We start from the raw sequence: 72089 nt of genomic DNA on the forward strand, positions 1-72089 counted from the left end.
ATCATGGCGGCACTGGTGTGCTAAATCTATTAGATCTATTTATTGGCTGCCTTTGATACCATAGATCATGATATCTTACTGCACAGAATGGCTGAGGCCAGTAACTTTGCCTCAGTGCTAGGCTGTTTTGGGTCCTTTTTTAGTGATCATTTTCAAACCCTCTCTTTTCCCCCCTTTTATCAACCTCTCGATCCGTCACATGTGCTGTCCCACCCGGGCTCTGCCCTTTCACCTATTCTTTTTAACGTCTATGAACAGCCACTTGCAAAACGTATTCAGTCTCTTGGTTTTCACTGAAATGTATTTGTGGACGATGCCCACATTATGGTTCCTCTTGATCTTGATCAGCCTGCACTGGCTGACAATTTTAATAACTGTTTTTAATCTGTCAGATATTGGATGTACCAGAATTGGCTAAAGCTTAATGGTGACACAACAGAGGTATTGGTTATTGGCTTTCCATGTGCCGCCTCCCTCTGGATGACTGGATTCTGGCCCCTATCTCTGGGCCCTTTTCCACAGCCAGTGTCGGTGGTCAAATCTCTTAGGGTAAAAATCTATGTTTCCTTCACAATGGAGGCACAAGTCAGTTCTGTCTGCCAGCAGGTTCACTTTAGACTGAAGGTGCTGCGCAAGGTTCTTCAATACCCTTTTCCTTCTCGTCAAGCTCCGGTTGTGGCTTCTTTGATTATTGGTAATCTGCATTATTATAATGCATTTTATCTTGCTCAACTTGCTTATCTTTTACACAGGCTGCAAGTTGTCCAAAACCCTGTAGACTGTGCTGCCATTGGTTTGTCAGTTTGGGTTCACATTTCTCCAACAAACCAAGGTCTTTGTTGGCTTCCAGTAGCCCAGCGTATTGAGTTCAGATCTTTATGTTTGGTGCACCATGCTTTTTATGGTCTGGGGATGATTACTTACAGCAAAGGTTCTGCTGTTATATTTCCTCCAGATCTCTTAGCTTAGAATCTGACTTTATGATTCAGGTTCCTCGAGTCATCAAATCCAGAATTGGTGCCCATGCTTTTTCTGTCGCTGCCGCCAGTTTCTGGAATAATCTGCCTCCTCCTTTGCAAATGACTGCTGATCATCCTCCCTTTCATCGCTGTCTTAAAACCTATTTGTTTTAATGTTGGTTTCTGATTTTTCTTTCTTAAAAGCACTTGTTGCTTTCCTTTCTTTTAGCACTTAATCCCCCAGCACCATGTTGCCTTTGGGTGTAAATTGTGCTTTAGAAGTCCTTCTAACATAACATCCCCTAAACTCACAAGACGTAATGGTTGACAGTCTTGAATTAATTATATCAAATGAAGTAAACAAAAGTTGCACCAGTCAGTGTCTGAAAAAAAAGAAAACGCTAGTAGCTTGATGTTTCCTTACGCTTTTTCCCACTGGAAAAGGTGTAGATTAGATGATCGCGAAGTTCCTATTTCTTCTTTGGAATACCATTGTACACATATGCATTATGAGGATTCCAGATTCCACCCCAATATTGAATATATTTTTCATTTACTCTATGAAAGTGCATTTTTAACACTGTGCTATTCTGTTGCACATACACTTTAAACAGCAACACGATTTGTAAATGTTTCTCTTAATGAAATGATTACACAAGTAAAACAAAAGGATGACGTTTTGGAAGGTAAAATTGCCAACATCCTTGCCACTACGAGAGTAACCAAAGAATATGTGTATAGGAGATTTTCTGAGGTATGATGCATGCCCTGAAACATGGGTCCTACTACTTGGTTTGTGACTTTATGTTGTGCAGAATGTGGCTGGATGATCTTGTGATTGGATATGAGAAAGTAATCCAATCATAGATGGCGTACTGCACATGAGAACAGCATACGTGTGTGCCAGTGACATTGTTACTGTATCTGGATTCTTTCATCACCAACTTTGAGTAATATTGCATTTTCTATTGAATAAAGAAAATGGTCCACAAGGCACTGTGGAAAAAAAAATTACTTTTGCAGGAAAAAGTACCAATCTCCTGGAGCGCCACATATTCATATGCTTTTGTGGGTTAACTAGCTCTATAGTTTGGAAAAGAGAGTGATAGCTGTGTACTGGAATTTATTGAAAAATATGTCACTTGTTCTAGATCTGCTCAACATGTCTTTGCAGATTTATGGAACAAGGTGGAAATGTTCCAAAGTCACATGTGTGGGAAGTACTTTCAAAGAAAATTTAAAAATGAAGACAAATACTATACAAGTTACAGATTTGGATTCCCTAGCCCTGTTTCTTCAGCTGGTTGAGCAAATAGTGTTTTAATATCTGTTCAGCACCATGTTACTGGAAAATCACCCAACAATACATATCACCTAAAAAGAGATAAGGAATTTCAATGTGTAAATGATTACAATCCTGTCATTACTCAGTTTTAGAAGGCCATTATTGTTGTACAGTATATTGCATATAAAACAACAGATGTTGCTCGCATACTTGACAAAAGCTGAAAAGAGCAATGCAGAAGAGGTATGGGCTGACTCATCAGCAGACACAGTCTTAGTCAGAAACTACAAAGCTTTGGGATCAAAAGGTTTACACACAGAGAGTGCGGATCCTGAAAGGCTGATGATTGCCTTACTAGTTTGCCTCTGCCTGGCTGAGCATCAACATCATTGGGCTATGTTTTGGTCCTGCAGTTAGCAGGAAACGGGTAGTAAAACCTATTACTGAAATTAAACAGTTACTGAAAGTGTACCTGATAGTACAGAAATGTTGAAAACAAATGTAATTGATCACATTTGCAGATTCTTCACTTGTATGAAGCAGTAGAACGCTATTCTTACTGTAATTCCGAAGGTATGAGAAAGGGTGTTGTAAATTATGTGAATGTACTGGTTGCCTGGTGAGACATGACACGCTAATTCTCATCAACCACATGAAACTGCCTTGCCAAACTGCGGAGAAAAGGGAATTGTTTATTTTTGCCTTTTACAGTTGTTCTGACCATGGCGTAGAGAGAGCCATTTCCTTGAAAATATTGAAACTTTAGAAGAAGAATTTCTTTGCCAAAAAAGTAAATATCAAGTCGTAAGGGTGCACAAGTACGGGTTTGACACAGAGGTGACATATTGGTTGGTATAAACCTTTATTTACAGTACCAAAAGGACACGAAAAGCCTTTCTTAAACCGATTTCCGTCCCTTACACTTATAACTAACGAAAACTGGATGTAGACTCCAAGGCACAGTTCTTGTGAAAAGAATATATGGTTAAATGTTCACTGCTTGCATGTTCAGATCAACGAAAAAACACTGTTCCTCAAACTACTGAGAGGTACCCCTTTCTTGGATCTTGCTTCCACTTGGGAATGTAACACAGTTCCTCAGATCTTGTGGAGGAATCCTTTTCATTTAAACAAAATAATCTTTATCAGGTCTGGTTCACTAACCTGTCAGACTTGACTTCACATCTTTTAGTATCAAAAGATGTTTCTTTGTCACTGGTTTCCTATTTAGTTCTCCTTTTCTAGTCTGGGCCTCCGTTAGATATTTTGCTTTTGGGCTTTGCCCGATTCCATTTGCATCCCAGACCCTGCTGCATGCTGGTGGGGCTTTCCTGTTTTCATGTGGGTCCCAGACCCTGTGGCTCTGCTTCTGCGGGATCTCCTCTCCTGCTTTACCTAGTGTCGACTTGGGCAGACCTGATATAATCTCCTGCCAGGCACTATGCCACATTGGTGTGTTCCTAATGTTGATATTAGCTTGAGGACTCTCTCTGTTATGCTGTTGAAGTCTTTGGGATGTGTTTATCTGTTTTACAAAGTTCTTGACACTCTGTGAAATGCTGCCCTCCAGGATGTATTTACATAGTTTACAAAGTTTGTATCAAATATAATGCCTCTTGTATCCCTTTGTAGTCTTCTGGATAAATGCGTGTGGTTAACAAAGTTTGTATCGAATATAATTCCACGTGTATCCCTGTATGCTCTTTGGGATGTGTTTCCATAGTTCCTCCACCTGCCTCAATGGCCTAGCCATCGGTCTGACCCTTTCTCTAACTGTTGGAAGATTCAGGGGCACTTCCGGTGTCTTTGACTGGTGGAGTGGAGCTTCCCTGTTGCTGCCAGGCTCAGCATTCTCTTTCACCTCATGTTTCCACAGCTCAGGATTCTCCTTCACATCGCTGGCTGCCTGTGTCTACCTTCTTGCTCTGCCTCTGCCTGTCTGGCTGCCTTCTTTCCTGCCGCCAGTCAGGTCCACCTCGCCTGGACTTCTCTGGTCAACACGACTTTCTGCATCGTAGCTCTCAGCCTTCGGGTCCCACACGGATCGAGCCTCCACTAATTACATAACACATTATGTCCCTGATGACATCACTAATGGTGCCACTAATGAAATCACTGATATTAGTGGTTTAATAATTATATTATTTTGAAATATGACAACTCTGTTTTGTTTCATAACATTATGCACATATTTCATACTTACACAATACATTGTATTCTGCTCTTGTTTCTTTAAACATAGTACACAGTGTACAATTGTAGGTGCATAGAGTGATTATTACAATGGAGAGTAGTATAACAGCATTATATACATTGGAAGGTAATCTGTAATAATGGAATACACATTCATAATAATCTTTTTAAAGAAATGACTACAAATATTAGCCATATCTACAATTAAATATGTACTTTCTAATCTTACTTGTTTTCCTATAATGTTAATGCTAATGTATTTTGTACCATGCACTGTTGCCACTTGCATGGTCTCTTGGAACTCTGGTGAGTCTGCAAGTAAGGGGGGTTGCAGGGTTTGTTATTGGGATTGTGAGACAGGCATGGTATCAAGAGTTGACAGAGACAACAGATTGTGAATTCAACAATAGAAACTTTATTGAGTAGCAGGAGGGGTGTAGTGCCTAACTTCCTCTATAGCTATGGTCGGTATTTCGCTACTTAAAGAAACTAAGGAAAGTCTATGTTCATAAATCCAAAACAAGTGTCTGACTGTGTCACATCCCATGCTTGCACTCACGTCTAATACCGAAATGAAGTGTAGTGTTATTCTTACTCAAATGGATAATGTTAATGTTAATGTTAAAGGATATTTGTACCGCGCACTATCACCACCGGAGTGGTCCTGTGGTGCTCTGGTGGCTCTGAAAGAGGGAGAGGGGGGGGGTGAGTTAGTGGGAATAAGTTGAAAAAGTGCTAGAGAGCAGTGATGTGCTGTTGGAAGCCTCAGCCCGGTGGGTCCGTTGGCTGGGCTTGTGGTGTTTTACGATCGGTAGTTGTCATGTGCTTTTGTGCAAGTCTATGTGCGGTTTGTTTTGTTGTTGCAGTGTAGCAAAGTTTGTGTGGATTGCTGCGTTTTAGGCTTGTGGTTGTGTTTGGTTAGAGTTTGAGAGGTGTATGCAGAGGGATGAAATTGTTGGTGGATTGGTTAGTTGGCCTTGCTGTCCCTGCAATTATGTCTAGGTGTGATGCTTGCCATCATTCACCATTCCATCGGAGTGTGGCGCTTGCCAATTTCAATATTCCGTCTAGATGTGAGGAAGGTTAGTGATCATGATTCCATTCAGGTGTTGCACTTGTCATCATTCACAGTTTCATCTAGTGTGGCGCATGCTAACATTCATACTTCTATCTAGACCTAACACAAGCTAGAGTCAAGAATTCCATCCAAGTGTGGTACATGCTAACATTAATAATGTTGTCTAGATGCGACGCAGGCTAAAGTTGAGAATTCCTTTAAGTGTGGCACATGCTAACATTCACAAGCCTGTCTAGATGTGACACAAGCCAAAGTCAAGGATTCCATTTAAGTGTGGTACATGCTAAAATTCACATTTCTGTCTAGATGCAACGCAAGCTAAAGTCAAGGATTCCATCTAAGTGTGGTACATAAGTGTGGTACAAATGGTGTTCAAATTAAAGTCTGGAGCAGTCTCTAGCTCCCTTCCCCAAGATCAGGATACAATTCCAACAATTATAGGCTTCAAATGTTCCTTCAGGATTTGGGTTTCTCTTTCCCAAATTCCAAGCACACTTGGTTTCCATATACAAAGTTCAATAGGAGCTTAGGGTTCTCTTCCCCAAGCTTCAAGCATTGATTCATAAAACAATGTTCCAAAGGAGCACAAGGTTGCCTTCCCCAAGCTTCAACCAGTGACTCACAAAACAATGATCCAAAGGAGCTCAGGGTTCCCTTCCCCAAACGTCAAGCACTGGTGCACAAAACAATGTTCCGAAGAAGCTCAGGGCTCCCTTCCCCAATCTTTAAGCACGGTTTCACAAAACAATGTTCCAAAGGAGCTCACGGTTCCCTTCCCCAAGTTTCAGGCACTGATTCAAAAAACAATGTACCAAAGGAGTTGAGGGTTCCCTTCCCCAAGTTTCAAGCACTGATACACAAAACAATGTTCCAAAGGAGCCCAGGGTTTCCTTCCCAATGCTTGAAGCACTGGGTCACAAGACAATGTTCCAAAGGAGGGCAGGGTTACCTTACCGAAGATTCAAGCACTGATTCACAAAGCAATGTTCCAAAGGAGCACAGGGTTTCCTTCACAAGCTTCAAGCACTGATTCACAAACATGTTTTCCAAATGAGCCCAGGGTTCGCTTCTCCAAGCTTCAAGCCCTGTTTCACAAAACAATGTTCCAAAATAGCTCAGAGTTCCCTTCCCGAAGTTTCACAAAACAACCTTGCAATGTTCAGCTTTAACTTGTAATACAACAACCACCTAGAGACATGGAGCCATTTTAATGACATGGTGACCAGGCCCCTAAGCACAAATTCAGGACAATACTTAAACCAAGGGTCACACCACGTCAACCTGTTACCCCCTCTTATCTCCCCCAAGTCAACAACCCACTAAGTACTATTAACAAATAGGTACTAAGTCAAAATCACAATTTAAACATCACACTTTTAATTTCATATAAATCACAAAACAATGTACCACTCTGTAAAACATCATTTTAAAAATGCAAACATTCCTAAAAACCTTTTACAAAATTTCTCATAAAAAAATCCCATCTATAAAACAAAATGTGTTGTGCTCAACCCTGTGTCAACCTGCCTATACAAAACTAAATAATGTACAAAGGTGAACACTCTACCTCGGGAAACCAAATGGTCGGTAGCTACTAGGTTCCCTTTCACTAAAGGATACCACTGTACACGTAATTTATCTATTTAGTGCTTTACTACCCCCTTCAGTGCTACCCTGGGGTGGATTCCAATCTGATATGTCGGAATGATTTGTATATTGTCACTCAATTACAATACACTCCTTTGCCCAACATGTTTCGTTCAACACCATTTTATTCGACCAAGTGTTAGAGAACTTCATCAGGGGGACCATCTGTACCCTTGAACAATATCTCTTTGCTATGTAGATTCAAAACTTTTAAAACTCTTCGATATGCATGATTAACTCTGCGCCACACAATTCATGACCGTGTCACTCTTTTCAATAATTATTTGAACAACGGTATCTGTAGGGGAGAGTCCAAACAGATATGTCGGACCGCTCATTTCCTGCTTCTGGGGGATTCCATTCTTCTCACTGCATAAATGTAAGCGACCACGGACCCGACTTTCTCGCTGCTATATTCACGTGAGGTGGTTCCCTATAACCGTGGTGGCGTTTTCAAATCAACCGCTACAACTTACTAGCACCACGGAAACCGCCCGCAAGTCCTAATAAAGATGTCAGGATTTTTTATGGTGCCATTGCTGCTGGGGACTGTGCTTTCCAAGATGGGATGATTGAGCCAATGTGTCTTCCAGGAACCAAATAACAACCAACTATACAAAATGTTCTTTGGAACGGAGGAATCGCTCCCGTAACGCCATGCCTTCCCTCTCGCCCTCAAGCTTTAACTTGTGTCAGGATTGCTTTCACAATTCCCCTGGATTTGTCGGGGTTACCTGGTCTAGGCACAGTTAACGGGCTGGACAGCTCACCCATTACAGGTCAGGCAACCCGTTTCCCTTGCCCCAGGTTTCTGCCACATTGACTTAGATGGGTTTGGCAGTTCACAAAAATTCACAAGTTCATAGATCATTGATTTATATTTCCTCGCACTTTCTAGGCTCTGTTTTCCATATTACACTTTGTTAGCTTTTACTAACAGCCTTCACTTACACTTATCCAGCTCAAGGTTATTCGTTCGGCATTTTTCTCACACTTCACTGGCTCCGTTTGACGGCATATCCACAGCCTTCTTTCTTGTTTTCATAGCATTACCATTTTGTATTACTTTCTTGGTGTCCTTGATTGATCAGAGACTTTTGAACACGTGACCACTCTGATAAAATGCTTCTACAAAATCCATTTCTAACTTTGGATTTGTTTTAGTTCATTCATGCTGCTTTGATCAGATGCTTTCAAGAATGTGCTGAATGCACTTGAGCACTCCGATACAATGTATTTCTCTGCCACATTGACTTTCATACGCACACCAGGTTTCTCACACTCTTTGAAACTCACTGGTTGCAGCATTCTTTTCTTTAGCTTCCTTGTTGAGTCGATATCTTTTATATGATGTCAGGGTCTCGGCGCCTGCCCCTCAGATACCTCTGGACTGGTACTTCCTTTCAGGAGAATGTGCACTGTTTGGCCACAGCCAAGTGACTGGCACATTCCACCGCTACCTTCTCCTGCTTTCCCTGGCTCCATGGGGACAGGGCCCCATCGACACGCAATTACACTCTACTTCATCGTGCAGTCCTTCATCGTCTCAGTTTCCCATTCTCCTTTGACTTCTCGTGTTTTGTGCTAGCCTTCCATCTGCTCTCTACCTCTCAGTCTGCTGGTGCTCCACCTTTTATACACCTGTATCCCATCAAGGGGTTTCAGGTGTGATTCACTTGCCTGCTTTGTCTGATTCCAACTAGACCAATTATTGGTACATGCCGGACATTCAGCTCTGTAGTCTTCAGGATCCATCTTCTTTGTCCCAGTAGTATAGTGGTGTTTCCCATAGGTATTGTGCATTATTCTTTGAGACATCTTTTTCTTATCAGTACTTAGTGTAATTTCAGGGGGGAAATTAGAATAATGACATCAATATCTGACAAAGGCTGAGGGAGGGTAGGGTAAATCACTGTCAGGAAAGGGGGATACCATGTCTTGCCCTATGGCACCCTCTCTCCAATCCCCAAGGACCCTCCGCCCATGTGGTCCTCCGTCACTATTACACCCCCGGGGTCAGAATCCAAAAGCGATGGACCTTGCTTTGCCACTGGAACAGAAGATCCCTGGTGAGTAGTTGTGAAAGTGCCTTCAGGTTTCTCACAGGGTCTGAGAGGGAGAAAAGCAAGAGAGCTTTGATGTGCTTTGATGTGCTGTTGGCAGCTTAAGTTCGGAGAAACCGGTCACTGAGCGTTGTATCATTGGTTGGTAGCTGTCAGGTGGTATTGCGGTGTGTGTGTGTGGTTTGTTTTTATGTCAGGTGTTGTAAAGTGCATGCAGTTTGTTGTGTGGTAGATGAGTGAGTGTGTTTAGTTCAGAGTTTGAAGGTGTGTATGCAGAAAGGTGATTGTTTAGTATGGTTGTTCGTGTCAATACATTGTCTTCATCCAACAATCCCTCCAAATGTAATGTGAATGTATTTATGTAGTATAAGTAACTGATTAGTTTTTTGTATATTAACCAGACTTTAAATTCTTATTTTCTATACTATTGCAATGCACGTGGGCACACACTTTATGTTATATGCAATTTTTTAAAAGTAAAACTTGTCATTCAGAAAAGAATGTGTTCATGTAATTTATTACAGTGAGCAGAATTGTAAATTAAAATGTGGTCATTTACTATTTTCATAACACTTACTATTAAAACGGTTTCTACTTCTATCAATTATTATATTAATTTGTTTACTAATACATACACTTATTATATTATGCTTGAAATACCTGAAATAGATTTACCTGAATCAGGTACTTTACCTGCAATTAAGCATTGCAATTGCTTACTAATACATGAAATTTAAACCATTTGTATAATGTTACATATTTTTAATTTAAATTGTTTAAGTTGATAAGTACTATAAATGAATGCCCCACACATAATCATATGATACATCTGTATCAGTGTGCCATTCCATGTTATGTTGCTATCATTATGAATTGTAAAAAAATAAAATAAGTATCAAAAGAAGTGAATAAAGATATTCTAATGTATATGATCTATAATGTCACATGTGATGTCATTATTGATCTCATCAGTGATGTCTTGTATGATGTTATTAGTAATGCCATCAGTAATGCTATGTGTGATGTAATAAGTGATGTCATCATTGTGGGCATGTGCTGCATAACAGGGGCCACATAGCAAAAGTGCACTTGCTTGAAATGTGAGTGCTGAATTTAAGGGGTTTTGTTGTATTAAATCTGATCACCTTAACTCTCTCTTAACTAATGTGTTTTCACTGAATTCCGAGGTTTTGTCAAACTATAGTTTCCTCCGGGCACACTAGCTATGGCTTTTGGCTGTGCCCACTGTACATGTTGCATCAATAGTTTTCTTTTAAGCCCACTAGCCATGGCCAGCGGCTATGGTCGACCATGTTGTATAGTTTCTTGAGGTCTCACTAGCAACGGCCTTTGGACATGGTCACTGTACTTGTTGTACCAGTAGTTTTCTTTTGGGTCCACTAGCCACAATCTTCAGCCATGGTCAGTGGTGTAGGAGGTTTTGTCTTATTGGGGTAAATTGGTGTCATGTATCAGCTGTGGAGAGTATGGCATCGATGGAGATACACCTAACATGGTGGCTGACATTCAAAATTACCGGTCCATGCTGTATTCCAAGATGGCCACTGGAATGTATTTACGTCACAAGCGCCAGTTCACCGATGCGTTGTATCAAAGATTTCTCTTACTCCATACACTTGCGCCTTTGTTACTCTTGGACAATTCTATTGCGTTTCATCAGTTTACTGATTCCTCTTTGTCTATAACTTACTCCTGTCACCCTTGGAGGCTACTATTCACAGGTAAAATCTTGTGGGTATCTATCTGTTATCACACGGAGGAGGCATTTCTGTCTCTGCCCCCATAGCCTTCGTTCTGTACTTTGACTTTGCTGACCTTTACCTTTCTCTGTTATTTCCATCTACTACCTTACTATACTTCCGTTCTTAGGGCCTCTATTCATCTTTGGGTTCTCGCTGACTCATTTTCAGCCTCGGCTTACTGTTTATACTACTAGTGCTCCTGCTAGTTGTTCTCTTTATCACCTGTGTTTCTTTTGGCGCTTCTTCCTCCCCCCCTTTCTTCTTTCGACAGAGTTCCCGTTCTTTGGGTCTGCTGTCCGATCGCCTCAGTTTCAGCGAGGTAGTTCATTTTCAGTTCTGTTCTGTTTTGGCGGCTTACGTCTCACAGTGCAGCCGTTCCTTGCAGTTGCCCGCTGCAGCATTATTGAAGTTGCCAGCCACAGCTTCTGGTGCTACAGGTTACCGCAACGCCTTGCAGAACCAGCTATCATCACTTTGAACAAAAGGCACTTACCTTTCATGGCCGAAGATCAGATCCCGGACATTGCAACCTGTTACAAAACCAAACATCTTAACTTTGGACAGATTGTTAAGTTACCTTCCACGAGAGAAGATAAACACAGAAGAGACACCATTGACTCAACTCAGGGTTCTTTTAGCCGGCCGGCTTTTTCCCTGAGATTGGGAGCATGCTCCTCGGGGGCCCCCAAGACTAGGTGACATTCCAGTCACGGTGGTCACCGGGGAGTCACAACCCTACTTACATCATAAAAAAGAGAGAAAGGAGAAGGAGCCAAGGAAGAATCGAAGAAAGAAGAAGGTAGAGATTGTTGAAGACTCATTGGAAGAAACTGGTGAGGAGGAGTTAAGGGAAGGGAACACTATCTCTGACAGTTCTGACAATTCGGATTTGGTTGTATTTTCTCATTGTGGTATTTTGGTGGTGAACTGGTGGTAGACTGGCCTTACACTTAGAGATAGTTTAGTATTATTCTATTTTGGTGATAATATAATATTAGCTTGCGTTGGTGGTAATTTTAGTATCTTATTTTTTTTTTAAATATTTCTTTTGGGTATTTTCTGAATTACCTTATGTTTGTGGTATAGTGGTGAGCATGTTTGTTTATACTACAACCCCATCATAAAACAAACCTTTCCTCTCTATTAGAATGGTCGCCTCTAGAGAACCCCCAGACCTATCACACTTCAGAGAACCCAATGAGTTATTCAAAATGCCACCTATGGTTTGTGTCTGGTATTCCCGGTTTATGTACATCCAGTAATCTATGTGTCTAATCTGACACTGCCTTCTTTTCAGCATGCAAAGAAGGAATCACTCACAACACCTACACACACCTTCCTACCTTGCAGGTATTTATTCAATTTTCCTTGCTTGCTATTTTAGCTACAGTGGTAAATTAGCAAAAGCTTTACTGCTCTGGTATAAACATCAAACCTTTGTGATTCCCCTGTATAGAAATGATTCACAGATGCATGAATGACACCAAAATCCCAGCCTTTTTTTTACACTCTGTATTATATAAGAATTATAAACAGAAATACATCTTAACACATGATATCAAAGCATCGCCTACAAAATATAAAAGAACAGAAAACAACAGACACATTGCAAAAATTGAATTTGGTGTTTGGCACTTTTAAACATGAAGAAAGAAAAAAATGCAGCATTATATATTTTTTCTAACTCCCTGCACTGCCAACAACTTATGTCATCTTCCATTCATTCTCTTTCCTCACTTGGCACTAACTCACCCAGGCCAGTGAAGTTTGAAACTCTCGTTGTCAGGACCTTATCTGTACGAACTTGCCGTTCCGCAGACCCAGTGCTAAGGACTCCTTTGCATCAAAGCCAGTAACTCAACCTCTTTGTGTGTGGGAAGCTCCCAGTTGTTTAAATTCGTAGCTAGCGCTCACACCTACATGGAGTCGGCAGCATTTCTTTTGAAGCACTGTCTGCGTCTCTGTCCCAGCACAATCTGAACTCTGCCCCCTGGTTATTCCTTAAGAAAACTCCTCCTGCCTATCACCCCTAGGTCAGTCCTCTATTGACGTGGCCCATCCACCCACAATCTCTACCAATCAGAATAAAAGAATGTGTCCTGTACCAGCCCTCATTTGTCAAGACAATGAAGATTTCAGCTCTGCAAAGCAACTGTTTCTGTTTTCCTTCCTTCCAGTTGCATAGTTATGCTCTCCACGAAAAAAAAGAAAATAAAGTGAATTTCCAACCATGCATGTAAAAACATAGAATGCATTTCATTGTGCACAAAAACGGCATTAATAACTTTAGATGGGTTGAAGTTAATATATTAGTAAGGCATTTAGTATAAGGTTAATTAATTATGTATTTCTAATGCCGTTCGCACACATGCAAACATCCAATTTGTAAAAATGTGCACCTCTTCATTTTAAAATGACAGCACACTGTGCTAAAACATTTTACTAAATGTTCTGAAAAATTGCCTGCTGGCTGTTACTGAAAACTATTTTGCACCTATTGTGCACCTATTTTGAAATGGCTGCATTTAGATATTGGATACTGCCCAATTATTCTTACATATACCCTCCTTTTTCTGTCAATTATAACCAACACATCTATAATTGGAAGAAACACACACCACACTTTAAAATGCATGTGCATTGGGATATCTCTCATTCCCCATTGTTGCTAGTAGTATAATCAACATCCTCATCTTTATAGACAAAACAATCAGCCATCCGCCCATCACCATCACTAACACTGCCAATCACACCATAGTGAGTTCTTCCCAGGTTCCCCAGTTAAACATATCTACCTCCATTACACCCAGACTGCTAACAGTGATGTTATTTTTCCTCAGATTCATCTTAATGGTGTGCTTTTCCTTATGACTCAACAGAAATTCTACATTTGGGTCAATCGGGAACAAGTCCCTTTGAAAAAACTTAATGTTTGCCACTTGGCTTTCCCAGATATCATTTGCAAAGTGGAACAGGGTTAAACCCCCAACCGAGACAATTGTAGCTTTTGGAACCTGTAGGTAAAACACATTATATTTCAACTGCTTGACAACAAATGTCCCATGATTCAAATGGGTAATTGTATAATTCATCAAAGAGGTGCTGACCAACCACCTATTTTTAACCAGTTTAGCTTGTGATAATTCCTCACTACCCGAATTGCTAATAACCACTCCACAGCCCCCTGATACACCTGGGTTAGGTTTCAAGCCAGGGAGAGCATCTGCAGCATCGGGAACAAATAGTTTAGCTGGACATATGTCATTTTGTTCTTTAAACCTTATACATGTGTCCAGATTTGGGATCAAGTAAACCTCAGGTTCCCATGACTGAAATGCCACCACCTCTGGAATTTGGATTTTTATGTATTTCCCATCTTGCCAAAATCCCACATTATGCACCCACTTAATTTGGTAATTAAGTTCAGGAGCTATGTATGGGACTCATAACACAAATACAATTTCCATTCTTTCTAAATTCACATATAGAGGCATTGCACTGCCCATTTCAAATGCAAGTTTAACTTGCATTGTTTCTATTTCTCTTTCAGTAATTCTCTCCATCATCTGATGAACAATTTCCTGTGAAACAAAGTATAATGGTATATGTCCTTGAATTAATTGGGAAATTGCAGTTTGAAACTCTCCCATATATTTTGTTAACAACCTATCAAGAGATTTTACTACATTCATAATATCACTTAAGACCCGGTCATGTTATAACATTTGTACTGTGATGCAGAATTTCAGCCTGCTCATTTAGCATAATGGCAGTCTCATTGACACATTTTACCTGCTCATCCAATCCAGCTATAATTCCATCCAAAGCCTTTTGGATCATGTCCAGATCATGAGTCAATTGCTGTGCTTTGGCACTCAATGTCCCTACTGAAATTGCATTAGCTGTAGACATTGTAGTGCCTATTACAGCTCAAATAATAGACATCATCAGAGAGACCACAAGCAATACTGCACCTCTCTTTCCCCTCCTTTTCTTTATATCCGCTGAATTCACAAAGGTATTTTCTAATTGCATTACAATGTCTCTTATTGCATGCTTAGCGTCCTCGTTTCTCAATTTTAGCCAATCTATGGTCTGATCAGCCGTGATTATAGTTTTGTTAATAAATCTCACAATCAAATTGTCAGGATTTATGGGGACATATACATTCTGATATATCAAACGCCTGTTACCCATAATAACCCCAGGCGCTTCATCCACTGCAATACCAGATGCTTGTCCGGGCTCAATGTTGACTTGTTCTCCCATGGCTTTAAGACCGACCATGATCAGCATGCTAATCATCCACGTTGCCAACGCTATTGTCATTGTCTTGCAGACTTTGTCTTCGCTCCCATCTGGGGCTTTCCTGGGACTTCCAGCTGTGGACTCCAGGAATCCATCATCCCTGCGACCTCCAACCCCCAGGCCAAGATGATAGTTAAATGTATCTAAATCAAATAGAAAAGGAATTGATTAAGTACATAGCACAATACCAATTTTACCCTTTCTACTACCTGGCCAAAAACAGAAATGTGGCCCAAAACATTATGATCCTTTACTTTCGAATACCTGCAATTAATCACATGTTAGAGAAAAACAACAATATTTACATCTCACATTATTATACATCACAACAATTTCCTTGTAGAATACTTTACCAAACTGTACCATAGTAAATTGACCTGATCCAGCACCTTCCATCAATACACATTACCACACTTTTTTCCAAATGTGGCACTTTCATTTGCATTTATCTCCCCACTAAACAATATATCTGGTCTCTCATGGCTTGAGATATATACCACCTTGTCATTGGGTTACATGCATTATGAAATAGCCAACTGCATCTTTCTTTTCCATGTAATCAGTACACTTAACCTGTCTCTACCTGCTCAAGTCTCCTGATTTCATGCTTTGGATGACGGGGCTTAATTTGGTTTACATGGACAAACTGTTGTGTCACCATTTCACCCTCTGTCTTTCATATTTTATAGACTACCGGGGACACTTTATCTATCATTTCAAAGGGACATTGCCATGCCGCAAGAAATTGTGAGTTTTTATGTTTACCTTTCCCAAAATGAAACTTATATACCCAATCACTTATTTTATACTCTTTCACAGATGTCTTTTTATCATAGTAGGACTTTGCACTATCAGCAGCTCTTTCCAGATTTCGCTGCACAAATGCAAATGCAAGTTGTAAATGCTTTCTCAGTTCGTCCACATACTCGTGAACTGTAGATGCACTCACAAGTGTTTGCTCATGCGTCCTGTATAATAAATGTTGTGGCAGTACCATTTTCCTTCCTGTCAACACCTCATGAGGACTGATACCTGTCGCTTTAGCAGGAGTCGCCCTGATGGCCATCGATACTAAAGGTAATCGCAAATCCCAACTAGAACCTGCCTCTGCTACCTCTGTAGTATTTCCACTACAGATTTATAGCAATGTTCAACATTCCCAGAAGAGGTGGGCCGATATGTGATGTGCAACTTTCTTTTTAACCCAATGTCTGCCACACCTCGCTCATTAAGTTGCTCGTGAAAAGACTTCCTTTGTCTGACTATATTCTTTGTGGTGACCCAAATCTTGAAAGTATGTGATTTACCAGCAATGTAGCTGCAGTTTGCACACTACAATCTGGTGTAGGAATATATTCTACCCATTTTGACTTTAAACATACCACCGTCAAAAGATAACAGTTTTACCTACTGAATCTCTTTACAGGCCCGACATAGTCGATTTGCAAATCCGACCATGCAAGAGTTAGACCTCTTTTCATCAATAGAGGTCTATGCATTGGTGAATCAGGTTTAAATTGTGCACATACCAGACACCCCCTGGTATATAATTCCACATCTTGGGACATATATGGCCAGTAAGCATAATTTTTCAGTATCTCTATAGTTTTTTGTTAACCTCTGTTTCCTGCAGTTATCGCATCATGTGCATGGTGTAAGAGTAGCCCTCTGAATGAAAGAGGTACCACCCACTGCATCTGCCCTGTTATGGATTCTCAGACCATCCTGTAGTTTAATTTGTATTTTGTTCTTTAATAACACTCTCAACTCTTCTTTTCCTGTACGATCATTTTCAGTTAAAGGATTTTGTTCGGGGTGCATCAAATGATTATAATAGACCCCCAATACAGGGTCATCTTTTTGTGCCTTAATCAGATTCTGATCTGATGCATCATAACTACATTGCACTACAGTTTGTTCAACTTCTTTTGGAGCTTTAGAGTATGTAACTGCATCTATGTGTATATCACCAGTTAAGTGTATAATGGCAAAAACAATTCTCCCATAACAGTCCCAATCTTGGCCAATTGATCTGCTCTATCATTTCCCTCCTTATCCTCTCCTGGTATATTGAAATGTCCACATATTTTACTCCAGTATACTGTTAAATCATTCTCTGACATTAATTTGTCTATAGCTTGAATCATTTTCCCATGTTTGAGGGGCTTTTTATGATATGTGAGTATGCCTCTTGATTTCCAGCCAGGTAAATATTCTACAAAGCTATTTTGTGCATAATCAGAATCAGTCACCAGGACAATTTCACTGAATTTGTTATCAACTACAGTAGTAATTGCTTTAAAAATGGCTGCTAACTCTGCTACCTGGCTACGCCTAGCCCCAATTCTCATTGCTATACTAGGAATGTCCTCACATCTCAACCAGACATTTTCTAACCCTGACACCAACTGTATATTTCTGTCATTTTCAATGTGAAAAGCACATCCCTCGACATACACAATTGGCAATTCCTTGCATGTATTTTCATCAAAAGCTTTGTGTGGTGATTGTTCAAACTCCTGCAAACTGGAATCGACCTCAAACTCATCTGATACACATTCAGCTGCAAAGTCATGTAGATCTGCCAACCCTTGAGCAATTGGGCTCTTTTTATTTCAGCCATATCTCACTTCTACAGGAAAGTCCTGCAACACCAATGTCGATGAAGCAATTCCGGACTGTGCTAGATTGCCTTATCTAATCATTTTACTCTGTAAAAACTGAAGTGGTTGATGATTTGTATCAATGATCACCTTCTCCCCTTGAACAATGCCCATACAGTGGTCAAAAGGGCCTTTTCAAATTCACTGAATTTATTCTCAATCTGAGAAAATGCCTTACTTGCATAAGCAATAGTTTTATGGTTCAAATCGTGTTTTTGAGATAACACTGCTGACATTCACTGCTCAGTCAATCCTATTTCTATAAAGACATTTTTGTTCTTAATGGGATAGGCCAAGCATGGTTCCTTTATGAGGCATTCTTTCAATTTAGTAACTGCCTCAGGTTGCATGTTTTCCCATTTCCAGAGCGCTTTCAGCTTCAATAGTTAAGTCAATGGTTGAGTGATTTCAGCATAATTTTCAATAAATTTCCTGTTATATCCCGTCATTTCTAATAAACTTTGGAAAACTTTCATGTTTCTAGGATCTTTCAACTACTGTATCGCCTCCACCTTTTTCTATTGTGGATTCAACCCGAGTTCAGTTACTTCATGGCCTAGGAAATTCACCTTTTTCTTGCACCATTGGGCTTTCTGTAAAGATACTTTGGCACCCACCTTTTGCAATTTGTCAAGTACATGTCTAATTTCATCAAAATGACTTTTTAGTTTTCATTTTTTATTAGGACATCATCTACATAAACTATTGTCCCTCTTTCCGCTGCATCTGGCATAGCTTTTCTCAAAAATATCCCAAATTTGCTCCCACAATTTACATACCCAAATGGTGTTTTGGACCAAGCGTATTGCGTTTTATCAAATGAAAATGCAAATACATGATGAATGTCTTCTGCCAATGGCACACACCAGTACCCAGATGTAAGATCTAACGTGGTAAATACCTTTGACATATGCACCTGAGCAAGGCCTTTATCAATGAATGGCAGCGGCCATCTAGACACTGGCCCTCTTTTATTTAATTCCCTCAGGTCTGCACACAGACACCATTGACCATTTGTCTTTAACACACCCAAAATGGGAGGGTTGGAGGTACTATGAATGGGTCTTATAATTCCCCTAGACTCCAAGTCTCTGCCAATGACTCTAAGCATGCCAGTGGTAATCGATATTGTCGCACAAATACTGGATTTCTACCACACCCCTCTGGTAATGTGGCAACATGTAAATCAGTCAATTAATTCTTATCCTCTTCGGTATCACAGGCATCTGCTAACAGAATCTGCTCCTCTACCATTTTTGAAAATTCCGGAAAATCCTCCATGGGAGGAACCTCTATGCTTTCTTCCAACTGTGTGGCTGTATTTCTCTGCAGGGTTGCCACTTTTAAATGTTTTGGCATATCAGCCTCCAATGTTCTGGTTTCCTGTTTCATTTTCATTTAATTCAAATAATATACAATTCTCCTGGTGACAGCACACTGTCTCATTGGAATCATAAGGGTATACAGATTGCACTTTTTACATCCCTTTGGGTTGAGAATCCAGGGACTCTGGCAACACACCTTGTGCATCTACATGTCTCTCAGGGATATTTCCAATCACCATATTGTTGAAATCTGCAGTATAATGTGATTGTTGTATGGCCTTTCCTAGCACGGAATTATCTTCTAAATGAATGTTAAGATGGATTTCTAAACTCAGACCTGGAGGGGCCGAGGTTCAGAAGGCCAGCCTAGTTTCTTGGAACAGGGTAACCTCTGGACAAGCCAGACCAATCAGGGTAGCAATGGCGGCTATCATTACACGGATGGCGGAGAACCATGGCGCTATTAGCTTCACTTCAGACCGGCACCGCATTGGCAGAAAGGGGAATTACTGCCCCATTCCAAGGTTGGCGGGGCGGTAATTCCCCCTTCCACCAATGCCATTCCCCATTCCCATTTTTGCCCCATAGGGCATGATGGGAATGGGGAAGGTGCTAATTACAGTACTGCAAATTGCGGTAACGTAATTAGCTCCCTGGGTCCCTTTGCGGGTTGGTTTTTAACGCCTGCAAAAAGCAGGCGTTAAATCCCCCAACCCGCAAAGGGACCTCGTAGTAAGGCGGTAAGGATTTACCGGTACTGGTATTTTACCGGTACTGGTAAATCCTTACCACCATCCGAGTAATGAGGCCCTAAATCTCAAAAAGCAGGCGTTAAATCCCCCAACCCGCAAAGGGACCTCGTAGTAAGGCGGTAAGGATTTACCGGTACTGGTATTTTACCGGTACCGGTAAATCCTTACCACCATCCGTGTAATGAGGCCCTAAATCTCAAAAGGGGTGAGGGTGACTGAAAGACCGCAATGAGCACACCAAGCAAGGACACTTACAAATTACTCCAGACAGGTGTTATATTAAAAATATAGACACATTTATTACAAGGCCTTTGTAACATCGACCATAGCAAAGAATCACAATAATACTAAAGTAAACCAACACATCACAATCAATACACAATATATATATACAAGGAGTTATGAGCACGTAATATGTAGACCAACTAGATGGGGAGGAAAACAGGCAGTACAAGTAATCATTAGACCCGGTTCGACATCAGAAATACACCTAACTAGGAGGAAGTCCGAGCCCTACGAAGAGAGGGGCCTTATGCTCAAAAGTACCTGCACGCGCTGGTGCCAATGGATCAAGTAGGGTCTCTTCAAGGGTCTCAGGCAGTTCAGGAAAATGAAGCGATGCAGAACAAGTCCCCACTACTCAAGCAAGGCCTCCACTTGTGGGCAGAGGCAGGGTGAAAGTGCGGGATAGAGTCGCTATTTTGCAACAGCGGTAGAAAAGAAACAGGCTCCTGTGCGAGGGGCCACCGGTTGGGGTATGGATTACTCACCGGTCCCTGACGCAGGCAGACCCAGACTTCTCCAGTTCACGTTGCTGCCAGGTTCAGCTGCGGGGATCAGGACGTCTTGACACTGTGTCGATTCTGTGTAGCAGGATGCAGGGTCGAGGGTGTCCCAAAAACAGCAGATTGCACAGGTTGTTTTCCACAGCAGGGCAACACGGCAACCGTGTTTACTCTGGGCCGGGCGCACTCGTCTCACTTCAGACCTGGGAATGCCAAGTGTATTCGGTGTGAGGGTGCTGGGTACGCAGAGCAAGCAGTAAACCAAGTTTTGAGGGCTTCCCGAAACGGTGGCGGTGAAAGAGCAAAGCGTCCTGCGTAAGCTGGTCAGCCCACTGGTTGGCCCAGGGACACTTCCGAAGAGGCTTACTTGCAGGGTTTGATGAAGGTGCCGGGAATAGTTGATCCCACTATTCCAATGGGTCGAAGCGCCTTTGCAGACCTTCTAGGACGATCAGATGCAGAGGGGTCTCGTAGGACGACAGCGGTTTAGGGTGCCAAACCTTCAGAGGGTCACCAACAATTCCTCGACTCAGCTTCTTGTTGCAGGATACTTGGCTCCATATCCCTTGTTCGGTGTGTCTCAGGAGATCGACCTGGTAGTGGTGTTTTCAGCCTCCTCTTTTCCAAAGTTCCTTTTGCGCCAAAACGGAGAGGACCCAATGGGAGATCTGCTCACAAACACTCACACCATACGTGGACCTATCACAGACCACGGTGGTCCCTAGCATTCAGGACACTCCAGACTCTCTGGCACCCAGCCCACATCCTGGAGGCACACACAAGGCATGCAGAAGCCCACAAAACTTTGGGTTTCACGGGAAAGTGCATGACCAAATAAGGACTGACCCGGCTCGGTTCAACCTGGGGAAGATGAAGGGGCAAGACGGTCAGAGGACAGGACAAAGCCTCGTGGCATGGCCATTTTGGAGCCAGGCCACTAATTTGTGCCAAACGCGGTAAGCACTGGTAACATTGCGAAAAAGGGTTCAAAACACAAGAGAAATGATAGCTGCCACCAGTCCTGTCCGTGACACACTTGCAGAGTCCATAATAAGTCCAGCGAGAGTTTGTAGGGCCTTTCGAATGACTAGAGACCCAAGACCGCGGTAAAGTAAGGTACAGTGCACTCTTGTTTCATGTTGCACAAAAGCCTCAACGTGAGGAAAGGACTAAGGGAAACAAAGTCTCCCAGTACTGACTGTCTTAAGGGCATGTCAGATTCCCCATAGGAATTGAGCGAAAGCCCAGAGGAGTGCGGCGGAAGGCTGCGCTTCTCTGGCAAAGTCTAGATCAGGGTGTAAAACAGCAGCAAAAAGTTTGGGGGTTGCCACATGGAGGGAAAATTACATACAATATGAAATCTTTCCTAACACTCGCGCCTCCCAGACTAAGGACAGGGGGAACTAATCCACCCCTGGATGAGTTTCTTGTTCAGGTCGGTTAAACATTCTGGGCAACCCATCAGCATTGTTATGTTGGACACCTGGCCTATGCTCAATAGTGAAGTTAAAGCCTTGTAGACTTATGGACCACCTAAGCAACTTTGGATTCTCTCCCTTCATGTTAATTAGCCACTTTAAGGGCTTATGGTCAGTTTGCACAGTGAAGTTGGTCCGATAGAGGTAGGGCCTCGTCTTCCGTAGGGCTCACACAACAGACAAACATTGTTTCTCTACTGTGGACCATCTGAGCTCTCTGTCCTCAAGCTGGCGACTAATGAAACCAATAGGGTGTTCCTTATCCTTCTCAACTACTTGTGATAGTGCAGCTCCTATCACAGTGTCAGAGGCATCTGTCTGCACAATAAAAGGTCTTTGGTAATCAGGGGCCTGGCACAAGGAGTATTTTAAGCCATTGAAGGCCTTCTCACACTCTTCAGTCTGAGTTACTTTCTTGGGTTTCTTCGGAGTGGTGAGAGCAGCCAGAGGGGCAGCTATGGTGCCATAGTCTGCCATGACATTTCTGTAATACCCAGTGAGTCCTAAGAAGGCTCTCACTTGGGTCTGTGTAGTGGGGGTAGGCCAGTCTTGTACTGCTTGTACTTTACTGGGTAGAGGCTGTATCCTCCCTCCACCTACTTCATGTCCAAGGTAAACCACTGAGCCTTGTCCAATCTGCCATTTACTGGCCTTTATGGTCAAGTGGGCTTTCTGAAGAGCCTATAACACAATCCCAAGGTGTTTCACATTTTCTTCCCAGGTGGCACTGAAAACTGCTATATCGTCCAGATATGCAAGATAGAATTCATCCAACCCATTCAACACATGATTCACAAGCCTCTGGAAAGTGGCAGGTGCATTCTTCAACCCAAAAGGCATTACCCTGAACTGGTAAAGGCCTTCTGGAGGTGAGAACGCTGTCTTCTCCTTGGCATGTCCTGCAAGTGCTATTTGCCAATAGCCTGCAGTGAGGTCAAACGTGCTGAGGTACTTGGAGGCACCCAAGGTATCCACCAGCTCATCTGTTCAAGGCAAGGGGTGTGCATCTGTCTTGGTGACAGCATTCAGAGCCCTGTAATCCACGCAGAACCTCAATTCTGAAGTGCCTGCTTTTGGAACCAAAACCACAGGGCTGAACCAAGGACAACTGGAGGGTTCAATCACCCCAAGATCTAACATTTTATTGACCTCGGTCTTAATGTAAAACCGTACTTTGTCTGACATCCTGTATCCCCTACCTTTGGTAGGTACACTGTCTCCTGTGTCTATGTTATGTTTGCACCAAGGTGTCAAACTAGGGGACTGTGAAAAAAGGGGGGAAAATTGCCTAAGCAAACTCTTCACCTTAGCCTGCTGATCAGAAGTCAGGTGAGGGGCCACTAGGACAACCTCAAAGGAGCTATCTGAAGGACTGCTTTGAAACAGGTCAGGGAGAGGTTCAGATTCCTCTTCCTCAACATCTGAAGCCAATAGCAGTGCTGCGATTTCAACTGTTGGGATGAAAGCCTTCAGCTATTTACATGGAACACTTTTGGAGCCTGTCCAGGCCTTCCAAGGTCCACTAAATAGTTGACCTCACCCAGGGGCTCCACCACTGTGGAAGGGCCTGACCACTTATCCTGTAAAGCTTTAGGCCTTATGGGACTAATGATCAGGACTTGCTGACCAGGTGTGAAGTTGATGAGGGAAGCTTTCTGGTCATACCAATGTTTCACCAGAGCTTGTCCTGCCTTCCACTTATCACTAGCCAGACCCATCAGGAGCACCATCCTTTTTCTGAGCCCTAACACATAGTCTACTACGTTGGTAGTAATAGGGGGAGTGGGCATCTCCCATCCCACCTTGACTATGGCTAAGGGTCCCCGCACAGGGTGACCAAACAGAAGTTCGAAGGGGCTGAAGCCAACACCCTCTTGTGGTACCTCTCTGTAGGCAAACAGTAGGCATGGTAAAAGAAGATCCCATTTTCTTCTCTGAGGCTCTTCCAGAGCCCCAATCATACTTTTTAAGGTCCTGTTAAACCGTTCCACCAGACCATTGGTCTTGGGGTGGTATGCGGAAGAGAACTTGTAGGTTCCACATAGCCTGCAAATACTTCGACATAAAGTTGCTGCCTCTGTCAGACACAACTTCTTTAGGGAAGCTAACCCTAGTAAAGATGCCGAGTAGAGCTTTTGCGACTGACTTGGTAGTCACAGTTTTCAGTGGGATGGCCTCAGGATATTTGGTGGCCTATTCGACCAACACCAGGATAAACCTATTGCCTGAGGAAGTTTGGGGCTCAAGGGGACCAACTATGTCAATCCCTACCCTCTCGAAAGGTACTCCCACAACTGGGAGTGGTACCAATGGGGCTTGGATTGTTGAACCACTCTTACCAGATAACTGGCAGGAGGCACAACTCCTGCAGTGGCTTTCTACTTGCACCCCCATCTTGGGCCAGTAGAAGAGCATGGATAACCTTTGCTTGGTCCTCTTAATACCAAGGTGACCAGCAAGGAGCATGTCATGCACCAGCTGCAGGAGGAAGGGTCTTACAGCAAGGGGAACCACCAACCTCCTATGGTCTCCTTCTGTAGAGTCTGTGGGCTCACTATACAGGAGTCCACCTTCCCAATAAATCCCACTGGGGAAGGAGTCTGAGGAGAAGGATGCTCCGGTAATCTCTTCTTCCTCGTAGGAGGAGAAGGCCAGATTAGCAGAGTGGACCCTCAGGGTTTTGACCTTACATCTGGGATCCCCCTTCACGTGGTCAGTTGCTCCACAAGCAAAACAAGATCCATTGGGTCTGTTTACATAGGCAGGCTATTATAAGCAGAGTTTGGTTTCGGAGGCTGACCTCAGCTACCCTGTGAGTTCTCTTGTGTCTTACCCTTATTTTTCTTTTTGTGGCCCTTTTGGGAAGATTATTTATCAGTTTCCCCACCCTCCTTACCTTTGGACTTTTTCCCTTCCTCCTGCTTACCAGGATGCGTCTTGTCCTTATGGGACACTTAATGTGATACCCATAAATCTGCTGCAATGGCAAGTTTCTTAGGATCTATCTCCTTGGAATCTGCCAAATGCTGCTTAAGCTCAGGGGAAGAAGATGCAAAAATATGTTTGAGCATGACAAGACCTATGATGCCTTCAAATGGAGAAACCTTATAACCTTCGACCCAGCCAGTCAAGTTTTTTAAGGATTCAGCTACATAAGATACCCAAGTATCACCTTCTTTTTTCTTATACTCTCTGAATCTTTTTAAGTATTGAGCAGGAGTCTTTCCAAACTTTAAAATGAGAGTCTGCCTCAACATTGCAAAATCTGCTCTCTCAGATTTCGACATTTCCATAATGGCACTGCAGCGAGAATGGGGCAGTCTGCTAAGCAACCAGGCAATTCTATCAGCATTGTCAACTTGTTGAACTTCACATGCATACTAAAATGTATTCAATTCAGCCAGTCCATAATGTCATTCTTCTCCTCATACAAACTGAGCAGATCTTTTGGAAACCTTGGATGAGAGGATGCCCCAGACCCATATCCAGGACCCTTGGATCCATTGGCAACTTGAATCTTGGCCAGTTCCAACTGGTGATCCCTGTCTTTCTGTTTTTCTGTCTGTTCGATTTATAGTTTGGCCATATTGAACTCAAGCTCCTTCTGTCTAAACAGCAGTTCTTGCTTCTTGAATTCAAGTATTGTCTCCCCATCAGCACTGGCAGAGGAAACATTGGACATTTCATCCTCTCGTCATGGTCGCTGGGGACCAGTGCAGCGGCAGAACTGTCAGTTCTACCAGTGAGAGCAGCCCCACCTCCTTCTGCACTGTCCTCTGAAGTTATAGCGCTAAGCTGATTTTCTTGTCACACCATGATTCTTTGGATCATTTCCATTTTGGTGCCTTGAGAGGAGACACCTCTCTCAGCAAACATCTTTTTCAATGTTTCCGATTTAGAAGCATTTAAAGTTAACAAGGTACTTGTTTCCATACTGTTTGATAGGACTAAGGCTTTTGAAATGTTATACTACGACAATTCACTATGTGTCCTGGTAGGAATAACTTGAAATGGCTTTGCTCGTGCACAACACTGGATACATTCAGTCCTATCCCACTGCTGAACACCAATTTATTAAGATAGATTTCTGAACTCAGACCTGGACGGGCCGAGGTTCAGAAGGCCAGCCTAGTTTCTTGGAACAGGGTAACCTCTGGATAAGCCACACCAATCAGAGTAGCAATGGCCGCGGTCAAGACTAAGTCTCAAGAGGGGTGAGGGTGACTGAAAGACCGCAATGAGCACACAAAGCAAGAACACTTACAAATTACTCCAGACAGGTGTTATATTAAAAATATAGACACATTTTAAAAAAAAAAAAGACACATTTATTACAAGGCCTTTATAACATCGACCATAACAAAGAATCACAATAATACTAAAGTAAACCAACACATCACAATCAATACACAATATATATACAAGACCGAGGGGTCTAAGGAGTTATGAGCATGTAATATGTAGACCACCTAGATGGGGAGGAAAACAGGCAGTACAAGTAAACATTAGACCCGGTTCGACATCAGAAATAAACCTAACTAGGAGGAAGTCCGATCCCTATGAAGAGAGGAGCCTTATGCTCAAAAGTACCTGCACGCGCTGGTGCCAATGGATCAAGTAGTGTCTCTTCAAGGGTCTCAGGCAGTTCAGGAAGTTGAATGAAGTGATGCAGAACAAGTCCCCATTAGTTAAGCAAGGCCTCCACTTGTGGGCAGAGGCAGGGTGAGAGTGCGGGATAGAGTCGCTATTTCGCAACAGCGGTAGAAAAGAAACGGGCTCCTGCGCAAGGGGCCACCAGTTGGGGTATGGACTACTCACCGGTCCCCGACGCAGGCAGACCCAGACTTCTCCAGTTCAGTTCACGTTGCTGGCAGGTTCAGCTGCGGGGATCAGGACGTCTCGACACCATGTAGATTCTGTGTAGCAGGATGCAGGGTCGAGGATGTCCCAAATGCAGCGGACGTGCACATGTTGTTACCACAGCAGGGCAACATGGCAACCGCGTTTACTCTGGTCCGGGCACACTCGTCTCACTTCAGACTTGGGAATGCCAAGTGTACAAAATTCGGTGTGAGGGTGCTGGGGACGCAGAGTAAGCAGTAAACCAAGTTGCGAGGTTTTCCCCAAAATGGCGGCGGTGAAAGAGCAAAGCGTCCTGCGTAAACTGGTCAGCCCACTGCTTGGCCCAGTGACACTTCCGAAGAGGCTTACTTGCAGGGTTTGATGAAGGTGCTGGGAATAGTTGATCCCACTATTCCAATGGGTCGAAGCGCCTTCGCAGACCTTCTAGGGCAATCAGATGCAGAGGGGTCTCATAGGACAACAGCGGTTCAGGGTGCCAAACCTTCAGTGGGTCACCAGCGATTCCTTGACTCAGCTTCTTGTTGCAGGATATATGGCTCCTTATCCCTTGTTCAGTGGGAACTCAGGAGATTGACATGGTAGTGGTGTTTTCAGACTCCTCTTATCCAAACTTCCCTTCGCGCCAAAACGTAAAGGACCCAATGGGAGATCTGCTCACAAACACTCACACCATATGTGGACCTATCACAGACCACAGTGGTCCCAGGCATTCGGGACACTCCATACTCTTTGGCACCCAGGATGTGTATTGGGAACAGACGTCCCAGCCCACATCCTGGAGGCACACACAAGGCATGCAGAAGCCCACGAAAGCTTTGGGTTTCGCGGGAAAGTGCATGACCAAATAAGGACTGACCCGGGCCGGCTCGAACTGGGGAAGGTGAAGGGGCAAGACGGTCAGAGGACAGGGCAAAGACCCTTGTGGCATGGCCATGTTGGAGCCAGGCCGCTCATTTGTGCCAAACGCGGTAAGCGTGGATAACATGGCGAAAAATGGTTCAAACACAAGAGAAACGATAGCTGCCACCAGTCCTGTCCGTGACACACTTGCACAGTTCATAATAAGTCCAGCGAGAGTTTCTAGGGCCTTTCAAATGACTAGAGACACAAGAGCGCGGTAAAGTAAGGTGCAGTGCACTCTTGTTTCATGTTGCACAAAAGCTGCAACATGAGGAAAGGACTAAGGGAAACGAAGTCTCCCAGTACTGACTGTCTTAAGGGCATTTCAGTTTCCCCATAAGAATTGAGCGAAATCCCAAAGGAGTGTGGCGGAAGGCTGCGCTTCTCTGGCAAAGTCTAGATCAGGGTGTAAAACAGCAGCAAAAATTTTGGGGGTTGCCACATGGAGGGAAAATTACATACAATATGAAATCTTTCCTAACAATGAACATCTTGACATCCTCTATTATCCACCATGATTTTGACGGACCCCTCCCCAATATCTACCAATGGGGTATATTTATAAGCCAGCCCTTGCTGTTTCATGGATTAATTCAAGCACACAAATGCATCAGAATCCTTCATTTGCTGTCCATTCTTGCACTTTAGTGTTATAGCAACCTGCTTGGTGAATGTAGGAATAGTAATATCCTTCTTCACCTGTAGTTCAATTGCATATGGCACCAATTGTGCACAATGATAAGCCTTTCTTTTGTCTTTGAATTCGGGTGCAGGCCCGCTTAGCCGGGACCATATTTTTTGGTTAAGGTAATCTATCACCATGCACATCCTGTGCATGATATCATTGCCCAGATAAAAATCATGTTGTGTTCGACTCACTATCCACACATTGTAGTAGATGGTTTTTTGTCCAACGTTAATCCTTAGCATGCACCTTCCTGCAATTGGATTTTCAAAATCTGGATTGTTCAAACCAGAGATGTATTGGTTTTTAATTCCAAACATCAGGCTCTCCTCCCTTTCCATTATTCTCTGCAATAGTTTCTCATTAACAAAACTCCTTTCCTGTTCAAGTGAAAAAGTGGCTTTTATCATTTTACAATGGACATTTATACCAATATGAATACATGTCTTCTCATCTTCCATATGTGTTTTTCTATGTCTGCTTTAGGGATGGTGTTCTGTTTGCACTTCTTCTCTTTTAAATAGAAGCGCAATGTGTTTTCATCTACTTCAGTTTGACATTTCTTCCTAGGATCCAAATAAATCTGCACAGATTGTTTTTCTTTTTCACTTTGCATTTTGTCCTGACACATCAAAATAATGGTGACACTTGGCACACAGCTATTCTGGAGGCATATCTCCACTGCATCATTCCATTTGGCATCAGTATGCCATTCATTTACATTGCCATTTTGTGACTTTATTTTCTTAGGCCTTAATGGTGTTTTGGTTAAAGACCATAGAACCCCATGTACCCCATCAATGAGAGGAGATAATCTTTCCAGGCAATCTGTTCCCATTAAGAATGGAATTTCACAAATAGATGTGATCAATATTTCCTGTTTCATTCTGTGTTTTCCTATCGCTATGTCAACTTAAGTGACACCTTCAATAGGCACCTCCTCACAGTTAAAGTTATGTCTTACTCTGTCTTACTTTCATCTGATTCTGTGGATATTTCCCTTCATTGATACTTTTTATGAATTCTTTGAACATAATTGAGGCCTGTGCACCTGTGTCTATCATTGCAAATGTATTGCACTTCTCTTCCACGGTAATGGGAGCATTATAGCTGTCTTCAACTTCCTCTAATACACACAAAAAGTGCACATTTCTACTGATTTCATGATTCACTTTTCTCAGACCCTTCTCACTCTTGGCTAAGCACATCGGTAAATGAAAGGACATTTTTCCCTCCTTTCTGTCCATTACCATTTGAGCCTTACCCATCGCCCCATGTTCAGAGGTCATTTGGAGTGTGGCCACTGTTCGCCCTTCCATCCGGGGATCACCAGAGTTCACACTGCAATTCTCCAACTGAATATGTGTATAAGCATCACCTGATAAGTTGTAATTTTCTAATTCTGGGCATTTGTGGGAATTTGGCATGATACCAGTCTTTTTAATTTCTTCAAAAATCAGTGGCTCAAAGAACTCATCAGGTGACTGATCCGTACCCTCCTTTTTAGTACTTATTCTTCCTGCCAGTATTTAATTAGCATCATGATTGTCTAGGGAGGGTGTTATAACATTCACATCTACTCCCTCATCAATTATTTTATCCGTGCATGAGTTGTCTTTCTTAAATCTTTCTCTTTGTTCCTTTGGAATTTCATGTTCTTTTCGTTTTCCTTTTTCATTTGTAAAAATGTCAAACATTTGATTCAATGCTAGGTTAAACCAAACCTCTTTTTTAGATGTGTTCGCAATTTCTGCCTCATGTTCATTTGCAGGTATTTTTGTTTTTAAATCATTAAACAGCTCAGGGTCATTATGCAAAATTGGCTAAGGGAAATCTGTCTTTTTATCATTGCAGGTGTCATGAATATTTAGTCACTTATTATCAGAAGCCACCAGCTCACTTCTATGACCTTCTGCCCCTTCTTTCGATGACTGTTTTTTAGCAGTACTGAGTTTTCCTACTTGTTCAGCCAATGTTTTTACTTGGGCCTCGAGACACTGGAATCTTTCCATTCCTCTAGAATCTTCTCTTTGCGGCCTATGCCGATATTGGTTGTTCTCCCCTGGCTAAATCTATTCTGGTATCTCTCTGGAGAGTGATTCCTATTTGAATTGTTTCTGAACTCTTGATTCATGTGGGGCAGGGAGTGGAGTGCACCTATTCTTTGGTTGTAATCCCCTGGTGAGGATGATTGATTGTATTGACATGGAGCATAGTTCATATTCTGTCTTGTGTCTTGTCTCTCATTTTGCGAGTAATGTCCCCTATACTGATTACCATTTTCAGTAAATCGATCCACATACTGTGGTTTGTCCTGGTTACCATATATGATGGTGTTGGGGTCAAATCTGCTCTGAGTCCCCAACTACTGGTAGGGACTATTATTTTATTGATCCTGATTTTGTCTCTGATTGTTGTTCATGCCTGACATATCGGGCCGATATCCTGCCCCGGATCTGTCTCCTAAGTACCTAGGGCTAATGTAACTCTCCCTATTACTAGGATCATGTGACTGAAACATTGGTGCCAAGGGCGGCAACCTCTGTGGAGTACCCCTCTGTTTGGGTGTCATATTATTTTTGCCTGGACTTTGAGCGGAGTCAAGTGACATTTTAGACAACCTGATCACCATTGCTGTTGCTGAGGATTCTTTAGATTTTGATCTTGTTTCTTTCATTTTATCGGCCTCTCAACCCTGACTGTAGAGCACTTCATACAGTTTTGTACTTTGGTGCACAATCCATTCAAGGGACTTCTCACGATCAAACTCGCGGACTAACTGTGATATAATGTCTTTCTGCAAACCATAAAAATAGGCAGTTTTAAACTCATTGAAATTGGGATTAAAAGATACATCAAAATGATTAAAGGCTCTTTTTAAGTCTTGAAGAAATTGGCGAGGTGATGTATTTGGCCCAGCTGTGATTGTGTATGCAACTTTCTTTGCCTCCTGTAATGACTGGAATGGAGAACAATTACGCCTAATCTCTTTTTCAAATTCTGCCCATGACATGTTCTCCTGTTCATTCAATCCCCTGATTATGCTCGCTGTGGGAACATCCAGAGTTAAGTGAAAGTATTAGCTGTATTGTTCCTAGGGTATGGTAGGTATGTTGTGCACTGCTTCTAAGTGGTCCTCTATACAGCACTGCCCTCCTTTTTGAACGGTTTGATCAGGGCCTTCATTGACTTCATTATCTTGATAGGGCTACTTGGTGCTATATTTGGAATTGCATTACTTTGTGGTTCAACCCTTGTCCCAGCTGTATGGGATTGGTGGTAACCCCCAATGGGTGAGTCAAACCCTCCAAAGGCGCTGCAAACAAGCCCAAACACTGGCACAGCCACTGGGGCGCGATCTCCCTGTGTAGAAATGAAACTCAAACCCATTGAATGTGGTGCCCTGTCGCTTGTCTTGGGACCTGAAATCGCATATCTGCTGTTCCAAATCCTTGCACTTTTTAAGAAGTCAGTCTGCCTCCTTACGCAAGTATGTGTTTTCATCACCCATTTTATTAATCACATTTTTCATATCGCTCATCTGCATTTGACATTCATTAAACTCTTTGTCCCGCTTGTCCCTTTCTTGAAATATTTTAGCTATCTCTTGTTCAACAGTCTGGCGCTCACCTTCTTTCTCTAGATTCTCTCTTTGTAAAACTTGCATCTCTAAAATAGCCTCCTCTTTATCTTGTCTAATGTGGCCTACCAATTCTTTCAAGTGTTTTAATTCTTGCTCACTGTCCTCAAACTGTTTTTTCCTTTGAGACAATTGAGTGTCGAATTCTTTACACTTTGATTGCATATCCTTTTAACATACCTCCAGTTCGTCTCTTAACTTTTTCTCCTGTGCATTAGCTCCATCTAATTCGACTTTTAGTCTGCTAATTAGCTTGACATCATTTTCTTGCATTCGCAGAGACCTATTTAAAATGAACCATGTTTTGGCGGGGCGTGGCTTGGAAGCCATGTGAGAGGACGCGCTCTTGGAAGAGCTCCTGAAGATCCTGCATTTATCCTGTGTAAAAGTGCATTGAGACTAACTTTCGCGAGTCAGGAACGAAGGAACCCGTCCATGAATGTATGCTGCATAAATATTGAGGAGCTGAATCCTTCGTAAGCCCGGCAACAACAGAAAAATTGCGATCGAAGATCCGGGAGTCACGGCCCGGACGGAGGGAAGATGGCGGCCATGCCGGACAACGGAGGAGATACATGCGGGGCGATGAAGAGGCATTCTCGTAGTGATCGGTGGCAAAGTAAGCTGTGAAGTGTGAGAATGGCCTCTGGGAGAGAACCGGCGAGTCTCGGTGGGCACCGATTACTTATCACGGGCTTTGGACAGTGACGGTCAGTGGTCGGCACTAGGACCCACCCGAGCTGACCACCCGCCTTGGGTGCCGGAGCATCGCGTGCTGGTCAAGCGGCAGCCTTGGGACGGAGGGCCCACATTGTGTAGGAACTCGCTGGTAGGGACCCAGTCGAGTGGCGGAAGGAGTGACTGTGGAGGTACACTTGGTGCGGGAGAAGCGACTCGCTCCATTGCGAGCGGAAGGTGGGCTCCTCTCTCCCGGGGTGGGGGTGAGGCGGGAGTGTACGGGCCCGCGACATACAGTGGTGGTGGAATGGCGAATAAATCCGTCAGACAGAAAGTGAAACAACCCACATTGGATGAGTTTACCAAGACACCACCAGGCCCAGAAAGTGCTCGGAGCAAGGAGAAGCCATCTGCAGGCGGCATGGCCGCCGCTAGCCCAAATCAGGACGTGTTAGTTGCGCTCGCAGAATTGAAAGCGGATTTGAAAACCGCTTGGGAAGCCAAGCTCGAAATGGTGGTGGCGGACCTGAAAACAGTGCTTGACCTCAAAGTGGGAGAAGTTCGGGAGGAGGTGAACCTACTTCGACAAGATGTGAGGACTCTGTCGGAGCGCACGGAGAGCCTGGAAAAGGAGGGGAGCGCCAACACGGCAGATTGCGCCTCACACAAGGCCGACCTGCATGTCTTGGAACAGAAAGTGCGCAACCTGGAGAACAGGGCCGAAGAAGCAGAAGGGCGCGCCCGGAGGAATAATATCCGTGTAGTGGGCATCCCGGAAGGATTGGAGGGTCACAACCCCACGGACTTCATTGAGAATATGTTGCTCCAAGAGATCACTGGGGGAGTGCTGTCGCAGGGTTTTGCGGTGGAGCGAGCGCATAGAGCATTGGCCAGGAGGCCTCCGCCGGGCGGTCCGCCCAGGCCAATGATAGCCAAAATCCTTAACTACCGAGACAGAGAGAGGATTTTGGAGCATTTTCGCAAAGGAGGAACCATCAAGAGGGGGGAGGCCACCATAACGGCCTACCCAGACTACACCATGATGGTGCAGAGGAGTCGGATGAACTTTGCAGCGGTCAAAAGGAGACTTAGAGAGGCGGGGAAGAAGTATATGCTCCTCTACCCGGCCAAATTGAAGGTGATCCACAACAACAGATCCTTGTTTTTCGAGTCGCCTGAGGAAGCCATGGGTTGGTTGGACATGCAGGGCAGCCCCCAGGAGCCGGAGGTCCAGGCTGATGAAGGTGGCAATAAGAGTTAAGTGCGCTACGACGATAAAGAGTGCAGCCAGAAGACTATGGGACTTGAATATAGTTACTGTTATGGCCGGGGGAGGTCGGGCCTGGAACTGAATGATCAATGCACTGTTTGCACCGTACCTGTGGTTATACGAAGGAGCCTTTCGGGGCTAGTCCATTCACCCCCATTTAGTGTTTTTTAGTTAAGTGGCCGTTAGGGCGACTTTACCCTACTGGGCTCTGTGTGTAACAGCCAGAACTAGATGTGGGGGGGCCTGAGTTCCCGAGGTGGAGCTGGGCAACAGTTGGGGAGGGTGTTGGGGGGACGGGTGGGGGGAATGGGGGGTGCGGGGAAAGTTGGGGTGTACATAGCGTTGGGGAGTTTAAGTTTGACCGCGAGCCCTGGGAGTACATTTTGGATGAGATATCTGGACGGCACGGATGAGCGGGGTGGGTTGGGGGGGAGTGGGCAGGATACCAGTGAATTATGGGGGAGCTAAAATTGCTAACATGGAACGTCAGGGGTCTCAATAGCTATCTAAAACGGAATAAAGTCATGCTATACTTGAGAAGGCAAAAGATAGACATCGCATTGTTGCAAGAAACGCATTTGACCCGAGATAAACTGGAGCTGGTAAAGAAAAAGTGGGGTGGAACGGTGGTGGGATCCACGTACTCGGCTTATGCCAGAGGTGTACTGATCTGGGTGGCGCCACATGTCCCGTTTCAACTGAGGCAGGAAATCTTGGATACTGAGGGGCGCCTGGCTATGGTAAGAGGGGCAATCGAGAATAAAGAGATGTGTGTAGTGAACACGTATGCCCCGAACCAGGGCACGGCAGAGTACTATCGGACTATGAGTGCCAGCCTGAGCTGGTGTGTTGGGAGTGCGGTGTTCTGGGGAGGGGATTTTAACTGTGTGTTGGAGCCGGGGATGGATAGATCCGACGATAAAGTGACTAGGCCCGCCCCGGCAGCCCGGGCGCTGCGGACGCTGCTGCGAGACTTCGAGCTCGAGGATGTGTGGAGGACTAAGCACCCCAATGTGAGACAGTACTCACACTACTCGGCCCCGCAGCAGTTGCACACCAGGCTTGATTATATCTTTGCCACATCGGATGTCTTGACAGAGGTGTCCAGGGCGGAATATAAAGCGAGGGTCCTATCGGACCACTCGCCATTGGTGGTGGGTTGGCAATATGGCCGCCCCAGAGCGCGGATCCCGACGTGGCGTCTGCGCGCAGAGGCGCTTAAAGACCAGGTTTTCAGGGAAGATATGCGGGAGGAAATAGCTAGTTATTTCGATACCAATACTGGCAGCGTTGATTCGGCGGGAACTCTGTGGGAGGCTTTTAAGGTTGTGATGCGAGGGGTGGCGATTGCCAAATCGAAAGGCTTGCAGAATGGGGTCCTGGTTGATTTACAGAGGGCAGAAAGCCAGTTGGAACGGGCGTTGAAGAGCGAGCCCATAGACAACGAGCTGGTGCTTAAACTGCAACAGCAGTGTACGGAACATTGGGGGAGGCTCTGTAACCTAAACTATAAAAAATATATTGAGAGACAACACGCGGGAGGAGACAAAACGGGCCGTCTCCTGGCATGGCTATATAAGAAAGAAACCCCGAGACCCCCGATTAGGACGATTACTAGAGAGGATGGGAAGCAGATAGATACCCAAGAGGGCATAAACGAACAATTTGTGAATTACTATAGGGAATTGTACGGGGATCCGGGTGGCGGTGACCGGGAGGATATGCTGGAGACCCTGCAAGATATTGGGCTGCCCAGGATAAGCACGGAAGAAAGAGAGGAATTAGATGCCCCGATAACATTGGAGGAGTTGGAGGCGGTTGTCCGGCAACTACCCACTAGTAAGACCCCAGGGACGGACGGCCTGCCCAGCGAATTTTACAAAACCTTTGGAGCGGAAGTGCTCCCCCCGATGCTTGATATGCTCAATGAGGCGTTCGAGACGGGGAGGTTGCCGGAATCGCTCAGAGAGGCGGTCATTGTACCGCTCCCTAAGCCCAATAAACCCAGGCATAGTTGTGGGTCGTACAGGCCAGTATCTATGCTGAATCAGGACAGCAAGATACTAACGGCTGTCCTGGCAAACAGACTGCGGAGGGTGATAGGCAAACTGGTACACCCGGACCAAACAGGGTATGTCCCGGGGAGGAATATTACCCAAAACCACAGACGCCTCCACCGGGTGATAGAGATGGGATCCATTAGCGACGGGGAAATGGCGATAGTGTCGTTGGATGCTGTAAAGGCCTTCGATTCGGTTAATTGGGGGTGGCTGCTGACGGCCTTGAGAGAATACGGACTGGGTCCAAGATACGTTAGATGGGCGGAGCTGCTGTATAGTGCTCCACTGGCCAGGGTCCGGACGGGGGCAATCATATCCGAGAGATGGCAACTCAGCAGAGGCACTAGACAGGGGTGTCCTTGGTCCCCGATGCTGTATATCCTGGCCCTGGAACCCCTGGCACTGTACCTGCGGCAGCAGTACGACATTGTGGGTATTGAGATTGGGAGGGAAAAGCATCTGATATCCCTGTATGCGGACGACTTGTTATTGTACCTGAGTCATCCGGAGGAGAATTTACAGTATATCCTGGACGTGATGGGGAGATATGCGAGGTTGTCAGGCATAGCGGTCAACCCCCAGAAGTCGAACATTTTCCCATTGGGCTGCTATACGGGTGTCCCCATAGAGAGGCTGCCGGTGCTACAGGTGCCCTGGGCAGTTAACACGTTTCGTTACCTGGGAATAGATGTCTACCACACGGTAGAGAAAGAACATAAGTGTAACACTGAGATGGCTGTTGAGAAGATACGCGCATGCATGAGTTTCTGGCAGAAGTTGCCCCTGGCGATGATGGGGCGTGGAGCAATGATTAAAATGGTGGTTCTGCCTAGGCTGCTACACTACTTTAGTAACATCCCATATATGATCCCTAAGGGTTTTTTTGCTAAAATAAATGGGGTTTGCAGAGAGTTCCTGTGGCATGGCACTCGAAACAGGGTAGCACTCTGGAAGTTGCAGAACTCTCATGAAAAAGGGGGAGTTAGACTCCCAAACTTTGAGGCTTATTACATAGCGAGCCAACTACAGTTTGTATCCAAATGGCTTTCCGACGAAGAGACCCCAGAACTTAGATTATTCGGGCATGATTGTGCCCCATTTTTCCTGAAGGAAGTCATTTGGTTGCCAGAAACTGTTACGAGAAAGTACCCGGCGATGGTGAGGCTGGGATGGAAGATGTGGAGACGAGCATGCAAACTGATGGGAGACCCACTCCCGTGTTCTCCGCAGATTCCACTAGTTGCCCTGGCGGGGGTAGACGGACAGCTGAGGGGGATTATTAGGACCTATTGGGAATCTGTGGGGTTGGTGACATTGGGTGATGTGTGGCAGGAGGGTGCCATCAGAGCGTTTGAGGAACTTAGCGGGGAGGTTGGATTACATGGAGGCCAATATGTAACATACCACAGATTGGGGAGGAAAATTCGGGAACTATGGCCTGAATTTACCTTGGCAGACGAGTCGGAGGTTGCGCTGGAGGGGATGTGCGACGCGACGGAAGGGGGACATGAGATCTCTGGGTTGTATGAGATGGTGGTGTTGAAGGTTGGGAGGGAATTGACAGGCCTACGATCGGAATGGGAGTGCGAGGTGGGGACCCGGATGGGGGATGGGATGTGGGAACGGGCTCTAAGATACCACAGGAAAGTATCTCGAGATGCCAGACTGCAGCAGGTACAGCTATATGTCACGCACAGAGCGTATATGACCCCACTGCGGATATCCAAATTCCGGAATGCGGGCAGACAGGCGTGCCCTAAATGCGACGAAGAAAATGCGGACATGACGCATATGTTCTGGGCATGCCCAGTGATCGAGGGGTTCTGGAGGGAGGTGGCGCGCAAGCTAGGAGAGAAAGGGGTCACGCTTGCCATAGACACCGCCTGGGCATGCCTGCTGGGTGGGTTTTCCAGACCTAGGAAGCAGAAACATGTGTGTAAACTGAAAGACTTGGCGTATGTGCTGGCCAAACGGAGAATAGCCATGGGCTGGAAAAAATGTAGCAAGCCACGGGTTGAGGTGTGGTGGAATGACCTACAGAAATGGGCGGAGGCCGAGACAGCAGTGTGGCAGGAGGCGAGTTGTATGTCTTGGGAGGAGGAACTGGCCTCTTTGATGGCATGGAGGACTTTGATATCTTGCATATTTGGGACAGGGATGGCTTCGGGAGGGTCGGATGACAACGAGGCCCGCTCATGTGCGGCAGATACGGAATGTGACATGGAAACTGGCTCGCGAGGGGGGAGGGATCAGGGAGGTAGTGCGCACTAATGATTAAATGCTTTATTGTAATATTGTTAATTGCACTACGGTTTGGTTTGTATTGTTGTTTGTGTTGAAAAATCAATAAACTTTTTTAAAAAAAAAAAAAAAAAAAAAAAAAACCATGTTTTGGCACATAGCCGTGTCAAACAGTCTTTCTCTGAACGTTTGTCAGCAGCATTTAATAATCTCAGAAGACAGACCTGAATTATGCTACCCTCTTCAGAAATGTTGTCCAATGGTTCTTTCTGAACTTCCCCATAGATACGGTCATGCCACTCTGTGGCATTATTTGATGACCATGTTCCATGTGCATATAATTTTGTCTTCAAATATTTCACCAACTCTGGGAATCTGGCATCAATGTGAGACATTCTGAGATTCACTTTCAGTGTCACACTGCTCTCACAAAATAAGTTCCCTTTAATGCACGTATGGCAGTGTGGAACACACTTGCCATGCCCAGTAGATGCTCTATAGTCTGTTCCCACAGGCCCAATTCACCATTTTGTAGGATGTTTTGTCTTATTGGGATTTGGTAGTATTTTCTTACTGTTGTATTTTGGTGGTGAACTGGCGGTAGACTGGCCTTACACTTAGAGATAGTTTAGTATTACTCTATTTTGAGGATAATATAAAAATAGCTTGCATTGGTGGTAATTTTAGTGGTATCTTATTTTTTTGTGTTGCTATTTTCAGAATTACCTTATTTTTGGGGTATAGTGGTGAGCATGGTGTTTTATACTGCAACCCCATCATAAAACATCATAAAACAAACCTTTCCACTCTATTAGACCTACACACTTCAGAGAACACAATGCGTTTATTCAGAACACCACCTATGGTTTGTGGCTGGTTTTACTGGCTTATGTACATCCAGTAATCTATGTGTCTCATCTGACACTGCCTTCTTTTCAGCATGCAAAGAAGGAATCACTCACAACACCTACACACACCACCTATCTTGCAGGTATTTATTCACTTTTCCTTGCTTACTATTTTAGCTACAGTGGTAAATTAGGAAATACTTTACCGCTCTGGTATAAGCATCAAACCCTTGTGATTCCCCTGTATAGAAATGAATCACAGACGCATGAATGACACCAAAATCCCAGACTTTGTTTATTTTTATTTACACTGTGTATTATACAACAATTATAAACAGAAATACATCTTACCACATGATATCACACCATCGCCTACAAAATATAAAAGAACAGAAAACAACAGACACATTGCAAAAAACAAATTTGGTTTTCAGAACTTTTAAACAGAGAGAAAGATAAATATGCAGTTTTATATTTTTTTTATAACTCGCTGCACTACCAACAAATTTTGTAATCTCCCATTAATTCTCTTTCCTCACTTCGCAATAGCACACACAGGCCAGTGAAGTTTGAAACTCTCGCTGTCAGGGCCTTATCTGTACGAACTTGCCATTACACAAACCCAGTGCTAAGGACTCCTTTGCATCAAAGCCAGTAACTCGACCTCTTTGTGTGTTCGGAGCTCCCAGCTGTTTAAATTCGTAGCTGGCGCTCACACCTACATGGAGTCCGGCAGCATTTCTTTTGAAGCACTGTCTGTGTCTCTGTCCCAGAAGGAACTGAACTCTTCCCCCTGGTTATTCCTTAAGAAAACTCCTCCTGCCTATCACCGCTACGTCATCACTCTATTGACGTGGCCCATCCACCCTCAAGACAATGAAGAGTTCAGCTCCGCAAAGCAACTTTTTCTGTTTTCCTTCCTTCCAGTGGCATATTTCTGCTCTCCACGAAAAAAAAAAAAAACGTTCACATGGACTGAGTGTGCATCTCTTCATGGAAAATAAAGTGAATTTCAAACCGTGTATGTAAAAACATAGAATGCATTTCATTGTGCACGAAAACTGCATTAATATCGTTAGGAGGGTTGAAGTTAATATATTAGTAAGGCAGTTAGTATAAGGTTAATTAATTATGTATTTCTAATGCAGTTCGCACACATGAAAACATCCAATTTGTAAAAATGTGCACCTCTTCATTTTAAAATGACAGCACACTGTGCTAAAACATTTTACAAAATGTTCTGAAAAATTGCCTGCTGGCTGTTACTGAAAACTATTTGCACCTATTGTGCACCTATTTTGAAATGGCTGCATTTAGATATTGGTTACTGCCCAATTATTCTTACAGTGGCCACGGCCGAACATGTTAGATAGTTCCATGAGGTCTCACTATCTATGGTCTTCAGTCATGGCCTCTCTATGTTTAGCACCAATAACTTGCTTTTGGCCCACTAGCCATGGCTACTTGCATTTTCCACCCGTACCTGGCTCCCTAACCCAGCTCCAAATCTCCAACTTTGTATGGCATCTTTATTACCACTACAAACCTCTATTCTTATGTGATTGCTATTGCTATTTGTATGGTATTGACATTTATATAGCCCCTACGGCCAAGTCATCTAAGCGCTGTTTTTCAAAACTATCAGTGTTCCCATAGAAGTGAGTACATGAACAGAAGAGTCCATTTCTGAAGTCGGGTGTCATGATGCCTGCCCCCGGAAGACCAGACCAGGCACAGCAGCCCCTGAAGCAGGCATCATACCACTTGGAGCATGCCCAAAAGCCCCAGTTATGGGCTGTTTGGGTGCAGTCCTGGCGCCTATGGTGCCAGGCTAATAAAGATAAAGTCAGGCTCATTATTGATAACTTACCTGAAGCAGACCATGCTGCATACTCACCTGAGGCAGACCATGCTGCATGAAGACTCAAGCCAAATGAGGCTTAGGAGGGACTATTTTACTGAAGGGACGATTTTGTTACTTGGGTGGGGCTGTGGAAGAATACTTACCTGGAACTTCTTCCAAGGCTATTTAAACCACGGCCGGACAGCCACACGTGCTTTGTGTTATTCTGCTTGCTGCAGCGTAACACTCACCGTGTTTTCAGCAGCTCCAGTCTTCAGCCACGCCCACTTCAGTCCTGGGACTCCTGAAACAAGAAGAAAAGAAGGATAAAGGTTAGAACAGGAGTTTTAACTTTAATCCTTACCTGACTCCTGATCCATTTCGCCACAGAGCTGAAAGACAGAAGTCTTTGAAGCATCACTTTGCATTCCTACGGCGCCGCGCTGTATTCACCTGCTTGGCGGTACTTCAGCATTCCATCACGCTCTCTCCATCTCGCGGCCGCCCTCCGACACCTAAGGAGACAAAAACAGCAAGGTGAGCAAGGGGACTCTCTAAGGCTATACAAGCTACCCCCAAGGACTTACCTGATTTACCACGGGGGGTACTCACCTCATCTCGGGTCGGCGCAGTCAACTCTGCTTCATCGCCGTACCCCAGCCCCTAAGGGGAGAAAGCAATGACAATACAAGTTACCCCCCACAAAACTTACCTGATTTACCACGGGGGACTCACCTCATCTCGGGTCGGCGCAGTCAACTCTGCTTCATCGCCGTACCCCGGCCCCTAAGGGGAAAACCACAATAGACTTACCTGAATCTTACCAATTGCCATTTGGAAATCTTCGAGTGGATTAATCAGCAACCTGCAAGGAATCGGACAGAGTGAAGATCAGACATTTGAACTCTTATAAACAATTGGACTTTAGAGTCAATACTGGAACTCACAAATTCCTCTACGCCAGTGAAGTAACTGGTCATCAACGCGCCCCTGCGGTCGACGCAGGATGGAGAGCTCATCCTTCCAAACCATCAGGTGAGACTAAGGAGGGGACATCAAGAGTGATCTGTGGGAAGACAACGGGAGTGGGGAAGGTGGGTTGACACTCAATTCCACGGGTGGTTAATTCCCCTTCTCCTTTGCAGAAGAATATTCCTGCGAGCCAGACAAACTAGGCTGAGCGGGCCAGTCCAGTCAGTCATCTCGGCGCTACACGTCACGCTGGTGGAAACAACAGCGGCCCAGTTCCGGTCGACGCCCCCGTGGGAACCAGGTGAGCGTAACATCGGGAAAGTTATTAGACTCTGTAAAGTTGTGGGAAGTTCATTCGAAAATTTGATGCCATTCTTTTTCCTCCTCCAAATCATTTTTTGAGTTCTTTCATTTGTGGCTTCTCCCAATAATATTGCGGGAATCACTTGCATCAAACAAAAAAGAAATGGCAGGTTTTCATTTCTGAAAAGCCTTGCAGCCTCTCTGCTGCACAGCACTAAGGCCGATAAGGTTTTACGGAAAATACGGGGCACCCCATGTCTCTGTCAACTATTTTAAAAACTACAAGATGGATTTACCCCAAACAATTCAAGGACATTAAGTCAATGCCTTATTCCCAAGTTTATTCTTATTTGGTCCAAATCTGCCCAGTCGTTTGCATAGTATGGCTGTTCAGAAATTACACTTTTTCTCTATGGAAAAATGAATGGGCTGCAAACTCTGATGTTTTTGTTTTCTTAATAACCTTTTCATTTTATAAAGCATTGAGCCCAAAACTTGTTGTTTGTGGGTGGTGGATGGCCTTGACAAACATTGTATTTGGAAAATGTCATCCAAATCCATCCAGCAAGTCAAATGTTATTAGCAATAGATTTTGGGGAAGAATGGCTGCTTTGTCATTTCTGAGAACCCTCTCAGCCTCTCTACTGCAAAATACCATGGAAGATGTAGGTATCATTTTGGCAGAAGGGTGGTCCCCGTCAAATATGTCAAAAAACCTCTGGACAGGATAACCCTAGAACCCTCCCGGAAATTAAGTCCACATTTTGTGCCCAAGTTGTTTCTTATTTGGTCAAATAGCGGTTTTTGCCCTGTGCTGTGCAGATATGTTGATTTTTTTACTATGTGAAAATGGATGTGAGTAGCCCGAAACCAGTGTTTTTTGCTTTCTTAAAAACGTTTTCATTTTTGTATGAATTCTCCCAAAATGTACAATCTGTGGGCACTTGATAAACAGTTGGCAAATCAATGCAAATCCATCATGCAAGTCAAAAGTTATTAGCAATTACATTTTTGGGCTTCCTATGGAACTTGATACTCACCTTAACTATATTGTGGCGACCGCTGCACTAACATGTGAAGAGCATAGTCCATTTGGACAACCTGGAAGTTCACCTCTAGTTCTGAGCCATATCAGCAAGGCATTGTGGGTATGCAAATTAGCCCAAATGAAAACATTTTCTCCAGGAAACTGTCTTTGAGGGCAGTGGTACTTTTTGCATAGCTTAATCAACCCAAGAAAGACATTTTTCAAGGTGCTCTGGGAAATGACATATATCTGATTTCACCCTTATTGGGGATCATTCTTGCAGTATAGTCCTGACAGACTTGTGGTTGGAACATTGTGGCACTCATATGACAGATCAAATGTGTGGGTTTAAAAAGGCCTGGAAAAAAAAAGAAAAACGTTCACCTGAAATGTCAAAGTAGTATAGTCCATTTAAGCCAAGGCACACATTCCACAATGCCACCTTCTAGCCATTGCTGGAACTTCACCTCAGCAAGTGATGTAATCAGTGATGTTGTATATGATGTAATTAGTGATGTCATCAGTGATCTAATCGGTTTATGTTTAATGGGTGTATGCAGTGCATGAATATGTGCAAATGGCTGGACTGTGGAGATTTGTATTCATGTTCCTGTTGCATGTGTGCTTATTTGTATTTAGATGGTAAATGATAGTTATTGTTCAGTGTGACATGTAGTATGACAATGGTGGAAATAGTGAATATTTTTGTGAGAAAGTTCTTTGTATAAGACTGGGTTTATATTAGTGTTATTTAATGTAGGTGAGGGGCCACTAGGACAACCTCAAAGGAGCTATCTGAAGGACTGCTTTGAAACAGGTCAGGGAGAGGTTCAGATTCCTCTTCCTCAACATCTGAAGCCAATAGCAGTGCTGCGATTTCAACTGTTGGGATGAAAGCCTTCAGCTATTTACATGGAACACTTTTGGAGCCTGTCCAGGCCTTCCAAGGTCCACTAAATAGTTGACCTCACCCAGGGGCTCCACCACTGTGGAAGGGCCTGACCACTTATCCTGTAAAGCTTTAGGCCTTATGGGACTAATGATCAGGACTTGCTGACCAGGTGTGAAGTTGATGAGGGAAGCTTTCTGGTCATACCAATGTTTCACCAGAGCTTGTCCTGCCTTCCACTTATCACTAGCCAGACCCATCAGGAGCACCATCCTTTTTCTGAGCCCTAACACATAGTCTACTACGTTGGTAGTAATAGGGGGAGTGGGCATCTCCCATCCCACCTTGACTATGGCTAAGGGTCCCCGCACAGGGTGACCAAACAGAAGTTCGAAGGGGCTGAAGCCAACACCCTCTTGTGGTACCTCTCTGTAGGCAAACAGTAGGCATGGTAAAAGAAGATCCCATTTTCTTCTCTGAGGCTCTTCCAGAGCCCCAATCATACTTTTTAAGGTCCTGTTAAACCGTTCCACCAGACCATTGGTCTTGGGGTGGTATGCGGAAGAGAACTTGTAGGTTCCACATAGCCTGCAAATACTTCGACATAAAGTTGCTGCCTCTGTCAGACACAACTTCTTTAGGGAAGCTAACCCTAGTAAAGATGCCGAGTAGAGCTTTTGCGACTGACTTGGTAGTCACAGTTTTCAATGGGATGGCCTCAGGATATTTGGTGGCCTATTCGACCAACACCAGGATAAACCTATTGCCTGAGGAAGTTTGGGGCTCAAGGGGACCAACTATGTCAATCCCTACCCTCTCGAAAGGTACTCCCACAACTGGGAGTGGTACCAATGGGGCTTGGATTGTTGAACCACTCTTACCAGATAACTGGCAGGAGGCACAACTCCTGCAGTGGCTTTCTACTTGCACCCCCATCTTGGGCCAGTAGAAGAGCATGGATAACCTTTGCTTGGTCCTCTTAATACCAAGGTGACCAGCAAGGAGCATGTCATGCACCAGCTGCAGGAGGAAGGGTCTTACAGCAAGGGGAACCACCAACCTCCTATGGTCTCCTTCTGTAGAGTCTGTGGGCTCACTATACAGGAGTCCACCTTCCCAATAAATCCCACTGGGGAAGGAGTCTGAGGAGAAGGATGCTCCGGTAATCTCTTCTTCCTCGTAGGAGGAGAAGGCCAGATTAGCAGAGTGGACCCTCAGGGTTTTGACCTTACATCTGGGATCCCCCTTCACGTGGTCAGTTGCTCCACAAGCAAAACAAGATCCATTGGGTCTGTTTACATAGGCAGGCTATTATAAGCAGAGTTTGGTTTCGGAGGCTGACCTCAGCTACCCTGTGAGTTCTCTTGTGTCTTACCCTTATTTTTCTTTTTGTGGCCCTTTTGGGAAGATTATTTATCAGTTTCCCCACCCTCCTTACCTTTGGACTTTTTCCCTTCCTCCTGCTTACCAGGATGCGTCTTGTCCTTATGGGACACTTAATGTGATACCCATAAATCTGCTGCAATGGCAAGTTTCTTAGGATCTATCTCCTTGGAATCTGCCAAATGCTGCTTAAGCTCAGGGGAAGAAGATGCAAAAATATGTTTGAGCATGACAAGACCTATGATGCCTTCAAATGGAGAAACCTTATAACCTTCGACCCAGCCAGTCAAGTTTTTTAAGGATTCAGCTACATAAGATACCCAAGTATCACCTTCTTTTTTCTTATACTCTCTGAATCTTTTTAAGTATTGAGCAGGAGTCTTTCCAAACTTTAAAATGAGAGTCTGCCTCAACATTGCAAAATCTGCTCTCTCAGATTTCGACATTTCCATAATGGCACTGCAGCGAGAATGGGGCAGTCTGCTAAGCAACCAGGCAATTCTATCAGCATTGTCAACTTGTTGAACTTCACATGCATACTAAAATGTATTCAATTCAGCCAGTCCATAATGTCATTCTTCTCCTCATACAAACTGAGCAGATCTTTTGGAAACCTTGGATGAGAGGATGCCCCAGACCCATATCCAGGACCCTTGGATCCATTGGCAACTTGAATCTTGGCCAGTTCCAACTGGTGATCCCTGTCTTTCTGTTTTTCTGTCTGTTCGATTTATAGTTTGGCCATATTGAACTCAAGCTCCTTCTGTCTAAACAGCAGTTCTTGCTTCTTGAATTCAAGTATTGTCTCCCCATCAGCACTGGCAGAGGAAACATTGGACATTTCATCCTCTCGTCATGGTCGCTGGGGACCAGTGCAGCGGCAGAACTGTCAGTTCTACCAGTGAGAGCAGCCCCACCTCCTTCTGCACTGTCCTCTGAAGTTATAGCGCTAAGCTGATTTTCTTGTCACACCATGATTCTTTGGATCATTTCCATTTTGGTGCCTTGAGAGGAGACACCTCTCTCAGCAAACATCTTTTTCAATGTTTCCGATTTAGAAGCATTTAAAGTTAACAAGGTACTTGTTTCCATACTGTTTGATAGGACTAAGGCTTTTGAAATGTTATACTACGACAATTCACTATGTGTCCTGGTAGGAATAACTTGAAATGGCTTTGCTCGTGCACAACACTGGATACATTCAGTCCTATCCCACTGCTGAACACCAATTTATTAAGATAGATTTCTGAACTCAGACCTGGACGGGCCGAGGTTCAGAAGGCCAGCCTAGTTTCTTGGAACAGGGTAACCTCTGGATAAGCCACACCAATCAGAGTAGCAATGGCCGCGGTCAAGACTAAGTCTCAAGAGGGGTGAGGGTGACTGAAAGACCGCAATGAGCACACAAAGCAAGAACACTTACAAATTACTCCAGACAGGTGTTATATTAAAAATATAGACACATTTTAAAAAAAAAAAAGACACATTTATTACAAGGCCTTTATAACATCGACCATAACAAAGAATCACAATAATACTAAAGTAAACCAACACATCACAATCAATACACAATATATATACAAGACCGAGGGGTCTAAGGAGTTATGAGCATGTAATATGTAGACCACCTAGATGGGGAGGAAAACAGGCAGTACAAGTAAACATTAGACCCGGTTCGACATCAGAAATAAACCTAACTAGGAGGAAGTCCGATCCCTATGAAGAGAGGAGCCTTATGCTCAAAAGTACCTGCACGCGCTGGTGCCAATGGATCAAGTAGTGTCTCTTCAAGGGTCTCAGGCAGTTCAGGAAGTTGAATGAAGTGATGCAGAACAAGTCCCCATTAGTTAAGCAAGGCCTCCACTTGTGGGCAGAGGCAGGGTGAGAGTGCGGGATAGAGTCGCTATTTCGCAACAGCGGTAGAAAAGAAACGGGCTCCTGCGCAAGGGGCCACCAGTTGGGGTATGGACTACTCACCGGTCCCCGACGCAGGCAGACCCAGACTTCTCCAGTTCAGTTCACGTTGCTGGCAGGTTCAGCTGCGGGGATCAGGACGTCTCGACACCATGTAGATTCTGTGTAGCAGGATGCAGGGTCGAGGATGTCCCAAATGCAGCGGACGTGCACATGTTGTTACCACAGCAGGGCAACATGGCAACCGCGTTTACTCTGGTCCGGGCACACTCGTCTCACTTCAGACTTGGGAATGCCAAGTGTACAAAATTCGGTGTGAGGGTGCTGGGGACGCAGAGTAAGCAGTAAACCAAGTTGCGAGGTTTTCCCCAAAATGGCGGCGGTGAAAGAGCAAAGCGTCCTGCGTAAACTGGTCAGCCCACTGCTTGGCCCAGTGACACTTCCGAAGAGGCTTACTTGCAGGGTTTGATGAAGGTGCTGGGAATAGTTGATCCCACTATTCCAATGGGTCGAAGCGCCTTCGCAGACCTTCTAGGGCAATCAGATGCAGAGGGGTCTCATAGGACAACAGCGGTTCAGGGTGCCAAACCTTCAGTGGGTCACCAGCGATTCCTTGACTCAGCTTCTTGTTGCAGGATATATGGCTCCTTATCCCTTGTTCAGTGGGAACTCAGGAGATTGACATGGTAGTGGTGTTTTCAGACTCCTCTTATCCAAACTTCCCTTCGCGCCAAAACGTAAAGGACCCAATGGGAGATCTGCTCACAAACACTCACACCATATGTGGACCTATCACAGACCACAGTGGTCCCAGGCATTCGGGACACTCCATACTCTTTGGCACCCAGGATGTGTATTGGGAACAGACGTCCCAGCCCACATCCTGGAGGCACACACAAGGCATGCAGAAGCCCACGAAAGCTTTGGGTTTCGCGGGAAAGTGCATGACCAAATAAGGACTGACCCGGGCCGGCTCGAACTGGGGAAGGTGAAGGGGCAAGACGGTCAGAGGACAGGGCAAAGACCCTTGTGGCATGGCCATGTTGGAGCCAGGCCGCTCATTTGTGCCAAACGCGGTAAGCGTGGATAACATGGCGAAAAATGGTTCAAACACAAGAGAAACGATAGCTGCCACCAGTCCTGTCCGTGACACACTTGCACAGTTCATAATAAGTCCAGCGAGAGTTTCTAGGGCCTTTCAAATGACTAGAGACACAAGAGCGCGGTAAAGTAAGGTGCAGTGCACTCTTGTTTCATGTTGCACAAAAGCTGCAACATGAGGAAAGGACTAAGGGAAACGAAGTCTCCCAGTACTGACTGTCTTAAGGGCATTTCAGTTTCCCCATAAGAATTGAGCGAAATCCCAAAGGAGTGTGGCGGAAGGCTGCGCTTCTCTGGCAAAGTCTAGATCAGGGTGTAAAACAGCAGCAAAAATTTTGGGGGTTGCCACATGGAGGGAAAATTACATACAATATGAAATCTTTCCTAACAATGAACATCTTGACATCCTCTATTATCCACCATGATTTTGACGGACCCCTCCCCAATATCTACCAATGGGGTATATTTATAAGCCAGCCCTTGCTGTTTCATGGATTAATTCAAGCACACAAATGCATCAGAATCCTTCATTTGCTGTCCATTCTTGCACTTTAGTGTTATAGCAACCTGCTTGGTGAATGTAGGAATAGTAATATCCTTCTTCACCTGTAGTTCAATTGCATATGGCACCAATTGTGCACAATGATAAGCCTTTCTTTTGTCTTTGAATTCGGGTGCAGGCCCGCTTAGCCGGGACCATATTTTTTGGTTAAGGTAATCTATCACCATGCACATCCTGTGCATGATATCATTGCCCAGATAAAAATCATGTTGTGTTCGACTCACTATCCACACATTGTAGTAGATGGTTTTTTGTCCAACGTTAATCCTTAGCATGCACCTTCCTGCAATTGGATTTTCAAAATCTGGATTGTTCAAACCAGAGATGTATTGGTTTTTAATTCCAAACATCAGGCTCTCCTCCCTTTCCATTATTCTCTGCAATAGTTTCTCATTAACAAAACTCCTTTCCTGTTCAAGTGAAAAAGTGGCTTTTATCATTTTACAATGGACATTTATACCAATATGAATACATGTCTTCTCATCTTCCATATGTGTTTTTCTATGTCTGCTTTAGGGATGGTGTTCTGTTTGCACTTCTTCTCTTTTAAATAGAAGCGCAATGTGTTTTCATCTACTTCAGTTTGACATTTCTTCCTAGGATCCAAATAAATCTGCACAGATTGTTTTTCTTTTTCACTTTGCATTTTGTCCTGACACATCAAAATAATGGTGACACTTGGCACACAGCTATTCTGGAGGCATATCTCCACTGCATCATTCCATTTGGCATCAGTATGCCATTCATTTACATTGCCATTTTGTGACTTTATTTTCTTAGGCCTTAATGGTGTTTTGGTTAAAGACCATAGAACCCCATGTACCCCATCAATGAGAGGAGATAATCTTTCCAGGCAATCTGTTCCCATTAAGAATGGAATTTCACAAATAGATGTGATCAATATTTCCTGTTTCATTCTGTGTTTTCCTATCGCTATGTCAACTTAAGTGACACCTTCAATAGGCACCTCCTCACAGTTAAAGTTATGTCTTACTCTGTCTTACTTTCATCTGATTCTGTGGATATTTCCCTTCATTGATACTTTTTATGAATTCTTTGAACATAATTGAGGCCTGTGCACCTGTGTCTATCATTGCAAATGTATTGCACTTCTCTTCCACGGTAATGGGAGCATTATAGCTGTCTTCAACTTCCTCTAATACACACAAAAAGTGCACATTTCTACTGATTTCATGATTCACTTTTCTCAGACCCTTCTCACTCTTGGCTAAGCACATCGGTAAATGAAAGGACATTTTTCCCTCCTTTCTGTCCATTACCATTTGAGCCTTACCCATCGCCCCATGTTCAGAGGTCATTTGGAGTGTGGCCACTGTTCGCCCTTCCATCCGGGGATCACCAGAGTTCACACTGCAATTCTCCAACTGAATATGTGTATAAGCATCACCTGATAAGTTGTAATTTTCTAATTCTGGGCATTTGTGGGAATTTGGCATGATACCAGTCTTTTTAATTTCTTCAAAAATCAGTGGCTCAAAGAACTCATCAGGTGACTGATCCGTACCCTCCTTTTTAGTACTTATTCTTCCTGCCAGTATTTAATTAGCATCATGATTGTCTAGGGAGGGTGTTATAACATTCACATCTACTCCCTCATCAATTATTTTATCCGTGCATGAGTTGTCTTTCTTAAATCTTTCTCTTTGTTCCTTTGGAATTTCATGTTCTTTTCGTTTTCCTTTTTCATTTGTAAAAATGTCAAACATTTGATTCAATGCTAGGTTAAACCAAACCTCTTTTTTAGATGTGTTCGCAATTTCTGCCTCATGTTCATTTGCAGGTATTTTTGTTTTTAAATCATTAAACAGCTCAGGGTCATTATGCAAAATTGGCTAAGGGAAATCTGTCTTTTTATCATTGCAGGTGTCATGAATATTTAGTCACTTATTATCAGAAGCCACCAGCTCACTTCTATGACCTTCTGCCCCTTCTTTCGATGACTGTTTTTTAGCAGTACTGAGTTTTCCTACTTGTTCAGCCAATGTTTTTACTTGGGCCTCGAGACACTGGAATCTTTCCATTCCTCTAGAATCTTCTCTTTGCGGCCTATGCCGATATTGGTTGTTCTCCCCTGGCTAAATCTATTCTGGTATCTCTCTGGAGAGTGATTCCTATTTGAATTGTTTCTGAACTCTTGATTCATGTGGGGCAGGGAGTGGAGTGCACCTATTCTTTGGTTGTAATCCCCTGGTGAGGATGATTGATTGTATTGACATGGAGCATAGTTCATATTCTGTCTTGTGTCTTGTCTCTCATTTTGCGAGTAATGTCCCCTATACTGATTACCATTTTCAGTAAATCGATCCACATACTGTGGTTTGTCCTGGTTACCATATATGATGGTGTTGGGGTCAAATCTGCTCTGAGTCCCCAACTACTGGTAGGGACTATTATTTTATTGATCCTGATTTTGTCTCTGATTGTTGTTCATGCCTGACATATCGGGCCGATATCCTGCCCCGGATCTGTCTCCTAAGTACCTAGGGCTAATGTAACTCTCCCTATTACTAGGATCATGTGACTGAAACATTGGTGCCAAGGGCGGCAACCTCTGTGGAGTACCCCTCTGTTTGGGTGTCATATTATTTTTGCCTGGACTTTGAGCGGAGTCAAGTGACATTTTAGACAACCTGATCACCATTGCTGTTGCTGAGGATTCTTTAGATTTTGATCTTGTTTCTTTCATTTTATCGGCCTCTCAACCCTGACTGTAGAGCACTTCATACAGTTTTGTACTTTGGTGCACAATCCATTCAAGGGACTTCTCACGATCAAACTCGCGGACTAACTGTGATATAATGTCTTTCTGCAAACCATAAAAATAGGCAGTTTTAAACTCATTGAAATTGGGATTAAAAGATACATCAAAATGATTAAAGGCTCTTTTTAAGTCTTGAAGAAATTGGCGAGGTGATGTATTTGGCCCAGCTGTGATTGTGTATGCAACTTTCTTTGCCTCCTGTAATGACTGGAATGGAGAACAATTACGCCTAATCTCTTTTTCAAATTCTGCCCATGACATGTTCTCCTGTTCATTCAATCCCCTGATTATGCTCGCTGTGGGAACATCCAGAGTTAAGTGAAAGTATTAGCTGTATTGTTCCTAGGGTATGGTAGGTATGTTGTGCACTGCTTCTAAGTGGTCCTCTATACAGCACTGCCCTCCTTTTTGAACGGTTTGATCAGGGCCTTCATTGACTTCATTATCTTGATAGGGCTACTTGGTGCTATATTTGGAATTGCATTACTTTGTGGTTCAACCCTTGTCCCAGCTGTATGGGATTGGTGGTAACCCCCAATGGGTGAGTCAAACCCTCCAAAGGCGCTGCAAACAAGCCCAAACACTGGCACAGCCACTGGGGCGCGATCTCCCTGTGTAGAAATGAAACTCAAACCCATTGAATGTGGTGCCCTGTCGCTTGTCTTGGGACCTGAAATCGCATATCTGCTGTTCCAAATCCTTGCACTTTTTAAGAAGTCAGTCTGCCTCCTTACGCAAGTATGTGTTTTCATCACCCATTTTATTAATCACATTTTTCATATCGCTCATCTGCATTTGACATTCATTAAACTCTTTGTCCCGCTTGTCCCTTTCTTGAAATATTTTAGCTATCTCTTGTTCAACAGTCTGGCGCTCACCTTCTTTCTCTAGATTCTCTCTTTGTAAAACTTGCATCTCTAAAATAGCCTCCTCTTTATCTTGTCTAATGTGGCCTACCAATTCTTTCAAGTGTTTTAATTCTTGCTCACTGTCCTCAAACTGTTTTTTCCTTTGAGACAATTGAGTGTCGAATTCTTTACACTTTGATTGCATATCCTTTTAACATACCTCCAGTTCGGCTCTTAACTTTTTCTCCTGTGCATTAGCTCCATCTAATTCGACTTTTAGTCTGCTAATTAGCTTGACATCATGTTCTTGCATTCGCAGAGACCTATTTAAAATGAACCATGTTTTGGCACATAGCCGTGTCAAACAGTCTTTCTCTGAACGTTTGTCAGCAGCATTTAATAATCTCAGAAGACAGACCTGAATTATGCTACCCTCTTCAGAAATGTTGTCCAATGGTTCTTTCTGAACTTCCCCATAGATACGGTCATGCCACTCTGTGGCATTATTTGATGACCATGTTCCATGTGCATATAATTTTGTCTTCAAATATTTCACCAACTCTGGGAATCTGGCATCAATGTGAGACATTCTGAGATTCACTTTCAGTGTCACACTGCTCTCACAAAATAAGTTCCCTTTAATGCACGTATGGCAGTGTGGAACACACTTGCCATGCCCAGTAGATGCTCTATAGTCTGTTCCCACAGGCCCAATTCACCATTTTGTAGGATGTTTTGTCTTATTGGGATTTGGTAGTATTTTCTTACTGTTGTATTTTGGTGGTGAACTGGCGGTAGACTGGCCTTACACTTAGAGATAGTTTAGTATTACTCTATTTTGAGGATAATATAAAAATAGCTTGCATTGGTGGTAATTTTAGTGGTATCTTATTTTTTTGTGTTGCTATTTTCAGAATTACCTTATTTTTGGGGTATAGTGGTGAGCATGGTGTTTTATACTGCAACCTCATCATAAAACATCATAAAACAAACCTTTCCACTCTATTAGACCTACACACTTCAGAGAACACAATGCGTTTATTCAGAACACCACCTATGGTTTGTGGCTGGTTTTACTGGCTTATGTACATCCAGTAATCTATGTGTCTCATCTGACACTGCCTTCTTTTCAGCATGCAAAGAAGGAATCACTCACAACACCTACACACACCACCTATCTTGCAGGTATTTATTCACTTTTCCTTGCTTACTATTTTAGCTACAGTGGTAAATTAGGAAATACTTTACCGCTCTGGTATAAGCATCAAACCCTTGTGATTCCCCTGTATAGAAATGAATCACAGACGCATGAATGACACCAAAATCCCAGACTTTGTTTATTTTTATTTACACTGTGTATTATACAACAATTATAAACAGAAATACATCTTACCACATGATATCACACCATCGCCTACAAAATATAAAAGAACAGAAAACAACAGACACATTGCAAAAAACAAATTTGGTTTTCAGAACTTTTAAACAGAGAGAAAGATAAATATGCAGTTTTATATTTTTTTTATAACTCGCTGCACTACCAACAAATTTTGTAATCTCCCATTAATTCTCTTTCCTCACTTCGCAATAGCACACACAGGCCAGTGAAGTTTGAAACTCTCGCTGTCAGGGCCTTATCTGTACGAACTTGCCATTACACAAACCCAGTGCTAAGGACTCCTTTGCATCAAAGCCAGTAACTCGACCTCTTTGTGTGTTCGGAGCTCCCAGCTGTTTAAATTCGTAGCTGGCGCTCACACCTACATGGAGTCCGGCAGCATTTCTTTTGAAGCACTGTCTGTGTCTCTGTCCCAGAAGGAACTGAACTCTTCCCCCTGGTTATTCCTTAAGAAAACTCCTCCTGCCTATCACCGCTACGTCATCACTCTATTGACGTGGCCCATCCACCCTCAAGACAATGAAGAGTTCAGCTCCGCAAAGCAACTTTTTCTGTTTTCCTTCCTTCCAGTGGCATATTTCTGCTCTCCACGAAAAAAAAAAAAAACGTTCACATGGACTGAGTGTGCATCTCTTCATGGAAAATAAAGTGAATTTCAAACCGTGTATGTAAAAACATAGAATGCATTTCATTGTGCACGAAAACTGCATTAATATCGTTAGGAGGGTTGAAGTTAATATATTAGTAAGGCAGTTAGTATAAGGTTAATTAATTATGTATTTCTAATGCAGTTCGCACACATGAAAACATCCAATTTGTAAAAATGTGCACCTCTTCATTTTAAAATGACAGCACACTGTGCTAAAACATTTTACTAAATGTTCTGAAAAATTGCCTGCTGGCTGTTACTGAAAACTATTTGCACCTATTGTGCACCTATTTTGAAATGGCTGCATTTAGATATTGGTTACTGCCCAATTATTCTTACAGTGGCCACGGCCGAACATGTTAGATAGTTCCATGAGGTCTCACTATCTATGGTCTTCAGTCATGGCCTCTCTATGTTTAGCACCAATAACTTGCTTTTGGCCCACTAGCCATGGCTACTTGCATTTTCCACCCGTACCTGGCTCCCTAACCCAGCTCCAAATCTCCAACTTTGTATGGCATCTTTATTACCACTACAAACCTCTATTCTTATGTGATTGCTATTGCTATTTGTATGGTATTGACATTTATATAGCCCCTACGGCCAAGTCATCTAAGCGCTGTTTTTCAAAACTATCAGTGTTCCCATAGAAGTGAGTACATGAACAGAAGAGTCCATTTCTGAAGTCGGGTGTCATGATGCCTGCCCCCGGAAGACCAGACCAGGCACAGCAGCCCCTGAAGCAGGCATCATACCACTTGGAGCATGCCCAAAAGCCCCAGTTATGGGCTGTTTGGGTGCAGTCCTGGCGCCTATGGTGTCAGGCTAATAAAGATAAAGTCAGGCTCATTATTGATAACTTACCTGAAGCAGACCATGCTGCATACTCACCTGAGGCAGACCATGCTGCATGAAGACTCAAGCCAAATGAGGCTTAGGAGGGACTATTTTACTGAAGGGACGATTTTGTTACTTGGGTGGGGCTGTGGAAGAATACTTACCTGGAACTTCTTCCAAGGCTATTTAAACCACGGCCGGACAGCCACACGTGCTTTGTGTTATTCTGCTTGCTGCAGCGTAACACTCACCGTGTTTTCAGCAGCTCCAGTCTTCAGCCACGCCCACTTCAGTCCTGGGACTCCTGAAACAAGAAGAAAAGAAGGATAAAGGTTAGAACAGGAGTTTTAACTTTAATCCTTACCTGACTCCTGATCCATTTCGCCACAGAGCTGAAAGACAGAAGTCTTTGAAGCATCACTTTGCATTCCTACGGCGCCGCGCTGTATTCACCTGCTTGGCGGTACTTCAGCATTCCATCACGCTCTCTCCATCTCGCGGCCGCCCTCCAACACCTAAGGAGACAAAAACAGCAAGGTGAGCAAGGGGACTCTCTAAGGCTATACAAGCTACCCCCAAGGACTTACCTGATTTACCACGGGGGGTACTCACCTCATCTCGGGTCGGCGCAGTCAACTCTGCTTCATCGCCGTACCCCAGCCCCTAAGGGGAGAAAGCAATGACAATACAAGTTACCCCCCACAAAACTTACCTGATTTACCACGGGGGACTCACCTCATCTCGGGTCGGCGCAGTCAACTCTGCTTCATCGCCGTACCCCGGCCCCTAAGGGGAAAACCACAATAGACTTACCTGAATCTTACCAATTGCCATTTGGAAATCTTCGAGTGGATTAATCAGCAACCTGCAAGGAATCGGACAGAGTGAAGATCAGACATTTGAACTCTTATAAACAATTGGACTTTAGAGTCAATACTGGAACTCACAAATTCCTCTACGCCAGTGAAGTAACTGGTCATCAACGCGCCCCTGCGGTCGACGCAGGATGGAGAGCTCATCCTTCCAAACCATCAGGTGAGACTAAGGAGGGGACATCAAGAGTGATCTGTGGGAAGACAACGGGAGTGGGGAAGGTGGGTTGACACTCAATTCCACGGGTGGTTAATTCCCCTTCTCCTTTGCAGAAGAATATTCCTGCGAGCCAGACAAACTAGGCTGAGCGGGCCAGTCCAGTCAGTCATCTCGGCGCTACACGTCACGCTGGTGGAAACAACAGCGGCCCAGTTCCGGTCGACGCCCCCGTGGGAACCAGGTGAGCGTAACATCGGGAAAGTTATTAGACTCTGTAAAGTTGTGGGAAGTTCATTCGAAAATTTGATGCCATTCTTTTTCCTCCTCCAAATCATTTTTTGAGTTCTTTCATTTGTGGCTTCTCCCAATAATATTGCGGGAATCACTTGCATCAAACAAAAAAGAAATGGCAGGTTTTCATTTCTGAAAAGCCTTGCAGCCTCTCTGCTGCACAGCACTAAGGCCGATAAGGTTTTACGGAAAATACGGGGCACCCCATGTCTCTGTCAACTATTTTAAAAACTACAAGATGGATTTACCCCAAACAATTCAAGGACATTAAGTCAATGCCTTATTCCCAAGTTTATTCTTATTTGGTCCAAATCTGCCCAGTCGTTTGCATAGTATGGCTGTTCAGAAATTACACTTTTTCTCTATGGAAAAATGAATGGGCTGCAAACTCTGATGTTTTTGTTTTCTTAATAACCTTTTCATTTTATAAAGCATTGAGCCCAAAACTTGTTGTTTGTGGGTGGTGGATGGCCTTGACAAACATTGTATTTGGAAAATGTCATCCAAATCCATCCAGCAAGTCAAATGTTATTAGCAATAGATTTTGGGGAAGAATGGCTGCTTTGTCATTTCTGAGAACCCTCTCAGCCTCTCTACTACAAAATACCATGGAAGATGTAGGTATCATTTTGGCAGAAGGGTGGTCCCCGTCAAATATGTCAAAAAACCTCTGGACAGGATAACCCTAGAACCCTCCCGGAAATTAAGTCCACATTTTGTGCCCAAGTTGTTTCTTATTTGGTCAAATAGCGGTTTTTGCCCTGTGCTGTGCAGATATGTTGATTTTTTTACTATGTGAAAATGGATGTGAGTAGCCCGAAACCAGTGTTTTTTGCTTTCTTAAAAACGTTTTCATTTTTGTATGAATTCTCCCAAAATGTACAATCTGTGGGCACTTGATAAACAGTTGGCAAATCAATGCAAATCCATCATGCAAGTCAAAAGTTATTAGCAATTACATTTTTGGGCTTCCTATGGAACTTGATACTCACCTTAACTATATTGTGGCGACCGCTGCACTAACATGTGAAGAGCATAGTCCATTTGGACAACCTGGAAGTTCACCTCTAGTTCTGAGCCATATCAGCAAGGCATTGTGGGTATGCAAATTAGCCCAAATGAAAACATTTTCTCCAGGAAACTGTCTTTGAGGGCAGTGGTACTTTTTGCATAGCTTAATCAACCCAAGAAAGACATTTTTCAAGGTGCTCTGGGAAATGACATATATCTGATTTCACCCTTATTGGGGATCATTCTTGCAGTATAGTCCTGACAGACTTGTGGTTGGAACATTGTGGCACTCATATGACAGATCAAATGTGTGGGTTTAAAAAGGCCTGGAAAAAAAAAGAAAAACGTTCACCTGAAATGTCAAAGTAGTATAGTCCATTTGAGCCAAGGCACACATTCCACAATGCCACCTTCTAGCCATTGCTGGAACTTCACCTCAGCAAGTGATGTAATCAGTGATGTTGTATATGATGTAATTAGTGATGTCATCAGTGATCTAATCGGTTTATGTTTAATGGGTGTATGCAGTGCATGAATATGTGCAAATGGCTGGACTGTGGAGATTTGTATTCATGTTCCTGTTGCATGTGTGCTTATTTGTATTTAGATGGTAAATGATAGTTATTGTTCAGTGTGACATGTAGTATGACAATGGTGGAAATAGTGAATATTTTTGTGAGAAAGTTCTTTGTATAAGACTGGGTTTATATTAGTGTTATTTAATGTAGGTGAGGGGCCACTAGGACAACCTCAAAGGAGCTATCTGAAGGACTGCTTTGAAACAGGTCAGGGAGAGGTTCAGATTCCTCTTCCTCAACATCTGAAGCCAATAGCAGTGCTGCGATTTCAACTGTTGGGATGAAAGCCTTCAGCTATTTACATGGAACACTTTTGGAGCCTGTCCAGGCCTTCCAAGGTCCACTAAATAGTTGACCTCACCCAGGGGCTCCACCACTGTGGAAGGGCCTGACCACTTATCCTGTAAAGCTTTAGGCCTTATGGGACTAATGATCAGGACTTGCTGACCAGGTGTGAAGTTGATGAGGGAAGCTTTCTGGTCATACCAATGTTTCACCAGAGCTTGTCCTGCCTTCCACTTATCACTAGCCAGACCCATCAGGAGCACCATCCTTTTTCTGAGCCCTAACACATAGTCTACTACGTTGGTAGTAATAGGGGGAGTGGGCATCTCCCATCCCACCTTGACTATGGCTAAGGGTCCCCGCACAGGGTGACCAAACAGAAGTTCGAAGGGGCTGAAGCCAACACCCTCTTGTGGTACCTCTCTGTAGGCAAACAGTAGGCATGGTAAAAGAAGATCCCATTTTCTTCTCTGAGGCTCTTCCAGAGCCCCAATCATACTTTTTAAGGTCCTGTTAAACCGTTCCACCAGACCATTGGTCTTGGGGTGGTATGCGGAAGAGAACTTGTAGGTTCCACATAGCCTGCAAATACTTCGACATAAAGTTGCTGCCTCTGTCAGACACAACTTCTTTAGGGAAGCTAACCCTAGTAAAGATGCCGAGTAGAGCTTTTGCGACTGACTTGGTAGTCACAGTTTTCAATGGGATGGCCTCAGGATATTTGGTGGCCTATTCGACCAACACCAGGATAAACCTATTGCCTGAGGAAGTTTGGGGCTCAAGGGGACCAACTATGTCAATCCCTACCCTCTCGAAAGGCACTCCCACAACTGGGAGTGGTACCAATGGGGCTTGGATTGTTGAACCACTCTTACCAGATAACTGGCAGGAGGCACAACTCCTGCAGTGGCTTTCTACTTGCACCCCCATCTTGGGCCAGTAGAAGAGCATGGATAACCTTTGCTTGGTCCTCTTAATACCAAGGTGACCAGCAAGGAGCATGTCATGCACCAGCTGCAGGAGGAAGGGTCTTACAGCAAGGGGAACCACCAACCTCCTATGGTCTCCTTCTGTAGAGTCTGTGGGCTCACTATACAGGAGTCCACCTTCCCAATAAATCCCACTGGGGAAGGAGTCTGAGGAGAAGGATGCTCCGGTAATCTCTTCTTCCTCGTAGGAGGAGAAGGCCAGATTAGCAGAGTGGACCCTCAGGGTTTTGACCTTACATCTGGGATCCCCCTTCACGTGGTCAGTTGCTCCACAAGCAAAACAAGATCCATTGGGTCTGTTTACATAGGCAGGCTATTATAAGCAGAGTTTGGTTTCGGAGGCTGACCTCAGCTACCCTGTGAGTTCTCTTCTGTCTTACCCTTATTTTTCTTTTTGTGGCCCTTTTGGGAAGATTATTTATCAGTTTCCCCACCCTCCTTACCTTTGGACTTTTTCCCTTCCTCCTGCTTACCAGGATGCGTCTTGTCCTTATGGGACACTTAATGTGATACCCATAAATCTGCTGCAATGGCAAGTTTCTTAGGATCTATCTCCTTGGAATCTGCCAAATGCTGCTTAAGCTCAGGGGAAGAAGATGCAAAAATATGTTTGAGCATGACAAGACCTATGATGCCTTCAAATGGAGAAACCTTATAACCTTCGACCCAGCCAGTCAAGTTTTTTAAGGATTCAGCTACATAAGATACCCAAGTATCACCTTCTTTTTTCTTATACTCTCTGAATCTTTTTAAGTATTGAGCAGGAGTCTTTCCAAACTTTAAAATGAGAGTCTGCCTCAACATTGCAAAATCTGCTCTCTCAGATTTCGACATTTCCATAATGGCACTGCAGCGAGAATGGGGCAGTCTGCTAAGCAACCAGGCAATTCTATCAGCATTGTCAACTTGTTGAACTTCACATGCATACTAAAATGTATTCAATTCAGCCAGTCCATAATGTCATTCTTCTCCTCATACAAACTGAGCAGATCTTTTGGAAACCTTGGATGAGAGGATGCCCCAGACCCATATCCAGGACCCTTGGATCCATTGGCAACTTGAATCTTGGCCAGTTCCAACTGGTGATCCCTGTCTTTCTGTTTTTCTGTCTGTTCGATTTATAGTTTGGCCATATTGAACTCAAGCTCCTTCTGTCTAAACAGCAGTTCTTGCTTCTTGAATTCAAGTATTGTCTCCCCATCAGCACTGGCAGAGGAAACATTGGACATTTCATCCTCTCGTCATGGTCGCTGGGGACCAGTGCAGCGGCAGAACTGTCAGTTCTACCAATGAGAGCAGCCCCACCTCCTTCTGCACTGTCCTCTGAAGTTATAGCGCTAAGCTGATTTTCTTGTCACACCATGATTCTTTGGATCATTTCCATTTTGGTGCCTTGAGAGGAGACACCTCTCTCAGCAAACATCTTTTTCAATGTTTCCGATTTAGAAGCATTTAAAGTTAACAAGGTACTTGTTTCCATACTGTTTGATAGGACTAAGGCTTTTGAAATGTTATACTACGACAATTCACTATGTGTCCTGGTAGGAATAACTTGAAATGGCTTTGCTCGTGCACAACACTGGATACATTCAGTCCTATCCCACTGCTGAACACCAATTTATTAAGATAGATTTCTGAACTCAGACCTGGACGGGCCGAGGTTCAGAAGGCCAGCCTAGTTTCTTGGAACAGGGTAACCTCTGGATAAGCCACACCAATCAGAGTAGCAATGGCCGCGGTCAAGACTAAGTCTCAAGAGGGGTGAGGGTGACTGAAAGACCGCAATGAGCACACAAAGCAAGAACACTTACAAATTACTCCAGACAGGTGTTATATTAAAAATATAGACACATTTTAAAAAAAAAAAAGACACATTTATTACAAGGCCTTTATAACATCGACCATAACAAAGAATCACAATAATACTAAAGTAAACCAACACATCACAATCAATACACAATATATATACAAGACCGAGGGGTCTAAGGAGTTATGAGCATGTAATATGTAGACCACCTAGATGGGGAGGAAAACAGGCAGTACAAGTAAACATTAGACCCGGTTCGACATCAGAAATAAACCTAACTAGGAGGAAGTCCGATCCCTATGAAGAGAGGAGCCTTATGCTCAAAAGTACCTGCACGCGCTGGTGCCAATGGATCAAGTAGTGTCTCTTCAAGGGTCTCAGGCAGTTCAGGAAGTTGAATGAAGTGATGCAGAACAAGTCCCCATTAGTTAAGCAAGGCCTCCACTTGTGGGCAGAGGCAGGGTGAGAGTGCGGGATAGAGTCGCTATTTCGCAACAGCGGTAGAAAAGAAACGGGCTCCTGCGCAAGGGGCCACCAGTTGGGGTATGGACTACTCACCGGTACCCGACGCAGGCAGACCCAGACTTCTCCAGTTCAGTTCACGTTGCTGGCAGGTTCAGCTGCGGGGATCAGGACGTCTCGACACCATGTAGATTCTGTGTAGCAGGATGCAGGGTCGAGGATGTCCCAAATGCAGCGGACGTGCACATGTTGTTACCACAGCAGGGCAACATGGCAACCGCGTTTACTCTGGTCCGGGCACACTCGTCTCACTTCAGACTTGGGAATGCCAAGTGTACAAAATTCGGTGTGAGGGTGCTGGGGACGCAGAGTAAGCAGTAAACCAAGTTGCGAGGTTTTCCCCAAAATGGCGGCGGTGAAAGAGCAAAGCGTCCTGCGTAAACTGGTCAGCCCACTGCTTGGCCCAGTGACACTTCCGAAGAGGCTTACTTGCAGGGTTTGATGAAGGTGCTGGGAATAGTTGATCCCACTATTCCAATGGGTCGAAGCGCCTTCGCAGACCTTCTAGGGCAATCAGATGCAGAGGGGTCTCATAGGACAACAGCGGTTCAGGGTGCCAAACCTTCAGTGGGTCACCAGCGATTCCTTGACTCAGCTTCTTGTTGCAGGATATATGGCTCCTTATCCCTTGTTCAGTGGGAACTCAGGAGATTGACATGGTAGTGGTGTTTTCAGACTCCTCTTATCCAAACTTCCCTTCGCGCCAAAACGTAAAGGACCCAATGGGAGATCTGCTCACAAACACTCACACCATATGTGGACCTATCACAGACCACAGTGGTCCCAGGCATTCGGGACACTCCATACTCTTTGGCACCCAGGATGTGTATTGGGAACAGACGTCCCAGCCCACATCCTGGAGGCACACACAAGGCATGCAGAAGCCCACGAAAGCTTTGGGTTTTGCGGGAAAGTGCATGACCAAATAAGGACTGACCCGGGCCGGCTCGAACTGGGGAAGGTGAAGGGGCAAGACGGTCAGAGGACAGGGCAAAGACCCTTGTGGCATGGCCATGTTGGAGCCAGGCCGCTCATTTGTGCCAAACGCGGTAAGCGTGGATAACATGGCGAAAAATGGTTCAAACACAAGAGAAACGATAGCTGCCACCAGTCCTGTCCGTGACACACTTGCACAGTTCATAATAAGTCCAGCGAGAGTTTCTAGGGCCTTTCAAATGACTAGAGACACAAGAGCGCGGTAAAGTAAGGTGCAGTGCACTCTTGTTTCATGTTGCACAAAAGCTGCAACATGAGGAAAGGACTAAGGGAAACGAAGTCTCCCAGTACTGACTGTCTTAAGGGCATTTCAGTTTCCCCATAAGAATTGAGCGAAATCCCAAAGGAGTGTGGCGGAAGGCTGCGCTTCTCTGGCAAAGTCTAGATCAGGGTGTAAAACAGCAGCAAAAATTTTGGGGGTTGCCACATGGAGGGAAAATTACATACAATATGAAATCTTTCCTAACAATGAACATCTTGACATCCTCTATTATCCACCATGATTTTGACGGACCCCTCCCCAATATCTACCAATGGGGTATATTTATAAGCCAGCCCTTGCTGTTTCATGGATTAATTCAAGCACACAAATGCATCAGAATCCTTCATTTGCTGTCCATTCTTGCACTTTAGTGTTATAGCAACCTGCTTGGTGAATGTAGGAATAGTAATATCCTTCTTCACCTGTAGTTCAATTGCATATGGCACCAATTGTGCACAATGATAAGCCTTTCTTTTGTCTTTGAATTCGGGTGCAGGCCCGCTTAGCCGGGACCATATTTTTTGGTTAAGGTAATCTATCACCATGCACATCCTGTGCATGATATCATTGCCCAGATAAAAATCATGTTGTGTTCGACTCACTATCCACACATTGTAGTAGATGGTTTTTTGTCCAACGTTAATCCTTAGCATGCACCTTCCTGCAATTGGATTTTCAAAATCTGGATTGTTCAAACCAGAGATGTATTGGTTTTTAATTCCAAACATCAGGCTCTCCTCCCTTTCCATTATTCTCTGCAATAGTTTCTCATTAACAAAACTCCTTTCCTGTTCAAGTGAAAAAGTGGCTTTTATCATTTTACAATGGACATTTATACCAATATGAATACATGTCTTCTCATCTTCCATATGTGTTTTTCTATGTCTGCTTTAGGGATGGTGTTCTGTTTGCACTTCTTCTCTTTTAAATAGAAGCGCAATGTGTTTTCATCTACTTCAGTTTGACATTTCTTCCTAGGATCCAAATAAATCTGCACAGATTGTTTTTCTTTTTCACTTTGCATTTTGTCCTGACACATCAAAATAATGGTGACACTTGGCACACAGCTATTCTGGAGGCATATCTCCACTGCATCATTCCATTTGGCATCAGTATGCCATTCATTTACATTGCCATTTTGTGACTTTATTTTCTTAGGCCTTAATGGTGTTTTGGTTAAAGACCATAGAACCCCATGTACCCCATCAATGAGAGGAGATAATCTTTCCAGGCAATCTGTTCCCATTAAGAATGGAATTTCACAAATAGATGTGATCAATATTTCCTGTTTCATTCTGTGTTTTCCTATCGCTATGTCAACTTAAGTGACACCTTCAATAGGCACCTCCTCACAGTTAAAGTTATGTCTTACTCTGTCTTACTTTCATCTGATTCTGTGGATATTTCCCTTCATTGATACTTTTTATGAATTCTTTGAACATAATTGAGGCCTGTGCACCTGTGTCTATCATTGCAAATGTATTGCACTTCTCTTCCACGGTAATGGGAGCATTATAGCTGTCTTCAACTTCCTCTAATACACACAAAAAGTGCACATTTCTACTGATTTCATGATTCACTTTTCTCAGACCCTTCTCACTCTTGGCTAAGCACATCGGTAAATGAAAGGACATTTTTCCCTCCTTTCTGTCCATTACCATTTGAGCCTTACCCATCGCCCCATGTTCAGAGGTCATTTGGAGTGTGGCCACTGTTCGCCCTTCCATCCGGGGATCACCAGAGTTCACACTGCAATTCTCCAACTGAATATGTGTATAAGCATCACCTGATAAGTTGTAATTTTCTAATTCTGGGCATTTGTGGGAATTTGGCATGATACCAGTCTTTTTAATTTCTTCAAAAATCAGTGGCTCAAAGAACTCATCAGGTGACTGATCCGTACCCTCCTTTTTAGTACTTATTCTTCCTGCCAGTATTTAATTAGCATCATGATTGTCTAGGGAGGGTGTTATAACATTCACATCTACTCCCTCATCAATTATTTTATCCGTGCATGAGTTGTCTTTCTTAAATCTTTCTCTTTGTTCCTTTGGAATTTCATGTTCTTTTCGTTTTCCTTTTTCATTTGTAAAAATGTCAAACATTTGATTCAATGCTAGGTTAAACCAAACCTCTTTTTTAGATGTGTTCGCAATTTCTGCCTCATGTTCATTTGCAGGTATTTTTGTTTTTAAATCATTAAACAGCTCAGGGTCATTATGCAAAATTGGCTAAGGGAAATCTGTCTTTTTATCATTGCAGGTGTCATGAATATTTAGTCACTTATTATCAGAAGCCACCAGCTCACTTCTATGACCTTCTGCCCCTTCTTTCGATGACTGTTTTTTAGCAGTACTGAGTTTTCCTACTTGTTCAGCCAATGTTTTTACTTGGGCCTCGAGACACTGGAATCTTTCCATTCCTCTAGAATCTTCTCTTTGCGGCCTATGCCGATATTGGTTGTTCTCCCCTGGCTAAATCTATTCTGGTATCTCTCTGGAGAGTGATTCCTATTTGAATTGTTTCTGAACTCTTGATTCATGTGGGGCAGGGAGTGGAGTGCACCTATTCTTTGGTTGTAATCCCCTGGTGAGGATGATTGATTGTATTGACATGGAGCATAGTTCATATTCTGTCTTGTGTCTTGTCTCTCATTTTGCGAGTAATGTCCCCTATACTGATTACCATTTTCAGTAAATCGATCCACATACTGTGGTTTGTCCTGGTTACCATATATGATGGTGTTGGGGTCAAATCTGCTCTGAGTCCCCAACTACTGGTAGGGACTATTATTTTATTGATCCTGATTTTGTCTCTGATTGTTGTTCATGCCTGACATATCGGGCCGATATCCTGCCCCGGATCTGTCTCCTAAGTACCTAGGGCTAATGTAACTCTCCCTATTACTAGGATCATGTGACTGAAACATTGGTGCCAAGGGCGGCAACCTCTGTGGAGTACCCCTCTGTTTGGGTGTCATATTATTTTTGCCTGGACTTTGAGCGGAGTCAAGTGACATTTTAGACAACCTGATCACCATTGCTGTTGCTGAGGATTCTTTAGATTTTGATCTTGTTTCTTTCATTTTATCGGCCTCTCAACCCTGACTGTAGAGCACTTCATACAGTTTTGTACTTTGGTGCACAATCCATTCAAGGGACTTCTCACGATCAAACTCGCGGACTAACTGTGATATAATGTCTTTCTGCAAACCATAAAAATAGGCAGTTTTAAACTCATTGAAATTGGGATTAAAAGATACATCAAAATGATTAAAGGCTCTTTTTAAGTCTTGAAGAAATTGGCGAGGTGATGTATTTGGCCCAGCTGTGATTGTGTATGCAACTTTCTTTGCCTCCTGTAATGACTGGAATGGAGAACAATTACGCCTAATCTCTTTTTCAAATTCTGCCCATGACATGTTCTCCTGTTCATTCAATCCCCTGATTATGCTCGCTGTGGGAACATCCAGAGTTAAGTGAAAGTATTAGCTGTATTGTTCCTAGGGTATGGTAGGTATGTTGTGCACTGCTTCTAAGTGGTCCTCTATACAGCACTGCCCTCCTTTTTGAACGGTTTGATCAGGGCCTTCATTGACTTCATTATCTTGATAGGGCTACTTGGTGCTATATTTGGAATTGCATTACTTTGTGGTTCAACCCTTGTCCCAGCTGTATGGGATTGATGGTAACCCCCAATGGGTGAGTCAAACCCTCCAAAGGTGCTGCAAACAAGCCCAAACACTGGCACAGCCACTGGGGCGCGATCTCCCTGTGTAGAAATGAAACTCAAACCCATTGAATGTGGTGCCCTGTCGCTTGTCTTGGGACCTGAAATCGCATATCTGCTGTTCCAAATCCTTGCACTTTTTAAGAAGTCAGTCTGCCTCCTTACGCAAGTATGTGTTTTCATCACCCATTTTATTAATCACATTTTTCATATCGCTCATCTGCATTTGACATTCATTAAACTCTTTGTCCCGCTTGTCCCTTTCTTGAAATATTTTAGCTATCTCTTGTTCAACAGTCTGGCGCTCACCTTCTTTCTCTAGATTCTCTCTTTGTAAAACTTGCATCTCTAAAATAGCCTCCTCTTTATCTTGTCTAATGTGGCCTACCAATTCTTTCAAGTGTTTTAATTCTTGCTCACTGTCCTCAAACTGTTTTTTCCTTTGAGACAATTGAGTGTCGAATTCTTTACACTTTGATTGCATATCCTTTTAACATACCTCCAGTTCGGCTCTTAACTTTTTCTCCTGTGCATTAGCTCCATCTAATTCGACTTTTAGTCTGCTAATTAGCTTGACATCATTTTCTTGCATTCGCAGAGACCTATTTAAAATGAACCATGTTTTGGCACATAGCCGTGTCAAACAGTCTTTCTCTGAACGTTTGTCAGCAGCATTTAATAATCTCAGAAGACAGACCTGAATTATGCTACCCTCTTCAGAAATGTTGTCCAATGGTTCTTTCTGAACTTCCCCATAGATACGGTCATGCCACTCTGTGGCATTATTTGATGACCATGTTCCATGTGCATATAATTTTGTCTTCAAATATTTCACCAACTCTGGGAATCTGGCATCAATGTGAGACATTCTGAGATTCACTTTCAGTGTCACACTGCTCTCACAAAATAAGTTCCCTTTAATGCACGTATGGCAGTGTGGAACACACTTGCCATGCCCAGTAGATGCTCTATAGTCTGTTCCCACAGGCCCAATTCACCATTTTGTAGGATGTTTTGTCTTATTGGGATTTGGTAGTATTTTCTTACTGTTGTATTTTGGTGGTGAACTGGCGGTAGACTGGCCTTACACTTAGAGATAGTTTAGTATTACTCTATTTTGAGGATAATATAAAAATAGCTTGCATTGGTGGTAATTTTAGTGGTATCTTATTTTTTTGTGTTGCTATTTTCAGAATTACCTTATTTTTGGGGTATAGTGGTGAGCATGGTGTTTTATACTGCAACCCCATCATAAAACATCATAAAACAAACCTTTCCACTCTATTAGACCTACACACTTCAGAGAACACAATGCATTTATTCAGAACACCACCTATGGTTTGTGGCTGGTTTTACTGGCTTATGTACATCCAGTAATCTATGTGTCTCATCTGACACTGCCTTCTTTTCAGCATGCAAAGAAGGAATCACTCACAACACCTACACACACCACCTATCTTGCAGGTATTTATTCACTTTTCCTTGCTTACTATTTTAGCTACAGTGGTAAATTAGGAAATACTTTACCGCTCTGGTATAAGCATCAAACCCTTGTGATTCCCCTGTATAGAAATGAATCACAGACGCATGAATGACACCAAAATCCCAGACTTTGTTTATTTTTATTTACACTGTGTATTATACAACAATTATAAACAGAAATACATCTTACCACATGATATCACACCATCGCCTACAAAATATAAAAGAACAGAAAACAACAGACACATTGCAAAAAACAAATTTGGTTTTCAGAACTTTTAAACAGAGAGGAAGATAAATATGCAGTTTTATATTTTTTTTATAACTCGCTGCACTACCAACAAATTTTGTAATCTCCCATTAATTCTCTTTCCTCACTTCGCAATAGCACACACAGGCCAGTGAAGTTTGAAACTCTCGCTGTCAGGGCCTTATCTGTACGAACTTGCCATTACACAAACCCAGTGCTAAGGACTCCTTTGCATCAAAGCCAGTAACTCGACCTCTTTGTGTGTTCGGAGCTCCCAGCTGTTTAAATTCGTAGCTGGCGCTCACACCTACATGGAGTCCGGCAGCATTTCTTTTGAAGCACTGTCTGTGTCTCTGTCCCAGAAGGAACTGAACTCTTCCCCCTGGTTATTCCTTAAGAAAACTCCTCCTGCCTATCACCGCTACGTCATCACTCTATTGACGTGGCCCATCCACCCTCAAGACAATGAAGAGTTCAGCTCCGCAAAGCAACTTTTTCTGTTTTCCTTCCTTCCAGTGGCATATTTCTGCTCTCCACGAAAAAAAAAAAAAACGTTCACATGGACTGAGTGTGCATCTCTTCATGGAAAATAAAGTGAATTTCAAACCGTGTATGTAAAAACATAGAATGCATTTCATTGTGCACGAAAACTGCATTAATATCGTTAGGAGGGTTGAAGTTAATATATTAGTAAGGCAGTTAGTATAAGGTTAATTAATTATGTATTTCTAATGCAGTTCGCACACATGAAAACATCCAATTTGTAAAAATGTGCACCTCTTCATTTTAAAATGACAGCACACTGTGCTAAAACATTTTACTAAATGTTCTGAAAAATTGCCTGCTGGCTGTTACTGAAAACTATTTGCACCTATTGTGCACCTATTTTGAAATGGCTGCATTTAGATATTGGTTACTGCCCAATTATTCTTACAGTGGCCACGGCCGAACATGTTAGATAGTTCCATGAGGTCTCACTATCTATGGTCTTCAGTCATGGCCTCTCTATGTTTAGCACCAATAACTTGCTTTTGGCCCACTAGCCATGGCTACTTGCATTTTCCACCCGTACCTGGCTCCCTAACCCAGCTCCAAATCTCCAACTTTGTATGGCATCTTTATTACCACTACAAACCTCTATTCTTATGTGATTGCTATTGCTATTTGTATGGTATTGACATTTATATAGCCCCTACGGCCAAGTCATCTAAGCGCTGTTTTTCAAAACTATCAGTGTTCCCATAGAAGTGAGTACATGAACAGAAGAGTCCATTTCTGAAGTCGGGTGTCATGATGCCTGCCCCCGGAAGACCAGACCAGGCACAGCAGCCCCTGAAGCAGGCATCATACCACTTGGAGCATGCCCAAAAGCCCCAGTTATGGGCTGTTTGGGTGCAGTCCTGGCGCCTATGGTGCCAGGCTAATAAAGATAAAGTCAGGCTCATTATTGATAACTTACCTGAAGCAGACCATGCTGCATACTCACCTGAGGCAGACCATGCTGCATGAAGACTCAAGCCAAATGAGGCTTAGGAGGGACTATTTTACTGAAGGGACGATTTTGTTACTTGGGTGGGGCTGTGGAAGAATACTTACCTGGAACTTCTTCCAAGGCTATTTAAACCACGGCCGGACAGCCACACGTGCTTTGTGTTATTCTGCTTGCTGCAGCGTAACACTCACCGTGTTTTCAGCAGCTCCAGTCTTCAGCCACGCCCACTTCAGTCCTGGGACTCCTGAAACAAGAAGAAAAGAAGGATAAAGGTTAGAACAGGAGTTTTAACTTTAATCCTTACCTGACTCCTGATCCATTTCGCCACAGAGCTGAAAGACAGAAGTCTTTGAAGCATCACTTTGCATTCCTACGGCGCCGCGCTGTATTCACCTGCTTGGCGGTACTTCAGCATTCCATCACGCTCTCTCCATCTCGCGGCCGCCCTCCGACACCTAAGGAGACAAAAACAGCAAGGTGAGCAAGGGGACTCTCTAAGGCTATACAAGCTACCCCCAAGGACTTACCTGATTTACCACGGGGGGTACTCACCTCATCTCGGGTCGGCGCAGTCAACTCTGCTTCATCGCCGTACCCCAGCCCCTAAGGGGAGAAAGCAATGACAATACAAGTTACCCCCCACAAAACTTACCTGATTTACCACGGGGGACTCACCTCATCTCGGGTCGGCGCAGTCAACTCTGCTTCATCGCCGTACCCCGGCCCCTAAGGGGAAAACCACAATAGACTTACCTGAATCTTACCAATTGCCATTTGGAAATCTTCGAGTGGATTAATCAGCAACCTGCAAGGAATCGGACAGAGTGAAGATCAGACATTTGAACTCTTATAAACAATTGGACTTTAGAGTCAATACTGGAACTCACAAATTCCTCTACGCCAGTGAAGTAACTGGTCATCAACGCGCCCCTGCGGTCGACGCAGGATGGAGAGCTCATCCTTCCAAACCATCAGGTGAGACTAAGGAGGGGACATCAAGAGTGATCTGTGGGAAGACAACGGGAGTGGGGAAGGTGGGTTGACACTCAATTCCACGGGTGGTTAATTCCCCTTCTCCTTTGCAGAAGAATATTCCTGCGAGCCAGACAAACTAGGCTGAGCGGGCCAGTCCAGTCAGTCATCTCGGCGCTACACGTCACGCTGGTGGAAACAACAGCGGCCCAGTTCCGGTCGACGCCCCCGTGGGAACCAGGTGAGCGTAACATCGGGAAAGTTATTAGACTCTGTAAAGTTGTGGGAAGTTCATTCGAAAATTTGATGCCATTCTTTTTCCTCCTCCAAATCATTTTTTGAGTTCTTTCATTTGTGGCTTCTCCCAATAATATTGCGGGAATCACTTGCATCAAACA

The sequence above is a fragment of the Ambystoma mexicanum genome, chromosome 11 (assembly GCF_040938575.1).
Source record: "Ambystoma mexicanum isolate Mex_15411 chromosome 11, UKY_AmexF1_1, whole genome shotgun sequence".
In the NCBI taxonomy this organism is placed as follows: Eukaryota; Metazoa; Chordata; class Amphibia; order Caudata; family Ambystomatidae; genus Ambystoma; species Ambystoma mexicanum.